General features: G+C 36.2%; 1 protein-coding gene across 1 annotated transcript; it reads left to right on the top strand.

The window, feature by feature from the left end:
* The first annotated feature begins 19,072 nt into the window (after positions 1–19,072).
* On the top strand, positions 19,073–31,537 carry LOC149193745 (uncharacterized). Its single transcript, XM_089407424.1, has 5 exons — positions 19,073–21,964; positions 22,109–22,182; positions 29,714–30,230; positions 30,429–30,578; positions 31,313–31,537. Exons 1-5 carry the CDS (start codon positions 19,073–19,075, stop codon positions 31,535–31,537), a joined length of 3,858 nt encoding a protein of 1,285 aa, XP_089263550.1.
* The last annotated feature ends 40,552 nt before the right edge of the window (positions 31,538–72,089 follow it).

Genomic DNA, 72,089 nt, shown 5'->3' with positions numbered 1-72,089 from the left:
TTTATTTATTACAAATATAATATAATATAACTCAAACTACTTCACCAAAATTATAATTTCTCCAAAAATAATTAATAAATTAAACTACAAAAGCTTTGGAATTTTTTATAAAATTAATTCAAAAAAACCATGTATCAATTCACTACTCTATTAATATATTAATATAAATTGTAAAACATTATTATTACACTAAAACAATTTATTTAATATTTTGTTTTTTATTTAATTTATCCCCACAACCTTAAGATAATACCCAACATTTATAACCACCCCAAACTCCTCAAAGCCTCTAGAGTAAGGGCCGTTAGGATATGGTGGGGAAATTGCAATTTGAAAGTCTTCTCCCTTTTTCTAGAATTTAAAACAAATGTTAAGATATTAAGTTCCACTAAAGGGGAATGACAATATGAAAGTCTTTTCCTTTCTAAGAATTCATAGTAAGAGATGATTGAGATATTAAATTCTCACATAAGATTCTTATGCATTTGGTTGGGAAAGATGAGATCTCCGTAAGAAAGGAAACCAGGGAAATCAATGAGCATCATGAAATATATGATTAAGCATGTGAAAATATATGTAAGAATACTTTTATTTATATATATATTTAAATTTTTTAAATTAAAATATTATTTTTATTTTTTAATTAAAATATCAAATTGAAATATTTGATATAATAATATTATTATTCATTACTTTATAATAGTATTATTATTCATTACTTTAGTGGTTACTAAAATTATGTTAAATTTAATTATTTTATAAATATTATAATGATACTTGAACCAAGTAAGTGGCAAATAAATTGCTCCTTAAATCATTCAAGCTTTTGAGAATATAATTTAATATATAATTAATTATAAAAAAAAATAATTAAATATTAGAAATATTATATTTAATTTTTTATAATTATATAAAAATATTACATCAAAAATAATATTAATAAAAATTAATAATTTACATTAATTTATCATATTTTACTAATTATCAATAATTTATATTATTATTTAACTTATTATATCTATTGCAACATGGTATTAAGTATTTAATTTTGTTTTTAATTTGTATATTAGTTTGTTTTTGACAAAAATTTATATGGTTTATTTATAATTTAATATTGAGAAATGAATTATTATTATGTAAATTATTATTTAAATTTATTTATTTGTAAGGTGATTAGTTAAGGTCTTATTATGGGTTGTTTAATAACTTCTCTTTGTATTAGTAACTAATTTTTTGTTTGTTTTACCCGGATGCGGGTGATCATGATGCAATTAATGGTGATTAGATTGAAAGACGGCGAGCGGCTTGGCCACATGGCCACCCGCGTCCCCTCCTAGGTCAATTTATGGCAAATTCATGGTGACTTGCAGGCACCATTACTATGGTGCTCAAGTCGAGAAACTTGCAACGAGCATAAGGATATGGCCTCCACAAACCATAACTCATTCTTACCTCCCCTGATAAATTGTTCTTGCCCTCCTCAAGCTACGGAGCCGAGCTCTCGCACCATCACTAGCAGACGATGTTGGTTGCTCAGCTACGTGGATGTGGGAAATGGGTATCATTTCTCCCAAACGACCCATTGTAAGTTGAATCACGCTCAGAACCCCTTTGTTTTCCCTCTGAACAGCCATTCCAGTCCCAAAAATTCCTCTGCTTCCCCAAGTGTTAGCTCTAAGATTAATACAATCATGGCGCGCATTCAACACCGCATGCGCAGCAGAAGAGGGGGCAATCATGGCGGAAGCATTCGTCCCCCTACTACACCCAGCCCTGAACCTGCTTCTCCCTCCTCTTCTCCATCCAATACTCATTCCCATGGCACCTTCTCCAGCAGATACCTAGACACACGCAGTGGTAGAGGGCGGTCTCAGCTCCATGGTGACTGCAGAATGAATGTTGTTGTCCATACTGCCAATTTTCCCCTTCCCCCTCATCCCTCTCCTCATACGACTCAATTCCGCTTCCATAGTTCTCTACCTCGGCCTGTCATCACCGCCACTGTTACCATAACCTTCACTAAGGAAATTAACCCGCAGGAAGCTCAGACAAGAAACAGCGGTGAGGAGTAGAGGGCCGCTTAGTGGAACAGGAATGCCCGAGATCCAGGAAAGCAGCAGATGGTTGAGAACTCTGCCACCCCGCATGGCGAGGAGCTGGTTGGCAGCCAGCATGCCACCGATGGCAGAGCAGGAGGCACGAAGGCAATTGGTGACGTCCAGGGTGACACATCAGGCAAGCATGCAGCAGAGGGCAGCTCTGCTGGCACTCAACCAGTTCGTGGCATATTGCGCAGCACGTCAGCAGAGGAGGAGGAGTGGTACAAGTATGCGTGTCTAATTGTTGAAGAACCTGCTACAAACAACTTCCAGGGGGTCCATCCTGACTGACGACTGGGCTGCCAAGTGTCGCCTTGCTGCTAGCTGGAGGTTTCATATGTTGTTGTCTGAGGTTTTTTGCTATGTTTTGTTTTGTAAACATTCCTTCTGGTTTGGTTCGCTAGCTTTCAATCTAGGTCCCCTGTGCGGTTTTTTGATGTTAAAACTTGAGACCCCTGCGTGGGTCTTTTCTTATGTTCTCACGGACTGGTTTCCCCCTCAATGGGGCAGTCGCGTTTAGGTTTGTGATATTTTTTGACAAAACTCTGTTCAGCACTGTAGAGGCCGACGCCTCGTTGTATTTTTATTTTGTTTCATATCAATAGAATAGTACTGGTATAGTCCAAAATGTTATTCCAAAGGATCTAGAAAGAGTCATTCCTTCCTCCAAGATATATATCAAGAATTTGATTTTTTTACAAGAAATTGATATTCTTAAATTCTTAAATTCAAGAAATTGATATTCTTAAATTCTTAAATTCAAGAAATTGATCTTCTTGAATTCAAGAATTTTAAAAGTTTTTTTGTTTTTGTTTTTTTTCTCCTTTTGTGTGTGTGATTAATTTCTACATGTATCTGTTCTCGCAGGTCAAAAGGATTTGAGACTCTAGCCCAAGTGGAAATCCAATGGAATGCACTTTTAGGGTATTCAAATTCTATGGTGCATATATTGGGTTATGGGATCCAACTAATTCTACCATTGCACAACAACGGGTGTATTATGAGGATCCCATTTTGAAGTTCCAAATTGATGCAAGCTGCAACTTCAAATTCTAATCCACAAATTTAAAAACCCACACAACAATTTCACTCAAAACTCAGATATAATTCATTTAAGATTAAAATATTTACAATATAATATTTGTCTCATTATCATTGGCCATTTACTCATACTACACACCTCTCCCACACACATATAGATTTTAAAGAGCATCAAAATGGTTGCTTGGAATACCCATCAAAACAACAAGTAAGTTGCATGTACATTCATTTCCAATACTCCACCAAAACCAAAATAATAAAAATCATTTACAACAAGATAGTTTTTTTTGTTCTCTAGTTCTCCACATACTTACCAATTTATAAAAATCATTCTATATCTAAAATAAGATCAAGGTCCATAATAAGTGGATAAGGCACATTATTTTAGTAACTAATTTGGAAAAATAAAAACTAAGACTACTTTTTTCTCCCTAGCCTAATCCATAATATTCAATGATAATGTTTCTAGAGTCCAACTAATTATTACAAAATTTAAAAAATTGTTACATGAGGAATCCAACTTCCTCAAAAAAACAATAATATCTAATAAAGTTTATAAAAGTTATATCTAATAAAGTTTATAAAAGTTTTTCGATGCTCTTAGACTCCCAAAGACAACAATATTGCATCCTTTAATGGTAGAAGTGTATGTAATTTCCCATCTTTCTCAAAACAGTAAGTGTTTTGGTTTCCATTATGTGTTACATCCCTATCATATTGCCAAGGGCCTTTCTACCAGAATATGGCAGACGTCCATTAGCAAGACAACATACACAGTTTCATCTTTATAACTTCCAATTTGAAATTCTACCTTACATTGCTCAATAAACAAAACTTGATGACACTTTTGTAACCAAGAGTCCTTATTAGGAGTAGGATGTCGTGTCTTCTTTAAGTTTAACTTTTCTACCATTTCAATAGAGACTAGATTATCCATGCTACCACTATCAATCACAAGTTTGCAGCACTTACCTTTGGACTTACACATAGTTCTGAATAAACTCCTCCTTTGAGTTGGTTCTTTAGTCTCTTTTTTTTTCTCCTTGGATCAACACGCTTTTTAATAACAAAGATTCACCTTCCTCAGGAACATTTACAACTACAACTAGATCTCTATACTCCACCTTTTCCTCAGTCACATGAGCATCTCGTTGGATTGTTGATCTATGTTCAGGACATTCCCAATACATGTGTCCAAATTGCCCACAATTGAAAGATATGGGTTGACAATCTCTTCCTCGACCTATGCCTCTGGAGAATGATCTCCTCCCTCTAAAATCACTTTCTCTTGGTGTTTGACTACTAGAATTTCCTTCTTCTTGCTTTGGAGATTTAACTCCTTGTTTGTTGGTTTTTCCTTTATCCTTTACAGGACTTCTTCGTCTACTCCTCAGTTTTTGTTTCTAGGCAATATTCTCTTCGGTTGTCAAAGCTGCTTGATATGCATCTTCCACAATTTTAAAAGACAACAAGCTAATTTCATCTTGAATTTCAAACCTTAAACCAATAATGCACCTTGCAACTTTTTCATCATTCTCTTCTACATGTCCAGCCCTAATGTTTAAGTTGTAAAATTCCTTAATGTATTCTTTAACAGTCATATTCCTTTGTTTAAGGTTCTGCAATTGCTTAAAAATATTAATAGGATAATCTCTTGGTAAAAATTTACCTTTAAGTTTCGCTACCATCTTGTCCCAATCTTTAATTTTAGGTTTTCCTTTACTCTTTCGTTCAACCTGTACCTTGTCCCACCATAGGGATGCATGTCCTTTAAGTCTAGTCACAACATACTTGACTTGTTATTCCTTGTCAACATCCTCACAACCAAAGTAATTATCTAATGCATGTATCCAATCTATTAACGCATCAACATTCAAGTTACCTTCATATAATCGTACTTCTATTTTTGGCCTGACAGACATCTTGGCAAACATCTTCATCATTTTCTCCTCTGGTGTCTCCTTTGCTTCTTCCTCACTAAAGCCTCTTCTTCAACATCACTGACATGTCCCATGCCAGTTCCTCTTTTTTTGTGCAACTCTCATGGCTGCCATCCTCTCATGAAGTCTCCACAATTCTACCTGCAAAGCCACATTTGCTGCAGGCCTGCTTGCTCGTGCTCTCCAAGTTGCCCTCTTCGATCTTTCATAACCACTATTGTTGCTCTGATACAAAAAATGATACAAGTTGCAACTGCCTACAAATTCTAATCCACAAATTTAAAAACCAACACAACAATTTCACTCGAAACTCAGATATAATTCATTTAAGATCAAAATATTTACAATATAATATCGGCCTCATTATCATTGGCCATTTAATCATACTCCACACCTCTCATACACTCACACACAAATTTTACAAAGCATAAAAATGATTGTTTGGAATATGCATCAAAGCAACAATTACACTACTGTACATTCATTTGCAATACTCCACCAAAACCAAAACAATATCATATCTTGAAAAAATATATTACAACAAGATAGTTTGTTCTCCACATACTTACTAATTTATAAAAATCATTTTAAATCTAAAATAGGATCAAGATTCATAATAAGTGGATAAGACCCATTATTTTAGTAACTAATTTGGAAAAATCAAAACTAAGACTACTTTTTTTATATTCCCTCTAGCCTAATCCATAATATTTGATGATAATGTTTCTAGAGTCCAACTAATTATTATAAAATTAAAATCATTACATGACAAATCCAACTTCCACAAAAAAAATAATAATATTTAATAAAGTATATAGAAGTTTGTCTGCATCACTCTGCTTTCATTGCTTTAGTTTCTCATTTGTTTCAATTGGTTTGTTAAAGTTGTTTTACCTTCTTTCCACAAACTAAACACATAAGATTAGTCTTAATTACCATGCACAAAGTTAATGTGTGAATTTTGTTAAAATGGTTTAATGAACTTTATTCATGGTTTTATTCAAAATGAATGCCTCAAATACATATTATTTAATACTAAATCACAAACTATAGACAAACTTATAATATTTGGAAAATATTTGAAAAGCATTGATGATATATATATATATATATGAAATGCTTTAGGAACTAAGTATTTTAGTTATAAACTAAGTGTTTTGATGTCTACCTATAATTACTAGTCATTTAATTTATATAAGTGTGCTAGTTATAATTTAGTTGTTAAAATAATAGTAAAACAATGTATTATTCATAAATATTAATAATTTGTTTTTACAATTTAATTTAAAAATTAATTTAATACTAAATCACAAATTATAGATCATCCCAAATCTATTTTGCTCTGCAAAAGAAAAAACATTTTTAGAGAACAATACAAGTTGTGTTCCATATTCCCTTGCCTTCACTACCACAAACACAATTGCATTCAACTCTATATCAATCATGTACAATGCCAGTGAACTTTGTAGGAGACAAATAATTGTGCAAAACAAATTTCTTGGCATTGATATCTCATTCACTTAAAACTAAATTTCTCCGTATCAATTTAAACGTTTGAATGAATCATTGCCAAAGAAATAAAATTGTAAAGCTTCATTACAATCCATGAAATAAAATGCTCACCAAAAATCACTATTTTAACACATAATCTTCACTTTCATTTCTATTTTTTTTTATTTTTTTTTAATTTTGATTAATCAACTTACATCAATAAATCTAGATTCCAATTAACCATATTTAAATTAAATAACAAGTACTTATTATAAAAATATATATATATATATATATATATATATATATATTAAATTCATCTTCCCAAATTTAAATTCCACATCTTAATGTTAAACTCCCTTTAAGTAAATAAAATAACAATGTACATTGTATAGCACACCCTCACAAACACACCACAACTCACGAGATGGGAATGTCAGCGTAAAAGTAAATTCCACATCTTAACGTTAAACTCCCTCTAAGTAAATAAACTAACAATGTACATTGTATAGCACACCCTCACAAACACACAACAACTCACGAGATGGGGAATGTCAGCGTAAAAGTAAGAGTAACACAAACCGGTTTGTGATTAATACAAACACATCATAACACAACGATTCATAAAATGATTTATTTAAAAATAAAATAAAATCATAATATGATTTATTTACAATAATATTAAATTTAATAATATTATAGATATTTTAATTTTAAAATAAAGTTTTGAGAATTTTAATTTAATTAGTAAAGTTTAATTTTCATAAAATAGTCTTAAATCTTTTTAATAATAGTTATAAATCAAAAGTAAGATATATTTTTAGATCACTCATTAAAATTTATATGGTCAATTTTTCAATCGAGTAAATGTGGTTCATTCTCAAGAAAAGATAAGAAAATCCACTCAAAAATAAATAGGCCAGAGATTTTGTATGTTTGTCTTGAAGATGAATTACATTTGTTGCTCGAAACATTAACCATAAAAAATTTGATGTGAGTCATCTGGAAATCCCATAACAAAATTACTCTTTTCACAAACATTTCTACTTGAAGTTAAGATTCATTTCAAAAATAATTATGTTTTTTAATTAAATTGATTAATTAAAAAAATGTCATATAAACATAAGATATGATTTTTTGAGCACGTAGTATTAGTATGCCATGGTATTGAGCCATGATATTGTAACAAAACCTATTTACATGTTAAAAAATGGTGTTGTCTAAAATGACCACAATTTTGCTCGAAGCATGAAATTCTCTTGTTGGAATCCCGTGATAAATTTTCCAAGAAATCCAATCTTGGGAGTGTTTGAATCGATGGTGGAAACATATTCAACACCATCAAGAACCCCGCCGCACAAAAAATCCCGAAGCTTGACAAGTGTAACCCAAATTTCCAAGAAATCCAATCTTGGGAGTGTTTGAATCGATGGTGGAAACATATTCAACACCATCAAGAACCCCGAGGCACAAAAAATCCCGAAGCTTGACAAGTGTAACCCAGATTTCCAAAAAAATCCACCTGAATTTCTCAAATCCTATAGAAATTGTTTTCTGTGTGAAATTGTGGCCTCATTAGACTACAACTTAAAAATATCCATCATAAAGTAGGGATGAATTTGCACGGTTAAAAATCTTGTTACATGTATACATTTTTTTAAAGCGTTGGAAAACGTATCATAACTTAATTGTCAAACCAACCACTCCAACAACCTCACTAGCTACTATCCACTAATGCAAGTTGACTCATCACTATTATTCAAGGAAATTCAAGGAAAACCACGTCACCTTAATTACCAACTCGTGGTCCATAAGGGAGCAAACTTTCACTACTGCGAGATGCCTACTAATGCAAGTTGACTCATCACTATTATTTAAGGAAAACCACACCACCTGTAATTACCAACCTGTGGTCCATAAGGGAGCAAACTTTCACTTTTGTGAGATGCCTATGGGTCTTAGTGGCTTAACTTGTTTCTTTACATCCGAATAAAAAGAGCTCTTAACCAAATATAAATAGTTTTAGAGTATGCCCCTGACTTGTTTATATATAATAATAATAATAATTTAAAATAAAATTATAACAAAATTAATTTTTATGGATTTTAACATTTTTAATAATATAATTTTTTTGCGTTCCCCTTCATTTAATTTATATCACTATATTAATAATAATATTATTAAAATATATATATATATAATTTAATGATAAACCTAAAGCCTAACAATATTATTATTATTATGGTTGGGACTATCCGATACTATATTTGGATCTGTTTCCGGCACTGGAATGGAAGATGTTGATTGGCACATGCTCCATGTCCTCCACAAAACCCTTTAGCATGTTTCAATTAGTATGCACGGATTGTAGTGCACCATTTTGAGAATCATAAAATACGAAGCGTACCCTTCCATCCAAAGGTAAATTTCAATGTGGCTAGCCCCACAAGGCCACTGAAGCCAACGATGCTTCACACTAAATGCCACCTTCATATGCACCAAATACTTCTAATATTTGGACCCTTTTAATATATCACTGTAAACTTCTAATGTTTGGACCTTTTTAATATATCATTGTAAGGATTATTAAGTTGAACTTTTTAATATATCATTGTAAGGATTATTAAGTAAAACTTAAGCACGTTGTGATAAATTTTTATATTTAAGATAGTTTTTTAGCGATAATCACATCAAAATTTATTTATCGATGCGTTTCGAACTAGTAAGTATGGTTCATTGTCAGGACAAGATGAAGAACCAAATCAAGGCAACAAGTTAAATAGAGAGAGTGATAATTCAAACAGTTATAAAGAAAAATCAGAATGATGGAGGAATCTCTACATCTCTTAAGGAATTCCAGATCTGACTTCATCTTCGAACCCTGCAAGCGTGCGCGTTCAAAATGATGAACCTTAGTTGCAGTGGCCCTTCCGTGTAGGGATGTAATAATTGAATTGAGGCTTCTGTGATCCATATCAAATATTTGAGACAATTTTTCGGCGATAATCACATCAAAATTCATTTGTCGACGCGTTTCGAACCAGCAAGTGTGGTTCATCATCAAGACAAGATGAACAACCAGATCAAGGCAACAAGTTAAATAGAGAGACCGATAATTCAAATGGCTAGAAATAAAAACCGGAATGACGGAGGAATTTTTGCATCTCTTAAGGAATGCTCGATCTGACTTCATCTTCAAAACCTGCAAGCGTGCCCATTCAAAATGATGAACCTTAGTTGCAGTGGCCCTTCCGTGCAGGGATGTAATAATTGAATTGAGGCTTCTGCGATCGATGTCAAATATTTGAGACAATTTTTCGATGATAATCACAACAAAATTCATTTGTCAACATGTTTCGAACCAGCAAGTGTGGTTCATCGTCAGGACAAGGTGAAGAACCGGATCAAGGCAACAAGTTAAATAGAGAGACCGATCATTCAAGCGACTAGAAAGAAAAACCAGAATGATGGAGGAATCTCTGCATCTCTTAAGGAATGCCAAATCTGACTTCATCTTCGAAACCTACAAGCGTGCTCGTTCAAAATGATGAACCTTAGTTGCAGTGGCCCTTCCATGCAGGGATGTAATAATTGAATTGAGGCTTCTGTGATCCATATCAAATATTTGAGACAGTTTTTCAGCGATAATCACATCAAAATTCATTTGTCGACACGTTTCGGACCAGCAAGTGTGGTTCATCGTCAGGACAAGATGAAGAACCAGATTAAGGAAACAAGTTAAATAGAGAGATCGATCATTCAAACGGCTAGAAAGAAAAACCGGAATGACAGAGGAATCTTTACATCTCTTAAGGAATGCCAGATCTCACTTCATCTTCGAAACTTGCAAGCGTGCCCATTCAAAATGATGAACCTTAATTGCAATGACCCTTCAGTGCATGGATGTAATAATTGAATTGAGGCTTCGATGATCCATATTAAATATTTGAGATAATTTTTTGGCGATAATCACGTCAAAATTCATTTTTTGATGCATTTCGAACCAACAAGTGTGGTTCATCCTCAGGACAAGATGAAGAATCAGATGAAGGAAACAAGTTAAAAAGAGAGATCGATCATTCAAACAACTAGAAAGAAAAACCGGAATGACGGAGGAATCTCTGCATCTCTTAAGGAATGCCAGATCTGACTTCATCTTGTCCTGACGATGAACCACACTTACTGGTTCGAAACACGTCGACAAATGAATTTTGATGTGATTATCGCCGAAAAATTGTCTAAAATATTTGATATGGATCACAAAAGCCTCAATTCAATTATTATATCCCTGCACGGAAGGGCCACCGCAACTAAGGTTCATCATTTTGAACGGGCACGCTTGCAGGTTTCGAAGATGAAGTCATATTTGACATTCCTTAAGGGGTGTAGAGATTCCTCCATCATTCCGGTTTTTCTTTCTAGCCGTTTGAATGATCGGCCTCTCTATTTAAATTGTTGCCTTGATCTAGTTCTTCATCTTGTCCTAACGATGAACCACACTTGCTGGTTTGAAACGCGTCGACAAATAATTTTTAATGTGATTATCGCCAAAAAATTGTCTCAAATATTTGATATAGATCACAGAAGCCTCAATTCAAACCTTTATATATTTATTATTTAACCATTAAACAAATAACAAAGAAACTTAATTTACAATTTTAACATAAACATTTTATTTGTTTATTAAATAATGCTATTTCTATATATACCATTACCATGATAAAAAAAATTCAAATCATAACATTTTAGTTATTATAACATTTAAATTAATAATATTTTAAAATAATTAAAATAATATATATTTTTATATAAATTAATATAAATACAATTACTTTATCTTTAAATAAAGCCAAACTATAATATTAATATAAATAGAAATATAATAACTTTGTAAATTTATATAATCTTAATTTTTCTTAAAATCGTTATATCTTAATTATTACTCTGTTAATATTTGTTGGACTCTACTACACTCAGAGATAAATACATTAAATTTTTCATTTAATAATGTGTCTTTAAATTAAACTTAATCTCCATAGTCAAAGCTACCGCACAACCTCCAAAAAGTACCTAAAAAAGAGGTGTTGAGGATATTAATTTTCACAGTAGGCGGGAAACGACTATTTGAAAGTCTCTTCTCCCTTTCTCTATATTTTCCGCTCTCCTTTTTAAGAAATTTAGAGTAAAAATTAGTTGAAATAGGAATTTAGAGTTAGAGTTAGAGTTAGTTGAGATATAAATCCCCATATAGCATAGTTATTTTTTCTTGAATAGTTAAAAAGAGTTCATCTCTCATGGTCTTCTTTTGGAGTGACCTATATAAGGATGTGAATATTGATATTGATGTCTATGAATGCCATAAATATATTAGTTATAATAGGTTTTTAGAGACTCAAACCCACTTAATTGGGGAAACAAATTGTTGGCCAAACTACTTAAGTTAAGATCCTTTGATATTAAATTGAAGTATTTTACATGGTGTCAACATCATTCTTTGTTTTTATTTTCATTGTAAATCATTCTCACATCTTTATTCAATTTTGTATGTGTAACATAAGGTATATAATAAATTAAAAAAATAAATAAATATAATGATTTGGTGGTTAAATATTGAAAATATTACACGTGATCTGTCATTATGATTATTAATTTGTATTGGAAAGTATTGCACTCAATTTCCATTACAAAAAGTAGGTGAATGTGTGTATTTAGGTACCACAACTTAACTCTCACATAGCTAAAAACTCAATGAATGTGTGTATTTAGATACCACGCCTCAAACCTCACTTGGGCACATTAGGGTTCTACACTTTAATTCTCATTCCACAAACACTCAATACAAGTAAGCATATTGAGCTCACTCTGAGGGTAACATTGAATTTGGAGCAAGGAATTTATGGAAAAAATTGTAATAAGATCTAACACCATAAGTATGAGATGTTAGATCTTATTGCAACACCATAAGTATGAGACTATCAACTCATTCGACAGCAAATGTAAAAGATATCTACTATGATCTTGTTTCCAAAAAGATCCCGCCTGCAAGTCAGATATTTCCGATGGTGTTGTGGAAACTGGGTTGTCCTCTCAAATTGACTATCTTCTCATGGTTAGTTTTCTACAACAAAAACTTAACATGGGAAAACTTGAGGAAGAGATGGTGGCACGGCCCAAGCAGATGCGTGATGTGCGAAGCTGAGGAGGAGACAAACTTTCACATGTTCTTCAAATGCGAGGCCTCCCAACAAATCTGGTATGATTTGGCTATTTCTTTTCATTTTCCTCATCTTGGTTTTATTTCTATCCATGCAGTGTTCGAGTGGTGGGGAAGGCAAGAAGAATCTAAGCGACTCATCCTTCCCATTGCGTTATGGTGTGTCTGGAAATGGAGAAATCTCAAGATTTTTGAAGACTCAAAACTCCCTTTCAAGTCTGTTTTGCTCAACATCTCTGCTCTCTATGAGTCGATCCAAAGGAGGCTGCCGAAATAAGTTCTGAGTGCTTGCAGGTTTCGGGTTCATCTTTTTTGTTGTTTGTCTATGCTTGTCTTATTGGTATTTAGGAAAATCAAACTTTCTTTCAGCATGCATCAGCGCTTCTGTGGTCTGCTTAGTGCATTATGTTCCAATATGGATGCCCCAGTGTTGTTGTTGTTCTCATTTATTCCTCGTAAAATCTGTAAAATTTGTCTATCTATAGTCTGGTCTCCGTCTCAGGGAACCACAAGCTATTCCTTCAATGTACTCTATCAGGTTTTGTTGCTTATATTGCCTCAATATATATATATATATCACTTTTTCTTCTGAAAAAAAAAAAAAAAAAAAAAAAAAAAAAAAAAAAAAAGTATGAAACTATCAAGTATTGAGAAATCTAGGGAATCTAGATTATGTGATTTCTCTTACTTTGATAACTGCTTGTGATGTATTTTTTCCTATCTTAATTAGATTTTTTTTCACCTTAATTATTTTTGTGTTCTTTTCATTAAACAACTACCAAACCATAAAGAACAATGAGACAAAAGGACACAAGATATAGGCAATCAACCAGGGCCAAAACCTCTCCACTTGAGAGGAAAAATCACAATAATTATTCTATTCTTATAGAATCTTCAATTGACAAATTCCAAGAGCTATGACCCTTGACCAAGACCCTCCAAGACCAAGTCCCTTGACGAGCTTTCCTTCTAGCAGTTCCTTAGCAACTACTGCAATTTTGACCTCCATCAAATTCTTCTACAACTTTGACCAATAGATTCTACGACAACTTCGACCTCTCCAGCAGATTCACAAATTCGACCTTTCATAGCTTCGACCTAGCTGCAACTCCATAGCTTCAATGCAGCTTCACAACTTCGATGCAACTTCACAACTTCGATGCAACTTCATAACTTCGATGCAACTTCACAACTTCGATGCAACTTTAAAACTTCGATGCAGCTTCTGATGCAACTTCAGAATTTTGTCTTTCCCAATAACTGTAGAAACCCCAACAAAAGAGAGAGAGAGGCCCAAAACTTTGATCTTTCTCTTCTTGTTCTTCTTCGTCTTTTTCTAGCTTCTACCTTGAGGAGATTGAACTTGCTTAAGAGTATATCCAAATGAGGTTGAGTTCCTTCTTATATATAGCCTATTGAGGGGTACAAATTGCTATCTTTAGGTCGAATTTCCCCTTCATGTAGGCCAATTTGATCTTTGCTCCATGACGAGGTCTTGGGAGGGCGTTTTGACTCAAATAAATTTAACATGTACAAAAAAGGTCTTTCATACATGACAATGACTTAATTGACTTGCAGACTCAATGGAAAACCCTAGATGCACTCAATGAGTGTTTGACCTAAAAATAAATTTTCCTTGAGCATAAAACCCATGATTCAAGAAAAACAATAATAAATTTATTTTTTTCTTTTCATTAAATACATAAAATCATGATTACATATGTCATTATAAAGACACAACCTAGTTACATATTTCAACGTCAAAAACAAACAACTTTCAAAATTTCTATTAACTTGTACTAAAAATACATAGATAAAAAATTATTATAAAATTCTTAAAAACTCTTAGACTCTAATCCAAATTATAAAACTATTAACTAAAATATAAGATTAAGACTTAAAACTTATTAAATCATCTTATTATTGTGTTTGTAATTAATGTATACAAAGCATAACACAAAGTTTTATAACCTGATTTATTTAATGGAAAAAATAAAACCTAATAATAATTATATTGTTCTAACTTTTACCAGCACCAAAACTTCTTAAATTTTGGTTCTTTTAAACATGTAACTGTAAGGATTCTTAAATAAAACTACAATGGGTGCAAACATAACTACAAGAAGATACGTTGAGAATTAAACTTGCACTATTATCAACTAGCAAATAAATGACAAAGGAATTTAATTTAGTATTTTAACATAAAAGTCTCATTTATCTATTAAAAGAACAAAACTATATATATAAAGTTATTAGAATGATCAAAGTCAAGTCCATAACAATTTAGTAAATTAACATAAACATAAGTTTAGAAAAATATAAGGCATTATAATTGAACATAAGTATAATATTAAGGGATGGTTGGTACCAATTTAAAATATGGAAAAAGATCATGATCATTGAGAATTGACTCTTACTTAATAACAAGAGATTTATAATATCATGTATGTTTTCATAGTCAGTAACATATTGTTGTTGAGAATTTTTGGAATCTTGTGTATATTGTTTGAAGAGCCCAATTTTTTGGGTGAACACTTCACCCATTTTTGGGGCAGGAAGAATACTGATGATAGGAAGAGTATTTGACCAGAATATATAGAGAATGGGGAGAAGGGGAAGGAAGCATATTGATGATAGGAAGAGTGCTTGACCAAAATATATAGAGAATAGGAGGAAGAAATGATGATAGAAAGAGTGCTTGACCAAAATGGGGGGAAGAATTAGCCGTTAGAGATGGCAAGATTAAAAGAACTTTACATAAATGATAATTTTGATTAAAATCATAGAGAAAGAAATTATTAATTTAAAATTGAAATTAAATTAAATTTTATTATAATTCAAAGATTTATTAGTTAAATTAAAATAATTGAAAATAGAAATATAAATAAATAAAAAAACTTAAAAATTATTTTTAATTGGTCAAAAAAAACAAATATTAAAATTAAAAATATCATTATTTTTTAATTATATCATAGTAATTATAAGATTTAAGGTCATTTTTTTTACAATTTAATATAAAGGATATTAAAAAGAGTCTTGGAAAGGAAAACGTGGCTCTGAGGCGGCGACCATGGCGGTCCAGAAACCCTAGCCTGGGACCAGCAATCTCTGTGACCTGACGCGCTTGCAGACCCGGGATTCAACACTTGGGGCCCTCCTGGGAACAGATGATGGGGCCACTGCCCTTGGGCAGGGCCAACTGTCAGGTTTAGCGCTCGGGGCTCGCGGCGACGGTCGCGGTGTGAACTCCTGTCACCTGGGGCTCCCCTCCATTAGTCTTTGTTTTATCTTGGGTGGTCGCCATCCTACAGTTAACTGCCTACCCGTAACGCTCACCATCACCCGCCTTCAGCTTCCTTCGCAACCGCCGGGTTCGAACACGGGCCCTCTCATGCATCATCCGACTGACACGATGAATGAAGAGGAACTGTTAGACTATGGGGAGGACCCCATGCCTAACCAAGAAATATGGGCTCATGCCTCCAGTCCGCTGATGCTGCCGCGTAGTGTTGCTTTGGGAGGAACGGCTGGCACCTCCACTCGTCCTGAGCATCTGTCGACCACCGGGAAAGACAAGGACCCGATACTTACGCCCTTGGACGGCGGCCTCGAATGCCCACCTCTCTCGCCGGCGACGCTCCAACTGTTGGGAACAAATTTGCTGGCATCGCCTTCCCTGGATGCCCCCCTCCATCAGCCTTTTCATTCTCCCATTCCCTCCCCCCTGATTCCCCCTCCCCCTGATAGCTCCCATTCCCTTTCGGTATCGTTTATGCCGCTGAACAAGCGATTGCCTCCGACTCCTGGGCCAAATCCGCTGGGTATTGGCACCTCGGCTCCCCGATCCCCAATCCGCTCTGGTTGTTTTACCACGCCACCCCAGCTCAGTCTATTCACTCCGCACAGCAAAGCACCTCGGACCCATGCCGTAAGTTACTTCGGGAGACTTTAGCTGGCAAACGCTCGGAGAAGTTTGCCAAAGGGAGGTGCCTCAAAGCCAACAATTCAGGATTCAAGATAAACCTGGGACCGGAAGCTCCACTTCCGGATATTATGGATGCTGCGAGAAAGGTACTGGTTGGAAGAGTTCGTGGCAGGAACTACTCGGCGGAGCGGCTGAAAATGTGGGTGGAAGAGATATGGGGTCCGTTGCTCAAAGAACTTCTGGAGGTGATGGTCCTATCAAAAGGCTGGTTCGCACTTCATTTCTGTCACCAGCAATTTGCGGAATGGATATTGGGTAAATACTGGCATATCGAGCTTATGCCTGTGCTACTGAAAAGATGGGACCCTCTATTTGATCCTGATCGGGAACATCTGGGTGCTGGACCTGTATGGGTTCGTTTACCAGGGCTGCCATGGCAATTTTGGAGCCCCTATGTTTTCAAAAGAATTGGTGACACTCTGGGTACTTATCTGGAACACGACTGCTCATATGAAAATACTGGTAAGCGCTCCATGGCACGTATATTGGTTCATATGGATACAAGGCCGGGTCTGGAGGAGGTCATAGAAATTTACCATAATCATGTCACCAGAAAACAGATCCTGGATTATGAAGGGGTTCCCTTCCGATGCCATAGATGCCATAAGACTGGTCATCTCTACAAGGACTGCCCCTTGATCTCTGGCGGGGGTAAGGAGAGCTCTCATGGGCCAAGGGGCCATCCTCCGGCAAAACCAAGGGCAGCTGCCAACTCAAAGGAGGATGAACCGGTACAAGGGGACCGGCATACTAAGGGACCAGGGGACGGTGGGAAAAAGAGATCTTCCAGGAAGTTTGCGGTGCCTTCTACTGAACCCCCACGCACCAGGTCCAAGACAGCAGAAGCAGCAGCGAAGACGATGGAGCCGGCATCATCTCATTCAGGTGCAATTTCCTCTCCTCTTTATCATCCTTCCTGTTTGAATGATTTGCATTCCAATTTGCACTCTGTCCACAGAACCACCCTCTCTGAAAGTGTCTCTTTACCCTCTATCCATTGCCCCATTGAACCCCCATTACGCACATTCTCCACTACTCCCCCTTCCTTTATCCCGGAGAGCGTCGAGCCGGCATCCCCGACCTCCTGTTTGGCCCCCGGAGGGCATCACTACCTCTTACGCTCCAGAACCATTCCTAAAATTATGGGACTGGGCACCTCCCCAGGACGGCATCGCAAACATAAGAGAGGCAGGCCTACCAAAATCTCATCTGCGAAACTATCTGCGGTGGCAGATGTGGCATCGGGTCGACAGCAAACTATAGAGCGGGCGCTTAGAGCAAATGAGCCCAGGAACAGAGTGTCCCCATGATTTGTCTCTCTTTTAACTGTCGGGGTCTTGCCATCCCCAAAAAACGTCTGGCTCTCAAGAGGCTCATCCTTGAATCAAAATGTGATATATTATTTCTCCAAGAAACCCTCTGTCCCTCCGATTTCGCGACCCGATGTCTCCTCTCCTATCTCCCAGGATGGCAACTACACGGGGTTGACGCCTGTGGTCGATCTGGTGGGATGCTCATCGGCATTAACTCTAAATTGCATAGACCTCTATCGGCTTGGGGAGGTAGGGGGTTCCTCGGCATGGACATCATCCTGGGAGAATTAGGCCTTCCCATCAGAATCCTCAACATATATGGACCCAATCAGAACAGGATTGAATATTGGCAAAAGTTCCTCTCAGCTGGACATATTACTCAGAATACTATTATTGGGGGTGATTATAACTTCTCCTTGGGTGCCGGGGAGTCCTGGGGGCCAACTGCTCAAGGAGATCCCATTGCGGTCCAAATGACCTCACTACTGGAAGGTCATCAGTTGGTGGACATACCTATGAACAAAATACTTCCCACTTGGCACAATCAACGGACTGGGGAGGCAGCACTTGGTAGGAGGCTGGATAGATACATGATGCACGAGGCATTAATACAGAATCTTCCACTATACAGACAGTGGGTTAGCAATGGGGGATTATCTGATCATCACCCCATCCTGCTTCAAATCAGTGGCAACATTCAGAAACCGCGTCCCCCCTACAAATTTTTTGCCGGACATCTACAGGACCCTGCTTACATCAAGATGGCCACGGACTTCTGGACCTCACAGCCACAGTTGAGGGAAGGGAGGAAAGCCTCGGACTTTTGTGACAGGCTTAAGAAGCTCAACAGGATGACCGAACTCTGGGCCAAACAGAAGAGGATTAGGGAGGATCAGCACCTGAAGGACCTGGAAGACAGAATTGGCCTATTAACTGATGAAAGGGGAACTGGCTACCAGACGGATGGAACTAAAGCAGACCTCAGTCATATGTTGGAGGAAAAATCGAAAATTCTTAAGGAACGAGAAGAACTCTGGCGCCTAAAGAGCCGAGCTATATGGCTCTCAGCAGGGGACAACAATACCAAATTCTTTCACAACATAGCCAATGGCAGAAAGGCTGCCAACACCATCTGGCAACTTCCAATGGAGCCTGATGGCTGGGCAACCACCCATCACCAATTGGCCAGGCTGGGGATTGCTCACTTCAATGGACTCTATTCGGCACCAAATACTGTTAACCTTCCAGAGATCATCAGGATCGCGGGCAATTTTCCAAGATTTGTATCACAGGAGGAGGCAGAGGAACTTTATCTTCCGGTCAGTGAACAAGAGCTTGAAAGTACTCTTAAGTGGTTTAAAAAGGACAAGAGCCCAGGACCTGACGGATGGCCAGTGGAATTCTACCTGGCATTCTATGAACTGATGAAGGTCGATCTACTTGCAGTAGTGGAGGAAAGCAGAATCTCGGGACATATCCACCCACCCTTGAACCAGACCTTCATAGCCTTGATCCCAAAGTCTGACGAGCCTTCCTCCTTCAATGACTTCCGGCCTATTTCCCTCTGCAACTGTCTTTACAAGATTATAGCCAAAATCATTGCTAATCGCATTAAGCCAATTCTATCCTCTCATATATCCGCTGAGCAATTTGCCTTCCTAAAGAATCGACATATTTATGAGGCCATTGGTACCGCTCAAGAAGCCCTGCACTCCATTAAGCACAAGAACCTGAAAGGCATCACTCTGAAAATTGACCTTGCCAAGGCCTTTGACAAAGTTAACTGGTTATATTTGAAGATGATACTTACTCACTTAGGGTTCCCTCAGAATCTCATTAAATGGATCATGGGCTGTGTTACTTCGGTTTCTTTTGCTATTCTTATCAATGGAGCAGCCTCAGCCCGCTTCCATATTTCCAGGGGGATCAGACAAGGATGCCCGCTATCACCATTACTTTTTCTCATAGTAATGGAAGGGTTAAGCAGGCTCATAGTGGCAGCAAGAAGATCTGGTGATATTAGCGGAATAAAAATCACAGAGCAGTTTACTCTCACCCACCTCTTGTTTGTGGATGACATCTTAATTTTCCTGAATGGCAGCATCAGAGACAGCACTGCCCTCAATGATATACTACTTCTTTTTTGTAAAGCTACGGGAATGGAAATAAATGTACAGAAATCTACCAGTTCCTTGATGAACTGCTCTCAGCAGGAAAGACTTCTGGCTGGCCAATTCTTCCCATACCAGGAAAACCAGATTATTGATGGCCTTAAGTATCTGGGATTCAGATTGAAGCCGGATGGTTATAAAAATTCTCACTGGTTATGGCTCATCAATAAAATTGAACGAAGGATTATGGGTTGGCAGCACCGTTTACTTTCAAAAGCAGGCAGACTTCTTCTGATCAAGACTGTTCTTGAAGCCACCCCTGTTTATTGGATGTCTCTGACCTGGATCCCTAAAGGAATTACGAACAGGATTAGACAAATTTGTTCCCGCTTTCTTTGGAATGGAAACAAAAAAGGAAGGATATTTGCCTGGACCAAATGGACCACTATTGCACTGCCAAAGCAATGGGGGGGCTGGGGATTGAAATCCCTACCGGAGTTTTCACTCGCACTTACAGCCAAACAGGGTTGGGCCCTTACCAAGATGGACAGTCTCTGGGCCAAAGTCATCCATCATAAGTATATTTGGCCTTCTTGCTTCACGGAATGGCTCCGCAGACCTTCCTGGAATCAACAAGGCATATCAGTGGTCTGGCGCGCCACCCTCAGAGCGATGCCCCTCATTCGTGATAATCTTATTTGGAGGGTGGGAGATGGCGCTCAGGTACGAATTGGCCTTGATCCCTGGCCTGGTTCGGGGAATGCGCATATTCTACCTAGAGACCTGATACTTCACCTCAACAATAGAGGATTCAAATTCTTGGCACATATTGGCGACCGTGAACGCTCTACTATATTTTCCCAAGCTTGGATTAACAACAGGCATGGGTTAATCCCGGAGGAATGGACGGAACAATGGAATGGCTACATCCGTGCTCTCATTGAATCTCACATTAAACTACGAGAGGAGGTCGATCAACTTATCTGGGCCCCCGCGAAGTCAGGGACATACTCACCTAAGCTCGGATATATCAGATTAATGGAAGACAGGAAACCTGCAAATTTGCTCGACTGGTGGAGAGGTATATGGTTGCTACAGGCGCAGCCCAGGAATAAACTGCTCCTTTGGAATATTCTGTCAAACAAACTTCCTACTGGTGATTCACTCAAAAAGCGATCCATTGCAGGACCCTCATGGTGCACATTATGTCAGTCAAATGAGGAAACATCGAACCATGTTTTCCTACACTGCGAGACTACAAAAGGTATCTGGCATCAGGTCACACAGAGCCTCAACATCAGAATGGTTTGGCTTGGTGAGGATACCATTTCTGCCTGGGCAAACTGGAAGGCTGCATATGCCTCTGAAAAGGCACTAAATCTCCCAGCGGTGATATCTGGCTTCATCTGGCAGAGTAGAAATGGCTGTATCTTTGAGAATCGTAGAGTTGACCACAATTTCATCATAACCTCCATCTGTGCTGCATATAATGAACTGCCTTTTGTAAGCTCGCCCATCCGTAATAGAATCATCCAGCCTGAAGTCATCAACAAGAATATGCCTTGGGCATACTTTGACGGAGCTGCGCCACCACATGGATGCGGTGGAGGGATTGTCTTACATATTACTGAGACACATTATTTTCATTTGAGATTGGGTCTGGGACCGGGATCAAATAACTATGCGGAACTTATCACCCTGAGACACCTGCTTTATTTTGCCCTTTCCAAGAATTGCAGACAAATTCAAATATTTGGGGACTTGAAAAATGTGATTGATTGGATAAACAATAAAACTATCTGTCATGCATATTCATTGGAACATATCTTGGAAGAAATTGTTTTTCTAAAAACACATTTTGACCAGATCACTGTTTCTCACATTTACAGGGAAAGAAATGCGTCTGCTGACCAGCTTTCGAAAGAGGCGGCGGATCGTCCTTTAGGTGACTGGCAGATTGACGAACACTCAGCAGAGGGAGCACACCGGTACTATCATCGCCCCTACATGGACGGCCAAGAGATAGGGGATCCTCCCCTAGTCTAGTTCCCTATCATATTGGGAGCTATTTTTTGTATATCAGTATTTCTATTTGATCGGTTACTAGATGGATGGACATATTGATGTATATATCATATGGACTTGGACACTTGATATTTTTTGTATATTGGGGACTATTTACAGGGAATCATCACCTCATGATATTTCCTAGATACCTTTTTGGATATATATATCCAGGATACTACATTGTAACGTGGCTCTCGCCACCATACAGCATATGCGGAGGCATTTACAACATGTAATTACTATTAACATCTTTTTAATAGAAATTACGAACTCTATTTTCCACCGGAAAAAAAAAAAGATTTAAGGTCATATTATTATTAAAGAGAAACATATATAAAAATATATAAATCAAATTGGTATGAAGTTGGATAAACATATATAAATTATGATTGAAGATAGTCAAAAGGTCAACATTTGAAAAGAAATATATATAAATGAATAAAAGGATTGAAATGAATAGATTACACTAAAGAGATTAAAGATTAGTTTTAATTAGTCAAAAATTCCAAAAAAAACTAGACAAACATTAAGATTAAAAATATTATTATTTTATAAATTATATCAAAGACATTTAATTATAAGATTTAAGGGAAAATTATTATTGAGATAAAAAAATTATAAAAATAAATCATCTTGGAATGATAATATGGAATTACAACTTATAAATGTTAAAAATGTGATTGGAGATAGTCAAGAGTCAAAAAGTCAACATTTGGAAAAAGATATTATTTAAATTATTTAATACCTTAACTTTATTAATTATATCAAAGATAGTTAAATTGTAAAGATAATTTAATAAGCAAATTAAATTAATTAAATATCACAGTGAAAAATAAAACTGACTTGTCATCAAACATGAAAAACTCCCACTAATTACTATTTCTATTAAAAACTATGTTACTTTGAAAATTCCCAAAATTAATCTTAAAAAATTATCAATTTGCATCAAAGGAAAAAGGTTAACTATACCCATATCCTTATCTTTCATGAACCCATAAATCAAAAGGCCCATTGTAAATGTACTCAATGGATAGGTGAAAACCAAAAGGCCCTTCATTTCCACATTGTAAATGTACTCAATAGATAAGGTGGAAATCAAAAGGCCCATCATTTCCACATTGTAAATGTACTCAATGGATAAGTGAAATGTATAGATAATCTTAACTCTGGACTCATGACTCATGACTCATGTTACTTAATAGATAACCCCTTACTCAATAGATAGATAAACTACACTATAATTCCTTATTCATGTTAGAGAAAGGAAAAACACCTTGAAACTTTACTCATTATTTATTATTAAAAATGAATCAACTCCATCTAAATTTTACAATAAGACAAATCAAGCTAACATACAGGTGGGAAAACTAAAAAATTTCTTCATTTTTTTTTTTTTTTTAAATATTATATTCTTTAAAAAAAATTAAAAAAAAAATCTCATATCCTAATATCTAAACAAAATAATATCCAATCACACTACCTTCCAAAACATAAAAGCCACCTTGCAAGACATGAAATCTTGAAAGCCCATGAGTATTGCCCACAACCACACTACCTTCCAAGACATAAACCCCACACATCACTATGTCCAAATCTAGACAAACTTGGTGACTTTTCCTTTTGTTCAATGACACATCACTTATGTTGGTCTTCTTTCATTTCACATTGTAACTTCCAAGCTCCTCCACATGCACAAACAATTTGATAATGAAAAGAGTCCATCATGGCCCTCTTTCTACCAACATGTACTCTATACTTTCCCTTCTAGGGTCCACCGACACCACAATTTTCCAAAAAAAATAAATAAATTTCGGAAATACTATAACCATGGTCCACCAACACCACATTTTTCCAAAAATAAAATTAAATTTCATAAATACTATAATCATGTCACGTACTCACGCCAAACACGTTGCACGACAATACAGCACCACATCTTGGACCAACGCTGATTGGCCAAGTAATGATAAAGAAGAAAAATCTTAAAAAAAAAACAAAAATTTACGGCAGGCATCCATGGCCGTCTCGCCTCCTTGCAAGTCCGTGACCAGCTGTGAAGGAATCAGTCGTACACTACGGGCCATGTTCACTAGATATTAGGCAATTTTTAACATTTTAATAAAATCTGAATGAGATTTTGGAAATTTGGGTTTGAGATTTGGGAGGTATTTTCTTATGGCGTTGAATCTATTTTTAATGTTAAAAAGTATTAGTAATTTTTTTTTGAATTTTTTTTTTTTATTTTACTAAGAAATTTGTTGTCCAGGTGAAATTGTGGCTTTTTTAAATGAGGGGTAAGACTTTCTTTAGAAGCGTTTATATTAACCCTAGTACAATATATACACAATATATACAATATGCCGAAAAATACAATAGTTGCGTTAAACTGACAGCAGCGCAACATGTAGTTGTGGGTCGAACCCAGGTGGGGAGGCAAATAGCGCGCCATCCCAGCGATGCGGGATATCGCCCATGTACAAGCGAAATTGTGGCTTTACCCTGGGATCTTTATGTCATTGCAAATTTAGGGAATATCCTGGAATCTGAAGATTAAGAAGGTCAATTCTTTATCCTCCACTGACTTACCTATTCCTAAATATTCCCATAATCTGCCATCCACATAACGTCAAGACCAGGTATTCCATTATGGGAGAGCATTTTCCTGGATAACAATGGTGGAACACAAGGGATTATCCTCACCTAATTGCTCTTTTTCTGGGGTGGCTATGTGGATTGGTGAAAGCAATTGCCAGTGAATTCAGCCATGATTGTCTCTGGGCTTATCCATAAGTGGAGGTCTATTTATAGGGACATAAATGGACACACCTATTTTGGGCTTATCCATAAGTGGAGGTCCATTTATAGAGACATAAATGGACACACCTATGTAGGGGTTATAAGGCAAGTGTAGAACTACTTTATATTTTTTTGTGAAATTAGATTGTGTTTTTTGTTATTTAAATTACTTTTTCCAATGTATAAATAGATTTAAGTCTTTTGAATTTTTTTTGAAATATTAATATTAGGTAAATTACACAGCTCAAATTTATAATTTCAACATATTCTTATCAAAAAGATATACTCTAGAAAAATCAAAATATAAAACAATTAAACTATGTTTAATCAAACTAAATTTCACATTTTCTTAATATTGATACTTACTATTTACATTTGTAAGAGTAAAATTTTAATACATATTATTAACATAATCAGCTGCAGTGTTATCATTTTGTTTCTTATTTAACTTAAAATTGGTGGGAGTTTATCACAATTTTTCCATATGCTCATTCCATTTTAATATGATGTTTACTCTTTTTCTCTCTTTTTTTAATAGTATATATGTAAAAGGAAAAAAAAGAAAAGAAAAGTATATACACAATATTCTTATATTTTTCTTCAAAATAACTAAAATAATTGTAAAATTTAAATAAGAACTTGAATTTAACAATTTGGTATCTTTAATCAATAATCCTCCTTGGTTCAGGCTATCACATTATAGTTGACAAAAAGCATCTGGAAAACTAATATCATTATAAAAAATGCATTTGCAACAAAGTTTCAAAGAGTTATAAAATATATAATGTCAAAAAATGCCAAATACTAGACAAGGAGGGCCTAATCATTAATCTAGAATCTCCCAACAAAACCCATCCATTATATATCTTTTGAGAATTTGGCACTATAGAAATGATTTCATCTTTAGGGCAAAGAGACCACATTTACATCATTTCTATACAAAGATTATGGCACAATATTTGGAAATAGGACAACAAAAAAACCAAATAAAAAGAAGAGTTGGAAGACACATGAACTAATGTATTTTTTGAAAGGGCCTCTCAAAATTCATGCTGTGGTAGTGATTGTATTTTAAATTTGTCAAGTACACAATATTATGAGATCTCTTGGAATAGTGGGCATGGTTCAAATACAAGAGCTGAGCTTCTAACACTTTGGGGGACTCACTTTTTCGCAAAATATTTGCAGGTTGAAGCTTTAATGGTATTTAGGGACTCAAAAGTTATTCTTGATTGGGCTATGGAACTGTCTTCTCTAAACTCCCCCTTCTCTGGAATAGTAGAAGAATAGGACAATGGAGTTGTTCACTACTTTCAGGAGAATTACTATTCAACACATTTACAGAGAAGGAAATATGGAAGTTGACTCTCTCCAAGAGAAGCATTAGACTACAACAAGGTATTATTTTTTTCTAAGAATTCATATAAGGATCACTAGTGAGGAGTGTGAGTGTTATTGTTTTCAATACATAGATTCTATTGGAACCATGAGAGTTGTTGCTTGCTAATATCTTTTTTGATTATGTAATTCTGGTCAACACTTTCAACATGATCACATAAGTTTTAGTATATTTTGAAGTATAATACATATTTTGAACAATATTTCACTATATTAATATTCTATCTGATGTAAACACTTCTAGTGTTATTTTTCTTTTTTTTCTGAAAAAAATCTCTCAACAAAACTGTTTTCAATATAAATAATTCTAGAAAATATTAAGTTACAAAGTGAATTTGAATCGATCAAATTCTTATAATTCCCATAAAATATATTTGATTATTCTAATCCAAACAAAAATAATATTGAATATTCTAAAATTTAGAAAATTTTCAAAATTTAAATAGATTCTCCTTTAATACCTAAAGCACTGTGTAATGTCTGTGGAGCACATATACCCCTTTTATTTTTTCCAACAGATTCTATATGACTTCATTTAGAATCCAGATTGACCCACTTTGAGAAAAAAACTGGAAGTTAAAAAAAACCCATAACGTACTGTAATGGTGTCCCTGACTTTTGGTTGTGTTGTACTGCATTCTTATCACTCAGATTTGAGCTTTCCTGGAAAATAATGGAATATTAATCAACCAAGCTCTATTAACCATATTTTTAGAGTGTTGATGTGTAGCATGAGTATATCTGTTGTGGTGGGGGACTATTAATCAACCCAGCTTTATTAACAATACTTTTAGAGTGTCACATTGATGTGTAACATGAGGAGATCTGGTGTGGTAAGGGTGTAAAATGGACAAGAATCTGTTAAAATTAATTTTATTTTTTAATTCACATTTTATAATGATTAAAAAATTAAATAAATATAAAATTAAATTTATAATAATAAAAAATTTAAATAAAAATAATTTACAATACTTTTAGAGTGCCATAGTGATGTGTAGCATTAGCAGATCTGGTGTGGTGAGAGTGTAAAATAGACAAGAATTTGTTAAAATTAATTTTATTTTTTAATTCATATAATTAAAAAATTAAATAAAAATAATTTAATAAAATAAATTTAAATATGAAATTTTATAAAAGAAAAGTTTTGAATTTTTTATTATATAAATATAATTTTATTTTATCATTTTTCTTATTTAATATAATATAAAATCAAAATTTTAATTTCAATATTATAAAATATTGAATAAAATATAAAATTTCAAAATAATGTTATTTTACTATAATTTTAAATAAATAATAATTTAAAATTTTTTAATACAATATGAATTATAATTTTAAAGAATGTTTCTTAATAAATATTTTGAAATTATTTTTAATTTTTATATAGTTAAATAATAAATTTAGATTTTTTTTTTTAATAATTGAGATTTTTAAAAATAATAGAGAAAATTTCTATTATCATATTATAAATATTGATAGATTTTTTTGGTAAAAATCATATAAAGAAATTATAAGTCGACCAGTTTCGAACTATCTAGTGTGGTTCATCTTGTCCTGAAGTTGAACCACATTAGATGGTTTGAAACACATAAACTTATAGTTTCTTTATGTGATTTTTACCGAAAGATCTCTGAATATTCAAAATCTCTATTCTTTTTATCATGAAAATGAAAAATTACTAACTTTATAAAAATAAAGAAAAAGATTAAGTTATAAAAACCCAAATTATGTATTAAAAAAAAAACAAAAAACAAAAAACCTTGGGCAACTTTACTATGTGGTGCAAAATCAAATTGAATGAATGTGATGGCCCTTTAATGTGTTGTTTAAACTCCACTCTCCAAAATCTCCACCACAATCTAAGAGTCCCGTGTTTGTTTCCAACCTCCCATGCCTAAAGTTTCTTGCCATCCAAAAATTCTATGTTTGATTCCAACCTTTCCCACTTACATTTTAAAATAATGATAATTGATTTATTATAATCTCACACATAAATTTGCAATAGTTTCAAACTTCAATGTCAATCTTTTGTATTCATTCATAAAATCTGTAATAACAATAGTTAAAGTGATACCTGTGTCTATTTTGGAACAGAGCTTACACAATTTTAATTTAATTATCAATAATTATTAAGTGGATGGTAGAGATTTAATCTCCACTAGTATTCTAGAATATTCATAAATCAAAGGTTGAGATTTATCTCCAAAATAGTTATGTCCTTTTTAACTATTTAATCAAATTGATTGCACAAAGAAGCATTGTATAGCCAATATAAAAGAGATGTTGTCACATAATATTATATTTAAAAATAATAAAACAATACTTACATTAACAATTTTTTTTGTCACATAATATTATATTTAAAAATAATAAAACAATACTTACACTAACAATTTTTTTTGTCACATAATATTATATTTAAAAATAATAAACAATACTTACACTAACAATTTTTGTTAGACAAAAAAATAAAATAAAATAAAATAATTCCATTAAATTTTTTAAGTAAAATTGCATTTTGCATGCACCTAATACTGACTATCATTACTTGGACTAACAAAATCAATGCCAAAACCATTCCAAAAAACATTTTTACATATCATCTCGAGATTTGCAGAGAGTGCTCAATATATAAAAAAAAAAAAGGAGCCCACAAAAAAAAATTATGGTAATCACACAACGACATCTATCTCAATGAAAGTTATGTGATAAAAGTTATGGCTTACAATAACAAATTAAAAAATAGTAATAACAAAAAAAAAATAAAAAATCAACATCTACCATATATCAATTACTTCAATTTCCTCCTTAATGTTACATACACTTTATTCATAGATAAAGTAATTGAAAGTAAAGAAAAAAATCAATTTACTTTTTTAATATTAAAGAAATATGTAATTCCTTCACTACCTAATATAGAGTTGGACAGATGCCATGTAAAAATAATATAATTGATATTACATGATATGTAATTCATTCTATGTTTAATTGACATGTAATAGGTAAAATAAAAATATACTAATAATAAAAAATTTATTTTATTGTTAACCATAAATAAAATATTTCAATCTCTGTATTAAATAACATAGTTTTATATCAAGACCATGTACCTCGATCGCTAAGCTCTGGAGCGCTGCCATGAAACCCTAGCCTGCGCCTCGACGCCTTTGCGTCCTTGCTGCTCTGTGGCCCGTGGCTTTTGGGCCCCCTGCCCTCCTACGTCGTTTTTGCATTCTTTCTTGAGTTCCTGCGGTTCAGAGTGCTCGTCTACTACTGGGAGGGTCTAGTAAGCCGGGCTCGCCCTCATGGAGGTCCCGAGCTCGCCCCAGGCAGCTCCCCCCCCCCTCCGCCTTCATCTGCCGAAGCCTTCTCTCGGCTCTTGGTTGGCTTGCCGCAGAAGAAAAAGAGTGAAGCAGCCAAGTTTGTCAAGAGGCTGGAAGACATTCCTGAAATCTCCCTGCCGCCAGAGACTCCAATTCAAGTCGCCCTCTCCTTGGCTAAGTGGGCTCTCATTGGCCAGTTCACCAGTCTATGGCCTTCTCCTAAGACCACTGAGACCTGGGTTAACAAGAACTGGGCTCCTCTGATCAAGAGCAACGTCACCTCCTACTTCTTAGGACGAGGGTTCTTCCTCTTCGAATTCACCTCAAAGGACGACAAGGACCTGATCTTTCAGAATGGCCCCTATTTCATGGGCCCCCAGGGCCTGTACCTCAACAGATGGACGCCGAATTTCGACCCTACAGTCGATGTTCCCATGGCTGTCCCTATTTGGGTCAGACTCCCTAATCTCCCAGCTCATTGTTGGAACTAGGACTCGTTGAAACACATTGGAAACGCCCTTGGGAAATTCATAGATAGGGAAAACAACAAAGATCAATATGATTGTGCCCGTATCTGCATAGAAGTATACCTAGAGGTGGGTCTCCCAGAAGCCATCAAAATCAAAGTAGGAAACTGGACCCATTTGCAGAAGCTGGATTACGAGCAGTTGCCTTTCAAATGCTGGAAATGTCACGTCTACGGTCACTTTGCCAGAGGATGCCCAACCAATGTGGAACCAAATAAGGGTAAAGATGAAGGTTGGAACCAGGTCAAGCGCGCCAGGAAAATCCAAAAGCAGGTTGGTCCAAACGGAAGAGGTCCTCAGGCCCCTCCTTAGCAACCCCCTCCCAGAATGGATCAAGAAAATAAATTCGCTCCTCTAAGCTCGCAAATAGAGGAAACTCAGGAACCAGACAATCAAAAATCAACCCCACCCTCTAAAGGTACCCCCTCTTCTCCCAAGGGGGAAAGCCTTGCTGAGAGTTCCAAAGGAAACACTGTCGAAGTAGAGGAAGATGAGCATGAATCGGATTGCTCAGAGGAAGAAGGGGAAATAGGAGAATCCCAAGCTTCGATAAGGAGGTCCACAAGAGGCCGCAAATCAGATCAAGAAAAAAGAGAGCAGGAAACTTTCAAGGATAACCTCCAAGGCAACCAGCCAACCCTTGAGAAGCTACTAGCATCAAAAACAAAGATGGCGAGAAACCAACCCCAAGGCTCCAAGGGAGCCAACTAGAAATACAAATGATGAAGATAGTCTCTTGGAACTGTAGAGGTATGGGGAGCAGAATCAAAGAAGAAGCCATCAGAAGTTTAATAAGAACAGAAGCTCCTGACGTACTTCTCGTCTAGGAGACCAAACTAGAAGACTTTGTTTTCCTTCAGGCAAGTAAGAAACTCTGGAACAAATGTGAGGCGAAATCAATCTCAGCCCGAGGGGCTTCCGGTGGGTTGGGCACTCTTTGGAACGCTAGCAAATTCTCAGTCGTTTATGAGACCCTCAATACTCACTGGTTGTTCGTAAAATTGCAGCACTTAGATTCAAAAGAGATTATCAGTCTCTTCAAAGTGTACATCCCTGTGAACGCTGTGGAAAAAAAGGCCTGCTGGGACTCCATAAGAACCCATGCAGATCTCGTTAATCTTGAGAATACCATCATAGCAGGAGATCTTAATCTCACTCTCTTATTAGCAGACAACAGAGGAGGCAGCATTGTTCGAGATCCGGCAAGGGAATGGGCAAAGGACCTTATGTAGGACTGGGACCTGCTGGACATCAAGCCAATCTCTGGTAAGTACACTTGGACTAATAAAAGAATTGGTCCTAGCCACATTGCTGCTAGATTGGATAGATTCTTACTTCAAAGCTCTTTTCTTCTGCTTGGATTAGAGGCTAGAGTTCATATTCTCCCATGCAGCACTTCTAATCATAAACCCATCAAGCTGGAACTAGTGTTCAACTTGACCTAGGTCCAATTCCCTTCAGATTTAACCCGCTCTGGGCTCAGGAATCGAACTTCATGCAATTAGTTAAGGGCATCTGGATGCAGCCAGACAAAGACTCCCCCTCTTTTTTCTGGGAGGAGAAGCTCAGAAGAGTGAAAAGGGCTTTAAAAAGGTGGGTCAAAACTCTGTCCATTCCAGCAAATGAAAGAAAAAAATCTCCAATGCATTCTAGAAAATCATCATCTCCAAGCTGAAACAGCTGACATTACTAAAGAGATTCTAGACAAAGAAGCCCAGCTCCAGCAAAACTATCACAAGGCTTGTCTAGCAGAAGAAGAGTACTAGAGACTTAAGTCACGCAGCCTTTGGCTTAAAGCAAGGGACAGGAACTCGTCCTTCTTCCATAAACAAGCTCAGGCAAGGAAATGTACCAATTCCATTTCTGAAATCAAAGATGGCACTATTATTCACAAAGACAATGCAAGCATCAAAAAAGCTGCCTCCCTTCACTTTAAAAGCCTGTATAGTGAAGATATAAATTTGGACCAAATATCTGATATGATTGACGTGGTTCCCTCCTTAATTACTGTTGAAATGAATCACCTTCTTGAAGCTAAAGTCACCAAGAATGAAGTCAAGGATGCCCTCTTCGCCATGGACCCAAACAAAGCCCCTGGGCCAGATGGATTTACAGCCAGATTCCTCCAATCTTGCTAGTCGATTGTGGAAAAAGATCTATACAAAATGGTTATTAAGTCCCAAGCTTGCCAGAAAATTAGAGGCAGCATGAACTCTGCTTTTCTTGCTCTCATTCCCAAAGAGAAAGGAGCCAACACCTTCAAGAGGTTTTGACTGATTTCGCTATGTAATATTGGTTACAAATTGATTACTAAAGTCATCGCTAATAGAGTTAAGTTCATCCTCCCCAAAGTCATTCTGGAAAGCCAAGGAGGATTCATTCAAGGGAGACAGATAGTGGACAATTTCATTCTGGTCCAAGAGGCAATCCACTCAAGTCTGAGTCGCAATGAAAAAGGTATGGTTGTCAAGCTCGATTTAGCAAATGCTTTTGATAGAGTCAAGCATAGTTTTCTGCTGAAAGTCTTACACAAATTTGGATTTGGGGAGAAATTTATAAATTGGATTCGGGCCTGCATTTCAGAGCCTTGGATTGCTCCATTAGTAAATGGCAGAGCTGCTGACTTTTTCAAAGCCACGAGAGGGCTCAGGCAGGGGTGCCCTCTCTCACCCCTTCTATTCATTCTTCAAGCCTCTGTCCTCAGCTTCTATTTAGACAAAAAAATGATGGACCAGGAAATTGTTGGGCTTTGTATAGCAAGAGGTGTTAAAAACATTAATCATGCCCTCTTTGCGGATGACACCTTGTTATTGGGAGCTGCCTCTGTGATTATAGCCTCCAGATTTAAAGGAGTCTTGGACGAGTTTTGCATGATTTCGGGAAGCAGTCTAAACAATGGAAAATGCCATATCTATTGCTGGAACACCACTTCCAGCTTGCTTAATTCCATTTCAAGAACCTTTGGTTTCATAGCCTCCTCAAACTGGACTTCCTTCAAGTACCTAGGCCTTCCTGTATTTCTTAAAAGAGCCTTCAGCAGAAATTGGCTCCCCCAATTGGAGAAATTCAAGAACAAGTTGCTTTCCTGGGGCTTTTCCTGGCTCAACATTGATGGTAAGTCTGTCCTTATTAAATCAGTCCTTAATAGTCTTCCCTTATTTCAGTTTTTTGTTCTTCTTGCTCCCTCTAGCATTCTCAGAAAAGTGGAAGAGATCATTCGGAAATATTTTTGGAAGGGGGGCAAGCAAAATGAGAAAAAGATTCTGTTAGTCAACTGTGAATCCATCTCCAAACCGCTCTTGGAAGGAGGCTTGAACTTCAAAAATCTTGGATATCAAAATATCGCTATGGGAGCTAAGCTCATCTGGAGAATTATTGCTCCTAACCCTAGCTGGGCACAACTAGCTCTTTGGAAAAAATACTTTAATGGCAAGCGCTCCCGCTGTCTAGATCATCCTCTGCCACTCCTGAATACGCCCTTCCAGAAGCTCTGTACCAAAGCCTGTCCTCTTATAAATACTCATGCCTACTGGGTCCACGACAATGGAAAAAGGATCAACCTTTGGACAGACAGAATTATGAACAATGAGCCACTGGGAGACTGTCACTCTCTTCAAGCGTTGCGCAGTTGGATGAACGATGCTGGATTGTGTTCCCTGTGGGACATTTCAGTCTGGCAGGATTCACGCTGGGCTGGCTGGAAACTTGAAACGCCCCCAGATTTGTCTATGGAATGCGAGGAACTGCTCTCCAAGCTTCACGGATTGGCTCCAACGTGGATGCGAAGCAGGGATTCAAGAGGTTGGGGTGTGCAGGCTGGTGGTTATTCTGTTGCTCAGGGATACGCCAAGCTGTGTGAGCGCCCCCATGTGGCCACGAACCCAGAGCCATGGAAAGGGATATGGCATTATCCCTCACTGCCAAAAATTGACTTCTTCAATTGGTTGTTATGCCATTCCAAAATCTTGATAGACGATAATCTTTAGAAGCGTGGCTTCCATGGCCCTTCAAGGTGCAGACTTTGCAAGGTAAACCAGGAAAGCGTTTCTCATTTGATGCTTGAATGTTCCTTCACATTGCAGATCTGGACCAAGCTGCTGGAAACTTTGAGTTCTAGCTTCGCGTTGCCTTCCTCCACTGCTGATTTTTTTGTCAAATGGCTGCAAAGGTACCCTGGTCCTCCTCCAAAAAACAAAATTATTAGCGGTGCTTGGTTTATTCTCCCTAAAATTATCTGCTGGCAGATTTGGCTTGAGCGAAACAAAAGGATTTATAGAAACTGCAAACAGGATGTCAAGCTAGTGGTTGTTAAAATTAAATGCCAGCTAAAAGAGTGCCTGAGAGACCTCAAAGATGATTTAAATCTCACCCAGCAAGATAAAAATTGGGGATCTTCTCTTGATCTTTAGTTCCAAAAAATGGCAAAGAGCATCTCCCTCCCAAAAGTTTGGCAAATAAGGGCTATAGCAGAAGAGTTCCAGGGATGGCTTGTAAACCATCAGAGGCACTCTCTATTTTTTGATGGGGCTGCAAAGGGAAATCCTTGTAGAGCTGGTGCTGGAGGAGTTATATTGAATCCAGCTGGTTTTAGGATCCACAGTTTCGCCTAGGGTTTGGGCATCGCTTCTAGCATTCAAGCTGAGGCTTTGACTCTTTTTCAAGGACTCAAGATTTTGAAAGTGTTGAACATCAGGGAGGCTAATGTTATTGGAGACTCTCAGGTCATCATTAACATTATGGTGACTCATTCTAAGCCAATGGACCTAAGGCTAGCAAGGCTGATTCACAGAATTTCAGACCTTGGAGACTCTTTCCAGAACTTGAATTTCTATCATGTGTTGAGAGCCAATAATAAGGAGGCAGACACTGAAGCTAACAAAGCAGCCCTTCTTACGGCTGGTACCCTGCTTGGAGGCGGACAGGAAATATGGGAACCAATTCCTTAATTTAGAAAATTGTCATGTTTTATTACCTACTGTTAAACTAGTTTGTTTGTATACAAAAGCTTGGGAAAATCTCTGAAATTGACCGCATAGTAGCAGCTAAAAAGAGATGTGAGCTAAACATAATTGTCACGGTCTTGCAAGGCTGTTCGGCATTTTTGGATTTAGACTCACCTTTTGTAATCCGCTCTTTGGCATTAAGACCAAGTTTCTAATATGTCCACTACTCGTTTTTGCGAGAGAAAAAAAAAAAAAAAAACCAAAAAATTCTAATAAATTTAAATTAAAAAAATTCTTATATTTTCACTACTTATTATAGGGTCATGTGTAATTTATTACATTCTTAACGTGGAGTTTTTTTTTTCCACAGAAAAAACTCGAACCATCTATTGATAAAAATAGTTAGTTACATAGCATATGCAATGCATTACAGAAAGACTCATTCTTTGCCTTGTAGTAGGTAAAAGAAAACTCTCGGCTGGTTGATACAAAAACCAGTGCAAACACCCTCAACCGAATGGCAAAGAGCCAGCGCGTCAGTCCCAGATGGATGATAGGAAAAAATTACAAATTGTGATATCCGCTCACCGAAAACGCATCAGAGGCAGGGCAGACGACCCGACCAGAAAGCGCACACCTCCCGGAAACCATTAGATGATGTCATACAGGTGAAGGATTTGATGAAACAGAGACTGAGTGTCCGCAGTAAGAGGAGCAAACAGCGTTCAAGAGAGAATCCTGCGTAGACAAGAGTAGGATTCTAAAAAACTAGGAAAAGCAAATGGAAAGCAAGTCGAACCGAGCCTCCTTTTACAAGGAAAACAGCCCGAAAGACCTGAAGAGAATCAGCGAAACAGGAAAGTGAAAAACAAATGTAGCAAAACAACTATGTACAAAGCACAAGAAACAGATTCTGAAAAATGATAGCTAATCGAAAATGGGTTGTTCGAGAGGTCGAACCACCCCATTCTCCTCCTCCAAAACAGTCCACGACCCCGTGTCTTGATCAACACCTTCTTTGGAAAGGCGATCAGCTTCAAAATTTCTTTCCCTGAAGATGTGGCTAAGGGAAATCTCCGTGAAAAGATATTTAAGTCGAGTAGCTTCTCTAAGCAGGGGAAGCAAGATGAAATTTCTGCATAATTGCGTCCCATTGAACCATCTCACTGTGTTCATAGAATCCCCAAAAATCTGAACTTCTTGCATGTTCCTCAGGACAAGCCAGCAAAGGAGAAGGTGGAGGGCTTTCAACTCAGCAAAGTTATTGGAGCCTTGGCCTAGGCCGACCGAAGCTTTAACAGTCTTTTCCTTTGAAAAATGAATTATTAAACCAGCCCCACAACGACCATTAATGTCTGAGGCCCCGTCATAATAAGCCCACGGAATTGAATATCTTATAGTTTCTTGCTGAACCAGCCTGGGAGAAGGAGTAGCCAGTGGAACAGGGATACTATCGTAAATAGCAGCTCCTTCTACAGCCAATCTTTCAATCGGGAAGACGGAGTCCTTTAAGATGACCTGATTCCTAGCCAGTCACATCCCCCAAGTTATGAGAAGTGGAATGGATCTCTCTCTGTCATTTGAAGCTTCTTACATTCTTAACATGGAGTTAATATCTAACATTTAAAAAATATTAATCATAAAAAAAAAAAGTTTAATATAGATTATATACATATAGAGAATTCTTATTTTATTAATAGGTTTTTTAGGGAGATTTTTAATTCATTTACATTTTAATATAGAGTTTACACTAACATTTTAAATATTAAAAACAAAATTTATATCTTTCTATGATCATATGGATTTATGTTTTCCATTTCCAAATATGATTGAGGCATGTATTAACATTTTAGTGTGTAGAATAGTGAATCACAAATAGAATATTTCAGTGTCAGCTATATATATATATATATATTAAAAGTTATATATATATATATATAGATATATATATAGATATATATATATCTTTATTTTATTTTTTTCCCAAGGAAAAATCTCAATTTTATTCATTTGAACGATATTACATATAGTAAATGCTATAAGCATATGCATAATAACAGATCTGGTGACCAAGATCAAATAAAAACTCATGAGAGAGTTACGCTATTCTATTATTTCCTACTTTTTTCTTCCACTTTTCCCTCTTTTTGCAAACCACTAGAGTTGGGTGTGGATGATACAATGGTTCTTTGAGTCTCATTTACATTTGACGGAATTTCTTTGTGAGAATCTAAGCCTTCTTATGCATGAGTTCGTTTGGTACCAATTGCTGCTTTTTTAGAGGTAATCATCTCAATCTGTTGTTGTTGTTCAGTAGGCATTGAAACTAATGTTGAGTTGTGTTCTGCCTCATCCTTCGGCGTAGTGTCTTGGGAGTTTTGAGCATTGTTATTTGTGGTATTATATGTAGTTTCTTATTCTTCTGTTTCAGTTGTCTGTGTTTCAAAAAACTGCCATCCTTTTGGATTTTGTGGTTGTCACTTTTTTCTTTCTTTTTTATTTTGAGGACAAGAACTTTGAAGATGACTAGTTTGAAGACATGTACGACATTTGAAGGCCATATTCTCATAGTCAAGGGGCTCAGACCATGCTGATTGTTATGATATAGAAAAATGTGACTTGGTAATCCTTTACTAAGGTCTACCTCCACATAGATTCTGGCAAAGGTGAAGATACCCTTTGTGACACGATCTGCATCTACTTTTAAAATTTCCCCCAAGGCATTCTCAATGCTTGCTGTAGAATTTTCACTGTAGATCACCCGATATATGCAATGTCCTAAAGCATAATGCTAGATCTACTTCTACCATAAACTTTGCTGAAGCTTAAACAGATATGAGCATCATCAAGCATGAACAGATATAACTGAGAATGAGAAGTAATCAACCATAACACAAAAGATATATCACTGGGGAAAGCACTAACCTAAAACCCCAACTCTGTATTATCGTACAAGTGGAAATCTTGTTCAAGTTACAAAAAGAATCAGCTCTCAAGCTATCATGCTCTCTCTGTAATCAAACAATACAGCTCACAGACTCAATAGACATAGAATATATCTTCCTCAAGCCCTCCAAGCCTCCTATTTCCTTGCGCAGTTTTGATTGGGGTCTAATGATATCACATGTGTGAATTGGCCTCATCACACTCACTATAACCTCAGGTCCAACTGCGCAATCCTCAAGGAATAATATTCCTTCTGCATGTAAGGAATATTCACCAAGGAATATCCTAGCAACTGATAGTACATTGTCCCTCCATCTGATCTCAACTGGGTCTCTGATTGAACTGACATGCATGAGTTATCAATGAGTGAATACTCAGTTATCTGAAATATAGTAGTTACATGCATGCAAGCATTAACTAACTAAACTCTCATTAATTTAACAAACTGTTAAATTAATCTAACTGGACTTGACTCAGTTAACTGAGCCAACTAATTACAACTCAATATTACAACTCATCCTTATCTCTTTAACTAAAGGTTAAATTCCTCAATTAATGGAGAAACTGTTACATGTCCCCACATAGACTTCAAGTTTGATTTTCCTTAACTAATTAACTCAAGATGAATTAATTAATTAATTTTCAAATTGTTGTTGATATCAAATTCGAATTTTACTTCCTATGTTTAGTCCAGGGACTGACTAAAATAAGAAGGGATCCCGAAATGCTATTTTTAGAAAAGCTATTTTTAGCACTTTCACTTTTCACCCATTGTTGCTAAGATCACCAATGGTTGAACTGCTATTTATAGCCAGGCTATTTATAGCAGTGCTATTTTTAGCATTTTCTATTTTTAGCATTTCTTGTTGCACACTTTTCAACACTCCCTCTCAACAAGAAAGGGATTATCAGTAACCCCGATCCTATCTCTATGGAACTCGAACTTGCATTTTGACAATGCCTTAGTCAAAATATCTGCATCTTGCTCCTCGGTCGAAACATACTGCAACATCATGATCCTCTTGACCACACAGTCTCGTAGATGATGGTAATGAATATCTATATGCTTGGACCTGTCATGAAACATTGGATTCTCAGAGAGTTTTATGCAACTCTGATTATCACAGTATATCATTGTAGGATCCATCATCTGACCAAACAATCCCACTAGAATCTTTCGCATCCAAATGGCCTCGCATGTTGCTTGACTGGTAGCCATGTATTCAGCCTTTGCTCAGCTAAGTGCAACTAATCTCTGTTTCTTGTTGTACCAAGAAACTGTAGCTGAACCAAGGTTGAATATTCCTCCAGAAGTGCTCTTCTGGTTTGATGGACTACCTGCCCAATCCGCATCTGTGAAGCCTTGTAGCTTCACTCCCTTTGTCCGTCTGTACCAAAATCCATACTGTGTAGTGCCTCTGAGATATCTCAGCACATGCTTCGCTGCCTTCCAAAACAACTTGGTAGGCTGAACCATAGCTTGACTCTGCTGGTTCACTGCAAAGCATAAGTCGGGTCGTGTGTTCACCAGATACATAAGTGAACCCACCAGCTACCGATAAACAGTAGCAACTAGTACCTCACCTAAAGTAGCATCCTCCTTCCTCTAGTTCCCAGCTAGAGGAGTCTGCATGGGTTTGCACTTCTCCATGTGAAAGCACCTAAGTATCTCATTTGCATACTTTCCTTGAGACACAAATACTTCCCCATCTTTCTGCCACACTTCCATGCCTAGAAAGTAGTGCATGAGGCCCATGTCCTTCATCTCGAACTCTCTTGCAAGGTCCTCCTTGCAAGACTGTATCAACTGGTCATCACTTGTCAAAATCAGATCATCGACATAAAGTACAATAATCAATGGCTTACCATCTACCATGATGTGGTATAGGTTCACATATGCTTCACTCTTGGTGAAGCCCAAACCGGTGAAATAGCTGTCGATCCTGGTATACCAAGCACGGGGTGCTTGCTTCAGCCCATACAGTGCTCGCTTGAGTCGGTAGACATGCGACTCGCGATCAAAGGTCTCAAATCCTTCGGGTTGCTCAATGTATACCTCTTCCTCAATCTTCCCATTGAGGAACGTCGTCTTCACATCCATCTGATGGATCTTCCAACCCATCTGAGCTGATAGAGCTAGCATCGATCTGATAGATGAGTACCTTGCTACGGGAGCATAGGTCTCATCGTAGTCGATCCCCTCAACCTGTGGGAAACCTCGGGCAACAAACCTTGGCATGTGTTTCTCAACACTGCCATCAGATGCCTGCTTTACCTTGTAAAGCCATCGGGAACTAACCACTGACTTGTCCCTAGGTCTAGGGACAACATCCCACACACTGTTCCATATGATAGAATCGTACTCTTCTACCATTACATCAACCCAGATTGGTTGTTGCACTGCCTCCTGAAAAGAAGAAGGTTCGGTCACTACACACTCCCCAACCAGGGCCATGTAGCCAGTGTATCTCTCGGGAGATCTCCTCTATTTGTGCTGAGAGGATGGTTGCCCCACATTCTCTCTCTGGAAAACAACACATGGGACTTGGTTCCACTTCCGAAAGGAAGAAAGCTTGTTCGATGCCGATGGATCTATCCAACAAAGATTGCTGCAAATGGTGAGATTAGCTAGTACAAATCTCGACTTGTTACAAAAGGATACTCATAGGTACATGGCATAGACTACATAGAGACATTTGCACCTATTGCAAAATTGGACACCATTCAACTAGTTTTAGCCATTGTTGTTTCTCGCAGATGGGAAGTTCATCACATGGATGTGAAGAGTGCATTTCTTCATGGAGATCTCAAGGAGGAGATATATATGGAGCAGCCACAAGGATACATTCAGAACTCTTCCCTCGTTTGCAGATTAAAGAAATCTTTGTATGGCCTAAAACAGGCTCCCAGAGCCTGGTATGCAAAGATGGATTCTTTCCTGCTTTCCATTGGATTCATTCGATGCAAATCTGATCCGAATGTTTATTTGTTGCAACATGATGATTCCCTTTTGCTAATAGTACTTTATGTAGATGATTTACTGATGACAGGGAACCTTACCTTAGTTATTGATTCAGAAAAATTAGCATTGCACGATCGATTTTCCATGACAGATTTGGGACTGTTGCACTACTTTCTTGGTCTTGAAGTTTCTCAGTCTACTTCAGGGATCAAGATGGCACAGTCTAAGTATGCATCAGATATACTTGTCCACTTTCAAATGACAGAATGCAAGCCAGTAGCATCTCCCTTTCTTTCGAGGATCAGATTTGAGGATGCAGGTACTACACCTTTGGTGGACAGTACACTATATCGACAGTTGGTTGGGAGTTTGTTGTATCTTACTCACACCTGACCTAATATATCTTTTGCAGTAGGAGTTTTTTCCAGATATATGCAAGAGCCCCATGAGCTTCACTAGAAAGTTGCAAAGAGAATCCTTAGATATGTGAAAGGTACTTCCAGTTTTGGTATCTTTTATGCTGCAGATTACCCACTTTCACTGATTGGGTACACAGATTCTGATTGGGCTGGCGATGGTACAGACCACAAGTCCACCTTTGGTTATGTTTTCATCTTTGGTTCAGGGCCTTTTTGCTGGTCTAGCAAGAATAAATCCACGATTGCTTTATCTATACCCGAGGCAGAGTATAGAGGTGCAGTGAATGAGCGACACAGGCTATTGGTTGCAGGGGCTTCTCTTCGAGTTTGGTATTCAGTATCCACTTCCGACTGTCATATTTTGTGACAATCAGGGGTCCATTCAGATATCGATTGATCCAGTTCAGAGGTAGAGGACCAAGCACATCGAGATTCACATGCATTACATCCGCAAGTTGATCCGTGACCGAGTCATATCACTGCAGTACTGCCCCACTGAGCAGCAGGTTGCAGACATCTTCACCAAGTCTTTCACTGAAAATAAATTTTCAGAATTGAGAGCTATGCTTGGAGTGGTGGAGACAGCTGAGTAGGCCCTTCTGGCCACTTAGCCCTTTTTTCCTCTTTTGGGGGGGTTTTTCCCACGAGGTTTTCCCTCTTTCTTCATTTTATGAGGATCTTTTATTTATTGTACTTGAGTACCTAACATGGCATCTTGCCCGGGACTCAGTTTAGATAAGTGAGTTAGGATGAAGGGGGGTGTTGGAATATAATCCTAACATATAGATTTATTTTTTGGCCTAAGTATCCTTGACTTAGCCTCATGCACTAAAAATCATGTTCACACTTGGTTTTTGGTAAACTAGCTCGGTGGACCAACTTTCCCTTGTTTTTTGCCTTTAAAGGCTTAATATTATGGAAATATTGGTCCAACCACTTTCCTAAACCATTTAGACATCTAGGTGCATGTTAACACCTAACCACACCTCATCCACTTGAGTTATTTGAGGATTGGCGCCCCACATGAAGATTCCCCCTTAAATTAAGGGATTTGGTCCCCCGGACCATTTTAGCATGTTTTAAATTTGCCTTCCTTGGGAAATGAGCCCCTCCTCATGCTTTCCTTGTGGCTAATAGTTGGCATAGGTTGTCTTGAATCTTTGTTGCTATTTTAGGCCTCCCTTTAGCTTTTCTTAGCCTTTTCTAGTTTTTTTACTAGTTTTTTTACTAGTTTTTTCCTAGTTTTCTAGATTCGGCAATTTCTATATAACCACCTCCCTTTGGGATTAGAGGTTTGGTTGCTCATGTATTAATATTTTTCATTAATTTAATACAATTTTTTTTTATGAAGAAAATCCTTTCTCTCCTCTCTTGAATATCAACAAATTACTTGTGTTTAATTTAACTAGAGTTCGAGATCTATTGGAGTTTCTGCTGAAATTCTACAAATATAGCCAAGGGCCTTCCTAGCAGAACATGGGAGATGTCCATTAGCAAGACATCACACACAATTTCATCTTTATAACATCCAATTTGAAATTTTACCTTACATTGCTCAGTAACCAAAACGTGATGACCCTTTTGTAACCAAGAGACCTTAAAAGGTGTAGGATGTGGTGTCTTCTTTAAGTTTAACTTTTCTACCTTTTCAATAGAGACTAGATTATTCGTGCTACCACTATCAATCACAAGTTTGTAGTACTTACCTTTGGACTTACACATAGTTTTGAATAAACCCCTCCTTTGAGCTGACTTACACATAGTTCTGAATAAACCCCTCATTTTCTTTGGTCTCTTTTTCTGCTTGGATCAACACTCTTTTTAATAACAAAGATTCACCTTCCTCAGGAGAATGTACAACTGCAACTATATCCCCATACTCCCCCTTTGCGTTAGTCACATGAGCACCTCGTTGGCTTGTTGATCTATGTTCAGGACATTCCCAATACATGTGCCCTAATTTCCCATAATTGAAACATCTAGGTTGATAATCTCTTCCTTGACCTCTGCCTCTGGAAAATGATCTCCTCCCTCTAAAATCACTTTCTCTTGGTGTTTGACTACTAGAACTTCCTTCTTCTTCCTTTGGAGATTGAACTCCTTGTTTGTTGGTTTTTCCTTTATCCTTTATAGGACTTCTTCCTCTACTTAATTATTATTTCTGGGCAATCTTCTCTTCTGCTGTTAGAGTTGCCTGATATCTATCTTCCACAATTTTCAAAGACAACAAGCTAATTTCATCTTGAATTTCAAACCTTAAACCAATAATGTACCTTGCAACTTTTTCATCATTATCTTCTACATGTCCAACCCTAATGTTTAATTTGTAAAATTCCTCAATGTATTCTTTAACAATCATATTCCTTTGTTTAAGGTTCTACAATTGCTTAAAAATATTAATACGATAATATCTAGGTAAAAATTTACCTTTAAGTTTCGCCACCATCCTGTCCCAATCTTTAATTTTGGATTTTCCTTTCCTCCTTCGTTCAAATTGTACCTTGTCCCACCATAGGGTTGCATGTCTTTTAAGTCTAGTCACACCATACTTGACTTGTATCCTTGTCAACATCCTCATAATCGAAGTATTGATCTAATGCATGTATCCAATCCATTAACTCATCAACACTCAAGTTACCTTCATATAATCGTACTTCCATTTTTGGCTTGGCAGAAATCTTGGCAAACATCTTCAACATTTTCTCCTCTGTTGTCTCCTCTGCTTCTTCCTCACTAGAAGCCTCTTTTTCAACATCACTCACATGTCCCATGCCAATTCCTCTTTTTTTGTGCAACTTTCATGGCTACCATCCTCTCATGAAGTCGCCACAATTCTACCTACAAAGCCACATTTGTTGCAGGCTTGCCTTCTCGTGCTCCCCAAGCTGCCCTTTTCGATCTTTTATAACCACTATTGCTGCTCTGATACAAAAAATGATACAAGTTGCAACTGCCTGCAAATTCTAATCCACAAATTTAAAAACCAACACAACAATTTCACTCAAAACTCAAATATAATTCATTAAGATCAAAATATTTACAATATAATATCAGCCTCATTATCATTAGTCATTTAATCATACTCCACACCTCTCCCACACTCACGCACAAATTTTACAGAGCATCAAAATGATTGTTTGGAATATGTGATTACAATGTGAGGTTCTGGGGGTTTTGCTGGTGAAAAAGGGGCGCGGAGGAAAAAACCAGGGTTTCGTTCGATCTTGGAGGCAATCCGCCATGAAAGGATGCACAGGAGTGAGCTCCACTCCCTCCTTCAAGCAGGCAATGGTAAGCAAGGGGAAAAAACCCATGGAAAATGATAGAGAGCCTTCAAAGGGAAAAGAAAGAAGCAATGAAGAAGAACAAGAGGGAACCAAAGCAAGGGAGCATAATGAAGCATTGGAGAATGTGGAAGATATCAGGGAGCAAAGCACTAAAGACAAAGCACACATGGGACCATGCAAACTCAAAGCAGTGGTAATTCCCAGAATCATTTTAAATGATCCAGCGCTGCAGGCGCACAGGGATCACATGCAAACATATGCAATCATTTGTAAATTCATGGGGCTTTGGCCCACTGAAAAAGCTTTACAAACATGGATTAAATACCACTGGAAACCAAAAGGCAGCATTGACCTACATCTTGGATCCAAGGGTTTTTTCACTGTAGTTTTTGCTAATATTGAAGACAAAGACAGAGTGTTTGAAGGAGGGCCTTACTTCTTTGCTGCTGCAGGCCTATATATGCGGCGTGGATCATGAACTTTGTTCCGGAAAGCGAAACTTTCACCTCAATCCCAGTCTGGGTTAGACTCTACTCTCTACCTCTTGATTATTGGCAAACGGAATCTCTATCAACCATAGGAAATAAGTTAGGGCGCTTTGTCAAAGTTTCTGAGGCCACTAGAAGGGGAAAGTATACTTCCTTCGCTAGAATATGTGTGGAGATGGATCTCTCTGGAGCGTTGCCGGATGAGGTTATTCTGGAAGTGTTTGATGAGGAATGGATACAAATAGTAGATTACAAACACATTCCTTTCAGATGTCACAAATGTCACGAGCATGGACATCTGGTCAGAGACTGCCCTCTCAGTAAGATAGAGGATAAAAGTAAAGCTAATATAATGAAGGATCTAGAAAGCTTCTTCAAGGTGGTACACAAAGGAAAAGGGAGCAAAAGAGTACTAAGAACAAGCAAAGCCAAGGAGTAGCATGTTGACCAGAACAGGTTCCAAACCCTCGAAGCAGACGCAGATCCTATAGATACTGATAAAGCAAAAGGAGGAAACACAGTGGAGGAGGAGAAAGAAGAAGAAAAGGAGCAAATACAAGAAAATGACAATATGAAAGAATTTATGATGAGTAATGCTGAACAGGCGATGGATCTTGACATGACCCAAAGTGAGACGGATATGGAGGACCATGAACTCCAGGAAATTCTTGAGAAAGAAAACCTAGATTTAGAAGGTTTCTTGAATCAAGGAACCAAAGAAGGGCTAGACTCATTACCTACAGAGGAGTTCAACAGGGTTCAGCAGCTGTTTTTATGGAGGACCCAAACTAAAGGGTTGGGCAGACTCAATCACAAAGAAAGACAAGGCAACGAAGGAGTGAAGACGATGAAGAATATGGCAGGACTAGCACCCAGAATCCTAGGAAAGAAGAGGGGCAGAAAAAAGTAGAATGAGCTGTTGATGGAATGCGGAAAGCTAATGATAGATTCAGGTAAGATGAAAGACCGATCCAGTTACTCCTTTACTAATCTTTAATTATGAAGTTCACTTCTTGGAATATCAGAGGTCTAGGTAGTAAAAGAAAACAAAGGTTACTGAGTAACAGAATGAAACAAGCATCTTCGGATGTGATTTTCATACAGGAGACTAAGTGTTCCATTTAGAAGATAAGAGATATCCATAGTAAATGACTCAATAGATTTGAGTTTCTGGAAGTCAAGGCAGAGAATACAACAGGAGGTATTCTCACTCTGTGGAATCCAAAAAAGATTGACTTAATAGATGCGGAGGCATCTAGAGATTATTTATTTGCAGTTTTTCAACCAGTAGGAGACAAGGAAACCTATCTGGTTACAAATGTCTATGGCCCACAGAGAATGGAGGCTAAACTAAGGCTTCTAAACTCTCTGGAGACTCTCAGAAACAGACATGCAGGAATACCCTGGATCTTAGGGGGTGATTTCAACATGATTAAGTCACTCACGGAAAAAAAAAAGGGGGAACCAGAGTTCTAGGTAAAGACTCTGTGGCTTTTCAAACCTTTATTGATGAAATGAAGCTGGTGGACATTGAAATGTACAACGACATCTTCACCTGGAACAATAAAAGAGGAGGAGAGGCTCAAGTAGCTTCCAAATTAGATAGATTCATAATCTCAGAGGATCTTATGCTCAATGACAAGGAAATGGTAGCTGGAGTGCTACCCTTTGGGGGATCAGATCACTGGCCGATACAACTGGAGGTGCAGGGCATTGGTAAAACCAGGAACAAACCTTTTAGATTTGAAAATATCTGGCTCTCCCACCCAGATTTCATTAGCAATGTAACCAAGTGGTGGGCAAAGGATTTAAATATTCAGGGTTCCAAAATGTTTATCCTTCAGAAAAGATTAAAACATATCAAGATACGACTTAAGGACTGGAACAAGACTGAATTTGGCAATATCTTTGAAGAAAAAAATGATTGAAAGCAAACTGCAGGTACTTAACCAAGGCCTTATTAAAGAAGGCCATGACAAAGCTCGACATGATCAAGCCACCAGATATCAGCAGCAATGGGAGTATTTATGCAGTCAAGAGGAAATTTTTTGGAAACAAAAATCTAGAATCCAATGGCTAAAAGAAGGTGAACGCAATACCAGATTTTTTCACAAATCTACCATGGCAAATAGAGCACATAATAGAATTGCTCTGATCAAGGATGAAAGAGGAAATAATCTCAATTCTCATGAAGAAATAGAGGCAGAGCTAGTCCAGCACTTTAGAAATATAGCTCAGGAAACCTGTTATGACAGAGAACACTATATCCAGGAAATCACCAAGAACATTCCCAGGATAGTCTCCAGAGAGGATAATGTCAACCTTTACAGGCCTGTGACGGAAGAGGAGGTTAGTGGGGTTCTCAAAGAAATGCAGAATGGCAAGGCGCCAGGCCCGGATGGTTTCAATGTCGATTTCTTCAAAGCTTGTTGGAATATAGTCAAACAGGACATACTGCAGGTGGTGGAAGACTCCAGGAAACATAGAACCATTTTGAAAGCTCTGAATTCCTCCTTCATAGCCCTGATCCCTAAACAGGAGCAGGCTCAAACCCCGGATAGATTCAGACCTATAGCTCTATGCAATGTGGTTTACAAGATAATATCAAAGGTGGTTGCAAACAGGCTCAAACCCCTCTTACCTGCATTAGTTTCGGGGGAACAATCGGGATATGTGGAAGGAAGGCAAATTCTTAATAATATCATCCAGGCACATGAAGTGGTGCACTCTCTGACAAGTAAGAAAAAAGTTGGTATGATCATGAAACTTGATATAGCCAAAGCTTATGATAAACCGAATTGGAACTATATCAGGAAGGTTCTCATTGCTTTTGGGTTTGATCACAGTTGGTTAAGATGGATCTTGGCTTTGATCACTTCTTCTAGTTTTTCAATTCTTGTCAATGGCTCTCCCTCGAAGACTTTTACCCCGTCCAGGGGTCTCAGGCAGGGTGATCCTCTTTCTCCCTTTCTCTTCATTCTCATGATGGAAGGTCTAGGCAGAGCCATAAAGTATGCTAAAGCAGCTGGTAAGGTCAGGGGTATACAACTCTCTGACAATGGTCAAGCCTTAACCCATCAACAATTTGTTGATGATACCATGTTGCAAGGAACACCCACAGTCAAAGAAGCTCTTGCCTACAAACAAATCCTTAAGGACTTTGCCAAGGCCTCTGGCTTGGAGGTTAATCTTTCCAAATCTAAGATCTTTTTCTTTAATACTCATATTGCTATTCAGAGGAACATATCCAGAATACTGGGATTCCAAAGAGACTCTCTCCCCTCGAAATACCTGGGGGTTCCTTTAACTGCAAAACCTCTTCACAAAAGTATTTGGGAGCCAATTATTAGTAAGCTGCAAGACAAAACCAGGAAATGGACTATAAGATCTTTAAATTTGGCTGGCAGATTGGTCCTCACAAAGGTTGTGCTTCAATCAATCCCAATCTTTATGCTTTCTGCCATCCCTGCTCCTAAAGGAATTCTGCACCAAATGAGAAACATACAAAGAGACTTTCTATGGGGCAAGGGGGAAGAAAAGAAGAAATGGGCCTTAGTTGCCTGGGATAAAATATGCAAACCCAAAAACCACGGGGGTCTTGGATTAGATGATCCTGAGATTCTTTGTAAGGTTCTAGGGGCTAAACTTTGGTGGCGATGGATAAAGGAACCAGAAGCACAATGGGCTATTACTTGGAAAGAAAAATATGCAAGTACTTGGACTGACAATGAACGCATACAGATGGAGGGGAATATAAGAGGATCTCATATTTGGAACAAAGCCTGGGATAACAGAAGATTGATTCAAGACCATAGCTTCTGGGAAATAAGAGAGGGAGACTTGGCCTTATTCTAGGAGGATAGATGGCAACAATAACCTATTCTCTTACAGGAGGACCTGGAGGACCTCAAAGCAGAGACTGATACTAAGGAGCTCACCCAAGTCAGGGATTTTTGGGATCAAACCAATAGTGTAGGGAAGTGGAGAAAATGGAGAAAATTAGACCTCTGAGAGGACAGTCATCTTTCAACCAAAGCTGAAATATTGATGAAAATGTTGAAGCAAAGGAAAATTTTGGTTTCTAGGGGGCATGACCAATTGAGATGGGGCAGCAACAATGAAGGGAACTTCAATCTTAAAGAGGCTAAACTCATTCTCCTTGAACTCGATCCCCATGCTCCTAACAGGCTCTAGCAATACCTGTGGGAGCATCTAGGTTGGATGAAAATTAAACTCTTTCTGTGGCTGATTTTACAAAGGAAAATCCTGACCTGGGATAATATTAGGAAAAGGGGATTCCTAGGGCCTTCTAGATGTCAACTCTATGAAGCCCAAGAGGAGACCATTGAGCACCTTCTCAACAATTTCCCTTTCACCTCCAGATTATGGGATTCTTTTGCAGTTATCTTCCAACAATCTGACAGAGATATGGGATGCTTTTCAACACTCTTACCAAATGGAGAAAGAACTTTTTAGATAATGAAGTTCTTGGTTCCGCTTGGGCGCTTACACCGAGTTTCATAATTTGGAATGTTTGGAAAGAAAGGAATAACAGAATATTCAAGAATGTTAAGAACTCTTCCCAGAATATCTTTGAGAGGATCCTAAAATAGATTAAGGAAACGGTTAGCACTACCATGAGAAACCTTTCCTCGAACCCTCCTTCGGCCACAGACTGGAGGATTCTCTACTGGCTAGACTTGCAGGGACTGGTTCCTCAGGGCTCTGTGAGGAAGGGCTCAATGGGGGACTCGGAACTTGACTTCTGGCATCCTCCCCCTAAGGGCTTTCTCAAATTCAACATCGATGGGGCTTCCAAAGGTAATCCAGGTGAGGCAGGCCATGGAGGGGTGTTAAGAGACGACAGGGGAGATATTCTTTTCATATTTTATGGCAACTTAGGAAAAACCACCAACAACATGGCAGAGTTAATGGCCATGGAACAAAGTCTTGAGTTCCTGGTTCAGGAAAATCGGCAAAACACGATCATTGAAGCGGACTCCAAGATCATCATCAATTCTGTCAAAAGAATAAGCTGGGGAACAAGACCGGAAAAAGCCTCTTCAAATTGGAGGCTTATTCAAGTCTTCCAACGGATTCATAATCATCTTCAGAGCCTGAGAACAGTTAGATTTTCACATGTGAGAAGAAAGGCCAACAAGCTAGTAGATTTTCTAGCCAATCAAGGAGTGGTCTGCATAGATAACAGGGCAGTGATGAATTGGCGCGATGCCCCTAACAACAAACTAAAAACGGACTGTCAAAACCAGGCTATTGAAGACAACACAACGTTCCTTAAGAGAGCAATGGAGATGGGTATTGTTAACCAGCAGGGGTCGGCTCAGAGGCATGCTCACAATGGGGTTTTTTTATAATGGTTCGGAAAAGACAACTGAAGATTCCTGGATCAATGGCTGCACGGACATTTATAGTTGTACTGACAAGGATAAAGGAGCTTCAGGGGGGGCAGAAAGGAAGGAGCTGTAAGCTTTGCGCATCGGGTCAAGAAGGGTCAACGAGGCGAACTGTGGGGAGCAGATGAAACTTGATAACCGTGAAACCAGAGTTTCTCTTTCCCGGTCTTTCTTGTCGCAACCTGGGTGGTTTTCTGTTGATCGCGGCCCGCACAAGTGGGAAGCGGTTTCTGCTTTTTGGAAGCGATCCCACTTAGGAAGCGCCATGTGGCGGTGGGGTCGGGAAGATTACCACTTTTATTGCACGCTAACTTCCAAGCTAGTTGGCGGGTGTGATATCCTTCTCCACCATCAAATCTCTTATGGCGTTTCAACGGTTCAGATTGATCGGTTACTGGCGAGTTGTTTTGTACCACGGATTGGGTCTATAACCGTCCGATCTTTTGGACAAATCCTACGGTCGAGATTTAAAGAGGACGACCTTGTCAGGCGGAGACGGTGTTCTTTGGGGGCCAAGAGGTTCTTCACCCGGGCAAAAGAACCCAAAGCTACGCATTCGGGCGGGTTTAAGGCCGTTACTGGTTTTTAATTAGGGGTTATTTTCGTTCCAACTCCAAATTCTTTTACTCTACTTTGGAGGATAGTAAAGTGTAAAGTTAGGGCAGAGTAAAGCTGGTTTGCAGTTGTCCCTCTTTCTTAGAGTCCGAGAATTTTGTACTACTCTTTGTACTTTATTTTGTGATTAATGAATAGAAGGTACGACTCTTGCTTTACCAAAAAAAGATTGTTTGGAATATGCATCATTCATTTGCAATACTCCACCAAAACCAAAATAATATCATATCTTGAAAAAATATATTACAACAAGATAGTTTGTTCTCCACATACTTACTAATTTATAAAAATAATTGTAAATCTAAAATAGGATGAAGATTCATAATAAGTGGATAAGACCCATTATTTTAGTAACTAATTTGGAAAAATCAAAACTAAGACTACTTTTTTATATTCACTCTAGCCTAACCATAATATTCGATGATAATGTTTCTAGAGTCCAACTAATTATTATAAAATTAAAATCATTACATGAGGAATCCAACTTCCTCAAAAAAATAATAATATTTAATAAAGTTTATAAAAGTTTTTCAATGCTTCTGTATCACTCGACAGAACAATAAATTGCTCGACATTTATTGGGAGGTTAGTCTTCAGTTTCTCATTTGTTTTAATTGGTTTGTTAAAGTTGTTTTACCTTCTTTCCACGAACTAAACACAAAAGATTAGTCTTAATTACCATGCACAAAGTTAATGTGTGAATTTTGTTAAAGAGGTTTAATGAACTTTATTCATGGTTTTATTCAAAGTGAATGCCTCAAATACATATTAGTTAATACTAAATCACAAATTATAGACAAACTTATAATATTTGGAAAATATTTGAAAAGCGTTGATGATATATATATATATAGATTGATGCTATGAAATGCTTTAGGAACTAAGTATTTTAGTTAGAAACTAAGTGTTTTGATATCTACCTATAATTACTAGCCATTTAATTTATATAACTGTGCTAGTTATAATTTAATTGTTAAAATAATAGTAAAACAACTATTATTGTGTATTATTCATAAATATTAATTAATTTGTTTTTACAATTTAATTTAAAAATTAATTTAATACTAAATCACAAATTACAGATCATCCCAAATCTATTTTGCTTTGCAAAAGAAAAAACCTTTTTAGAGAACAATACAAGTTGTGTTCCATATTCCCTTGCCTTCACTCCCACAAACACAATTGCATTCAACTCTATATCAATCAGGTACAATGCCAACGAACTTTTTAAGAGACAAATGATTGTGCAAAACAAATTTCTTGGCATTGATATCTCATTCACTTAAAACTAAATTTCTCCATATCAATTTAAACGTTTGAACGGATCATTGCCAAAGAAATAAAATTGTAAAGCTTCATTACAACCCATGAAATAGAGTGCTCACCAAAAAAACACCATTTTAATGCAAAATCTTCACTTTCAGTGCTTTTTTTTTAATGAAAATTTTAATTAATCAACTTATATCAATAAATTCAGATTCCAATTAACCATATTAAATTAAATAACAAGTACTAAATAATAATTATTATAAAAAATATATATATATTAAATTCATCTTCCCAAATTTAAATACCACATCTTAATGTTAAACTCCCTAAAAGTAAATAACAATGTACATTGTATTGCACACCCTCACCTACACATCACAACTCACGAGATGGGGAATGTTAGCGTAAAAGTAAGAGTAACACAAACCAGTTTGTGATTAATACAAACACATCATAACACAACGATTCATAAAATTATTTATTTAAAAATAAAATAAAATCATAATATGATTTATTTACAATAAAATCAAATTTAATAATTATACTGATAGATATTTTAATTTTAAAATAAAGTTTTGAGAATTTTAATTTAATCATCAATAATGATAAAATTTAATTTCCATAAAATAATCTTAAATATTTATAATAATAGTTATAAATTAAAAGTTAAGATATATTTTTACATCACTCATTAAAATTTATATGGCTGATTTTTCAATCAAGTAAATGTGGTTCATTCTCAAGAAAAGATATGAAAATCCGCTCAAAGATAAATAGGTGAGAGATTTTGTATGTTTGTCTTGAGGATGCATTATACTTGTTGCCCGAAACATTAACCATAAAAAATTTGACGTCAGTCATCTGGAAATCCAATAACAAAATTACGCTTCTCACAAACACTTCCACTTGAAGTTAAGATTCATTTCAAAAATGGTTATACTTTTTAATTAAAAAAATGTCATATAAACATAAGATATGATTTTTTGAGCATGTAGTATTAGTATGCCATGGTATTGAGCCATGATATTGTAACAAAGCCTATTTACATGTTAAAAAATGGTGTTGTCTAAAGATCCCACAATTTTGCCAGAAGGATGAAATTCTCTTGTTGGAATCCTGCGATAATTTTTCCAAGAAATCTAATCTTGGGAGTGTTTGAATCGATGGTGGAAACATATTCAACACCATCAAGAACCTCGAGGCATGAAAAATCCCGAAGCTTGACAAATGTAACCTGGATTTCGAAAAAATTCCACCTTATTTTCTCAAAATCCTGTAGAAATTGTTTTCCAGGTGAAATTGTGTTCTCATTAGACTACAACTTAAAAATATCCATGATAAAGTAGGGATGAATTTGCACAGTTAAAAATCTTGTTACATGTATATATTTTTTTAAAGCTTTGGAAAACCTATCATAACTCAGTGGTCAAACCAACCACCAGAAGAACCTCAGTGGCTATTATCCACTAATGCAGGTTGACTCATCACTATTATTCAAGGAAAACCACGCCACCTGTAATTACCAGCTCGTGGTCCATAAGGGAGCAAACTTTCACTACTAAGAGATGCCCACTAATGCAAGTTGACTCATCACTATTATTCAAGGAAAACAACGTTGCTTGTAATTACCAACTCGTGGTCCATAAGGGAGCAAACTTTCACAACTGCGATGCCTGTGGGTCTTGGTCGCTTAACTTGTTTCTTTACATCCAAATAAAAAGAGCTCTTAGCCAACATAAATAGTTTTAAAGTATGCTCATAACTTGTTTATATATAATAATAATAATTTAAAATAAAATTATAATAAAATTAATTTTTATGATTTTTAAAATTTTTGATAATATAATTTTTTTCCATGTTCACCCTTTATTTAATTTATATCACTATATTAATAATAATAATATTATTAAGAAATATATATTATAATTTAAAGGTAAACCTAAAGCCTAACAATATTATTATTATGGTTGGGACTATCCGGTACTATATTTGGATCTGTTTCCGGAACTGGATTGGAAGATGCTGATTGGGACATGCTCTATGTCCTCCACAAAACCCTTCAGCATGTTTCAATTAGTATGTAAGGATTGTAGTGCACCATTTTAAGAATTATAAAATAAGGAGCGGACCCTTCCATCCATAGGTAGATTTCAATGTGGCTAGCCCCACGAGGTCACTGAAGCCAACGATGCTTCACACTAAATGCCACCTTCATATGCACCAAATACTTCTAATATTTGGACCTTTTGGAGCCTTTTGAATATATCATTGTAAACTTTTAATGTTTGGACCTTCTTAATATATCATTGTAAGGATTATTAAGTAAAATTTAAGCACCGCATCACTAAAATATTTTAAGAATTGAATTTACTTTAGTTGTGATAAATTTTTATATTTGAGATAGTTTTTTGGAGATAATCACATTTAAATTTATTTGTCGACGCGTTTCGAACTAGCAAGTGTGTTTCATCGTTAGGACAAGACGAAGAACTAGATCAAGGCAACAAGTTAAATAGAGAGATTGATCATTAAATGACTAGAAAGAAAAACCGGAATGATGGAGGAATCTCTGCATCTCTTAAGGAATTCCATATTTGACTTCATCTTCGAAACCTGCAAGCGTACCCGTTCAAAATGATGAACCTTAGTTGCAGTGGCCCTTCCGTGCATGGATGTAATAATTGAATTGAGGCTTTTGTGATCCATATCAAATATTTGAGGCAGTTTTTCGGCGATAACATCAAAATTCATTTGTCAACGCATTTCAAACCAGCAAGTGTGGTTCATCGTCAAGATAAGATGAAGAACTAGATCAAGGCAACAAGTTAAATAGAGAGACCGATAATTCAAACGGCTAAAAAGAAAAACCGGAATGACGGAGGAATCTTTGCATCTCTTAAGGAATGCCAGATCTAACTTCATCTTCGAAACCTGCAAGCGTGCCCATTCAAAATGATGAACCTTAGTTGCAGTGGCCCTTCCGCGCAGGGATGTAATAATAGAATTGAGGCTTCTGTGATCGATATCAAATATTTGAGACAGTTTTTTGGCGATAATCACAACAAAATTCATTTGTCGACGTGTTTCAAACTAGCAAGTGTGGTTCATCGTCAAGACAAGGTAAGGAACCAGATCAAGGAAACAAGTTAAACAAAGAGACTGATCATTCAAACGACTAGAAAGAAAAACCAGAATGACAGAACATCTCTTAAGGAATGCCAGATCTGACTTCATCTTTGAAACCTGCAAGCGTGCTCGTTCAAAATGATGAACCTTAGTTGCAGTGGCCCTTCCGTGCAGGGATGTAATAATTGAATTGAGGCTTCTGTGATCCATATCAAATATTTAAGACAATTTTTCAACGATAATCACATCAAAATTCATTTGTCGACGCATTTCGAACTAGCAAGTGTGGTTCATCATCAGGACTAGATGAAGAACCAGATCAAGGCAACAAGTTAAATAGAGAGACCGATCATTCAAATGGCTAGAAAGAAAAACCGGAATGACGGAGGAATCTTTGCATCTCTTCAGGAATGCCAGATCTGACTTCATCTTTGAAACCTACAAGTGTGCCCATTCAAAATGATGAACCTTAGTTGCTGTGGCCCTTCCGTGCAAGGATGTAATAATTGAATTGAGGATTTTGTGATCCATATCAAATATTTGAGACAGTTTTTCGGCGATAATCACATCAGAATTCATTTGTCGATGCGTTTCAAACCAACAAGTGTGGTTCATCACAAGACAAGATGAAGAACCCGATCATTCAAACGGATAGAAAGAAAAACCAGAATGACAGAGGAATCTCTACATCTCTTAAGGAATGCCAGATCTAACTTCATCTTATCCTGACGATGAACCACACTTTCTGGTTCGAAACGCGTCGAAAAATGAATTTTGATGTGATTATTGCCGAAAAAAATGTCTCAAATATTTGATATGGATCACAAAAGCCTTAATTCAATTATTATATCCGTGCACGGAAGGGCCACTGCAACTAAGGTTCATCATTTTGAACAGACACGCTTGCAAGTTTTGAAGATGAAGTCAGATCTGGCATTTCTTAAGAGATGTAGAGATTCCGTTGTCATTCCGTTTTTCTTTTTAGCCGTTTGAATGATCAGTCTCTCTATTTAACTTGTTGTCTTGCTCTGGTTCTTCATCTTGTCCTGACGATGAACCGCACTTACTGGTTCGAAACGTGTCGACAAATAAATTTTGATGTAATTATCGCCAAAAAACTGTCTCAATTATTTGATATAACTATCTCAAATATTTGATATAAATCACAGAAACCTCAATTCAAACCTTTATATATTTATTGTTTAACCATTAAACAAATAACAAAAAAAACTTAATTTACTATTTTAACGTAAACATTTTATTTATTTATTAAATAACACTATTTCTATATATACCATTACCATGATAATAAAAAAATCAAATCATACCATTTTAGTTATTATAACATTTAAGTTAATAATATTTTAAAGTAATTAGAATTAATATATATTTTTATACAAATTAATATAAATAAAATTACTTTATCGTAAATAAAGCCAAACTATAATATTAATATAAATAGAAATATAATAACTTTGTAAATTTATATAATCTTAATTTTTTTTTAAACCGTTATATCTTAATTATTACTCTATTAATATAAGTTGTTGGACTCTACTACACTCAGAGATAAATACATTAAATCTTTCATTTAATAATGTGTCTTTAAATTAAACTTAATCTCCATAGACAGAGCTACCCCATAACCTCCAAAAAGTACTTAAAAAAGAGGTGGTCAGGATATTAATTTTCACAATAGCGGGGAAACGACTATTTGAAAGTCTCTTCTCCCTTTTTCTATAATGTTAAAGCATTAATTTCCGTAGTAAAAGGGGAAGTGATGATTTGAAAGGATTCTCCTTTGGAGTCGTTTAACGAGGTAGAGGAATTGCTCGGACGGTCAAAAGTGGTCAGAATTCGGGGAAATTTTTTTCAAAAAATCTTGTAAAGGCAGTGTTTGAATCGTGTTTTTGATGGTGGGAATGGATTCAGCACCATCAAAAACGTCAAAGACACCTAGAATTTTGAAGTTTGACAACTATAACTTGGATTTACAAAAATCCTTGCCAGGCAACTCCTCTGCCTCGTTAGACTACGCGTTCTCCTTTTAAGGAATTTAGAGTAAGAATTAGTTGAAATAGGAATTTAGAGTTAGAGTTAGTTGAGATATAAATCCCCATATAGCATAGTTATTTTTTCTTGAATAGTTAAGAAGAGTTGATCTTCAATGGTTTTCTTTTGGATTGATCTATAAGGATTTGAACATTGATGCTTATTGATGCCACAAACATATCAGTTATAATAGGTTTCTGGAGACTTAAACCTATCTAATTGGGGAAACAAATTTTTGGTTAAACTACTCAATCTAAGATCCTTTGGCATTAAATTGAAGTATTTCACTTGGTATCAACATCATTCATTGTTTTTATTTTCATTATAAATCATTCTCACATCATTATTCAATTTTGTATATGTAACATAAGGTATATAATAATAATAATAATAAAGCTTTAAATATAATGATTTGGTAGTTAAATATTGAAAATATTACATGTGACCCATCATTATGATTATTAATTTGTATTGGAAAGTATTGCACTCAATTTCCATTACAAAAAGTAGGTGAATGTGTGTATTTAGGTACCACAACTTAACTCTCACATAGCTAAAAACTCAATGAATGTGTGTATTTAGATACCACACCTCAAACCTCACTTGGGAACATTAGGGTTATACACCTTAATTCTAATTCCACACACACTTAATACAAGTAAGCATATTGAGCTCACTCTAAGGGTAACATTGACTTTGGAGCAAGGAATTTATGGAAAAAATTGCAATAAGATCTAACACCATAAGTATGAGACTATCAAGTATTGAGAAATCTAGGGAATCTAGATTATGTGATTTCTCTTACTTTGATAACTACTTGTGATGTATTTTTGCTTATCTCAGTTTGATTTGTTTCACCTTAATTATTATTGTGTTATTTTCATCAAACAATTACCAAACCATAAAGAACAGTGAGACAAAAGGACACAAGATATAGGTGATCAACCAGGGCCAAAACCTCTCCACTTGAGAGGAAAACCCACACTAATTCTTCTATTCTTATAGAATATTCAATTGACAAATTCCAAGACCAAGTCCCTTGACGAGCTTTCCTTCTAGCAGTTCCTTAGCAACTACTGCAATTTCGACCTCCATCAAATTCTTCTGCAACTTTGACCAACAGATTCTACGACAACTTCGATCTCTCCAGCAGATTCACAAATTAGATCTTTCATACCTTCGACCTAGCTGCAACTTCATAGCTTCAATGTAGCTTCACAACTTCGATGCAACATGTAACTTCACAACTTTGATGCAACTTCATAACTTCGATGCAACTTTACAACTCCGATGCAGCTTCACAAGTTTGATGCAACTTCAGAATTTCGTCTTACCCAATAACTGTAGAAACCCTAACAAGAGAGAGGGAGAGAGAGGCCCAAAACTTCAATCTTGCTCTTGTTGTTCTTCTTCGTCCTTTTCTAGCTTCTACCTTGAGGAGCTTGAACTTTCTTAAGATTATATCCAAATGAGGTCGAGTTCCTTCTTATATATAGCCTATTGAGGGGTACAAATTGCTATCTTTAGGTCGACTTGCCCCTTCATGTAGGCTGATTTGATCTTTGTGCCATGATGAGGTCTTGGAGGGCCTTTTGACTCAAATAAATTTGACATGTACAAAAACAGTCTTTCATACATGACAATGACTTAATTGACTTGCAGACACAATGGAAATCCCTAAATGTACTCAATGAGTGTTTGACCTAAAAATAAAATTTCCTTGAGCATAAAACCTATGCCTCAAGAATAACAATAATAAATTTATTTTTTTCTTTTCATTAAATACATAAAATCATGATTACATATGTCATTATAAGGACACAACCTAGTTACATATTTCAACATAAAAACAAACCACCTTCAAAATTTCTATTAACTTGATATCAAAAATACATCATATAAAAAATTACAACACATTTATAAAATTCTTAGAGAGTCTTGACTTCCATCCAAATTATAAACTATTAACTAAAATATAAGATTAAAGCTTATTAGATCATCTTATTGTTATGTTTGTAATTAATGTATACAAAACATAACACACAAAGTTTTATAGTATGATTTATTTAATAGAAAAAATAAAACCTAATAATAATTATATTGTTCTAAATTTTACCAGCACCAAAACTTCTTAAATTTTGGTTCGTTTAAACATGTAATTGTAAGGATTCTTAAATAAAACTACAATGGGTGCAAACATAACTACAAGAAGATACGTTGAGAATTAAACTTGCACTATTATCACCTACGAAATAAATGACAAAGAAATTTAATTTACTATTGTAAAATAAAAGTCTCATTTATCCATTAAAAAAACAATATATACACTTATATATATAAAGCTATTAGAAAGATCAAAGTCAAGTCTAAATTCAATAACTAAAGGAACAATATATACACCTATATATAAAGCTATTAGAATGACAAAGTCAAGTCTAAATTCAAAAACTAAATTGTATTATGTAAAATGGTATATAACAATTTAGTAAATTAACATAAACATAAGTTTAGAAAAATATAAGGCATTATGATTGAACATAACTATAATATCAAGGGATGGTTGGCACTAATTCAAAATATAGAAAAAGATTATGATCATTAAGAATGGGTTTCTAATTAATAACTAGAGACTTATAATAGCGTGTATGTTTACATAGTTAGTAACATATTGTTGTTGAGAACTTTTGGAATCTTGTGTTTGAAGAGTCCAATCTTTTGAGTGAACATTTCACCCATCTTTCAGGGGTAAGAAGCATACTGATGATAGGAAGAGTACTTGACCAGAATATATAGAGAATGGAGGGAAGGATATTGATGATAAGAAGAGTACTTGACCAGAATATATAGAGAATAGAGGGAAGGGGCAGGAAGCATTTTGATGATAGGAAGAGTGCTTGACCAGAATATATAGAGAATGAGAGGAAGAATTGATGATAGGAAGAGTACTTGACTAGAATGGGGGGAAGAATTAGCCGTTAGAGATAGCAAGATTAAAGGAACTTTACACAAATGATAATTTTGACTAAAACTATAAAGAGAGAAATTATTGATTTAAAATTGAAATTAATTATATTTTATTATATTTCAAAGATTTATTAGTTAAATTAAAAAAATTGAAAATAGAAATATAAATAAATAAAAAGATTAGAATGAAAAAAAATAAACTTAAAAATTATTTTTAATTGGTCAAAAAAAAACACAGAATTAAAAATATCATTATTTTATTAATTATATCATATTAATTATAAGATTTAAGGTCATATTATTATTAAAGAGAAACATATATAAAAATATAAAAATAAAATTGGTATGAAGTTGGATAAAAATATATAAATTATGATTGGAGATAGTCAAAAGTCAAAAGTCAAAAGCTCAACATTTGGAAAGAAAAATATATATATGAATAAAATGATTAAAATAAACAAAGGACAATTAAGAGATTAAAAATTAGTTTTAATTGGTCAAAATTTCCAAAAAAAGAGGAGACAAACATTAAGATTAAAAATATTATTATTTTATAAATTATATAAAAAACAATTAATTATAAGATTTAAGGGAAAATTATTATTGAGATAAAAAATTATAAAAATAAATCATCTTGAAATGATAATAAGGAATTACAACATATAAATGTTAAAATTGTGATTGGAGATAGTCAATAGTCAAAAAGTCAACATTTGGAAAAAGATATTATTTAAATTATTTAATACCTTAACTTTATTAATTATATCAAAGATGGTTAAATTGTAAAGGTAATTTAGTAAGCAAATTAAATTAATTAAATATCAAAATGAAAAATAAAACTGACTTGTGATCAAACATGAAAAACTCCAACTAATTACTATTTCTATTAAAAACTTTGTTACTTTGAAAATTCCCAAAATTAATCTTAAAAAAATATCAATTTACATCAAAGAAAAAAGGTTAGCTATACCCATATCCTTATCTTTCATGAACCCATAAATCAAAAGGCCCATCATTTCCACATTGTAAATGTACTCAATGGATAGGTGAAAATCAAAAGGCCCATCATTTCAAAAGACCCATCATTTCCACATTATAAATGTACTCGATAGATAAGGTGAAAATCAAAGACCCATCATTTCCACATTGTAAATGTACTCAATGGATAAGTGAAATGTATAAATAATCTTAACTCTGGACTCATGACTCATGTTACTTAATGGATAACTCCTTACTCAATAAATAGATGAAATACACTATAATTCTTTATTCATGTTAGAGAAAGGAAAAACACTTTGAAACTCTACTCATTATTCATTATTAAAATTGAATCAGCTCCATCTAAATTTTACAATAAAACAAATCAAGCTAACATACCAGGTGGGAAAACTAAAATTTTCTTCATTTTATTTAAAAAAAATCTCATATTTTAATATCTAAACAAAATGAATATCCAATCACACTACCTTCCAAAACATAAAAGCCACCTTGCAACACATGAAATCTTGAAAGCCCATGAGTATTGACCACAACCACACTACCTTCCAGAACATAAACCCCACACATCACTATGTCCAAATCTGACAAACTTGGTGACTTTTCCTTTTGTTCAATGACACATCACTTATGCTGGTCTTCTTTCATTTCACATTGTAACTTCCAAGCTCCTCCCCATGGAAAAACAATTTGATAATGGAAGGAGTCCATCATGGCCCCCTTTCTACCTACACTTTCCCTTCTAGGGTCCACCGATTATAAGGAAAATTAAATTTCATAAGTATTATAACCATGGTCCACCCACACCACATATTTCCAAAAATGAAAATTAAATTTCATAAATACTATAATCATGTCACGTCCCCACGCCAAACACGTTACACGACAACAGCACCACATCTTGGGCCAAAGCTGATTGGCCAAGTAATGACAAAGAAGAAAAATCTTAAAAAAAAAAACAAAATTTACAGCAGACCTCCCTGGCCGTCTGGCCTCCTTCCAGGTCCGTGACCAGCGAGGAAGGAATCAGTCGTACACTACGGGCATGTTCGCATGTTCACTAGATAGGGGACAATTTTTAACATTTTAATATAATCTGAATGAGATATTGGAAATTTGGGTTGGAGATTTTGGAGGTATCTCGTTTTTTTTATGGCGTTGAATCTATTTTTACTATTAAAAGAATTAGTATTTTTTTTTAAGATTTTAACAAAAAAATTTACTGTGCTAGCGAAATTGTGGTCTCACGCCGAAATCTTTATGTCATTGTAGATTTGGAAATACACTGGAATCTCAAGGTTAGGAAAAGTCAATTCTTTATCTTCCACTGATCGAGTCCGAACTATTCCTAGAATTTACCATCCACATAAGGTCAAAACCAGGTATTCCATTATGGGAGAGCATTTTCCTGGACAACAATTGTGAGAAACAAGGGATTATCCTCGCCAAATCACTATGGATTGGTGAAAGCAATTGCCACTGAATTCAGCCATGATTGTCTCTGGGCTTATCCATAAGTGGAGGTCCATTTATAGGGACATAAATTGACACACCTATTTAGGGGTTATAACACAGGTGTAGTATAAATGTTTTATATTTTTTGTGAAATTAGGTTGCTATGCAATCTTTCATGAGATTGTATATTTTGTTATTTAAATTACTTTTTCCAGTGTATAAATAGATTTAAGTCTTTTGAATTTTTTGAAATATTAATATCAGGTAAATTACACAGCTCAAATTTATAATTTCAACAAATTTTTATCAAATTTCAGGGAATGGTATTCAAAAAGAGATATACTCTGGAAAAATCAAAATATAAAAGAATTAAATTACGCTTAACCAAACTAAATTTCACATTTTCTTAATATTGATACTTAATACTTACATTTGTAAGAGTAAAATATTAATACATATTATTAACATAATCAGCTGCAGCATTATCATTTTGTTTCTTATTTAACTTAAAATTGGTGGGAGTTTATCACAATTTTTTCATATGCTCATTCATTTTAATATGAAGTTTACTCTTTTTCTCTCTTTTTTAATATATGTAAAAGGAAAAAAAAAAACTATATACACAACATTCTTATATTTTTCTTCAAATTAACCAAACATAATTATAAAATTTAAATAAGAACTTGAATTTAACAATTTGGTATCTTTAATCAATAATCCTCATTGGTTTAGGCCATTACACTATAGTTGACAAAAAGCATATGGAAAACTAATATCATTTTAAAAAATGCATTTGCAACAAAGCTTCAAAGAGTTATAAAATATATAATGTCAAAAAATGTCAAATACTAGACAAGGAAGGCCTAATCATTAATCTGAAATCTCCCCACAAAACTCTTCCATTATATACCTTTTGAGAATTTGGCGCTATAGAAATGGCTTCATCTTTAGGGCAAAGAGACCACATTTACATCATTTCTATACAAAGATTATGGCACAACATTTGGAAATAGGACAACAAAAAAGCCAAATAAAAAGAAGAGCTGGAAGACACATGAACTAATGTATTTTTTGAAAGGGCCTCTCAAATGTTGTGGTAGTGACTATGTTTTAAATGTGTCAAGTACACAATATTATAAGGTCTCTTGGAATAGTGGGCATGGTTGAAATACAAGAGCTGAGCTTCTAACACTTTGGGGACTCACTTTTTTGTAAAATTATTGCAGGTTGAAGTTTTAATGGTATTTGGGGACTCAAAAGTTGTTGTTGATTGGGCTATGGAACTGTCTTCTCTAAACTCCGCCGCCTCTGGAATAGTGGAAAAATAGGACAATGGAGTTGTTCACTACTTTCAGAAGAATTACTATTCAACACATTTACAGAGAAGGAAACATTTACAGAGAAGGAAACATGGAAGTTGACTCTCTCCAAGAGAAGCATTAGACTACAACAAGGTATTATTTTTTTCTAAGAATTCAGAGAAGGATCACTAGAGAGGAGTGCGAGTGTTATTGTTTTCAATACATAGGTTCTGTTGGAACCATGAGAGTTGTTGCTTGCTAATATCTTTTTTGATTATGTAATTCTGGTCAACACTTTCAACATGATGACATAAGTTTTAATATATTTTGAAGTATAATACATATTTTGAACAATATTTCACTATATTAATACGGTAATTGATGTAAACACTTTGCGTTATTTTTTCTTTTTTCTGAAAAAAAATCTCCCAACAAAACTGTTTTCAATATAAACAATTCTAGAAAATATTAAATTACAAAGTGAATTTGAATTCATCAAATTCTTATAATTCCCATAAAATATATTTGATTATTCTAATCCCAAACAAAAATAATACTAAATATTCTAAAATTTAGAAAAATTTAAAAAATTTAAATAAATTCTTCTTTAAAACCTAAAGTACTGTCTAATGTCTGTGGAGCAAATATGCTCCTTTTAATTTTTCCAACAAATTCTATATGACTTCATTTAGAATCCAGATTGACCCACTCTGAGAAAAAAACTGGAAATTAAAAAAAAAACCATAACGTACTGTAATGGTGTCTCTGACTTTTGGTTGTGTTATACTGCATTCTTATCACTCAGATTTGAGCTTTCCTGGAAAATAATGGAATATTAATCAACCAAGCTCTATTAACCATATTTTTAGAGTGTTGATGTGTAACATGAGTATATCTGTTGTGGTGGGGAACTATTAATCAACCCAGCTTTATTAACCATACTTTTAGAGTGTCACATTGATGTGTAACATTAGGAGATCTGGTGTGGTGAGGGTGTAAAATGGACAAGAATATGTTAAAATTAATTTTATTTACATTTTGTAAGGCTTAAAAAATTAAATAAATATAAATATAAATATAAAATTAATTTTATAATAATAATAAATTTAAATAAAAATAATTTACAATACTTTTAGAGTGTAGATCTAGTGGGGTGAAAGTGTAAAATAGATAAGAATTTGTTAAAATTAATTTTATTTTTTAATTCATATTTTATAATGATTAAAAAATTAAATAAAAATAAATTTAAGTATATAATTAGTTTTATAATGATAAAATTTAAATAAAAATAATTTAATAAAATAAATTTAAATATAAATTTTTGTAAAAGAAAAGTTTTGAATTTTTTATTATATAAATATAATTTTATTTTATCATTTTTCTTATTTTATAATATAAAATCAAAATTTTAATTTAGATATTATAAAATATTGAATAAAAAATAAAATAAAAAAATTCAAAATAATGTTATTTTATTATAGTTTTAAATTTTTTAATACAATATGAATTATAATTTTAAAGAATGTTTCTTAATAAATATTTTGAAATTATTTTTAATTTTTATATAGTTAAATAATAAATTTAGAAAATTTCTTTTGTTCTTAATAATTGAGATTTTTAAAAATAATAAAGAAAATTTCTATTATCTTTTTTTTGATAAGTAAGAGACGAACCTTCTATTAATCCAATCAAATTACATAATATACAGAGTGCCCTAGACAGCAGGGGCGGCAAAAAACGAGGGACCGAAGCTCAAAGAGGTTCCTACAAACAGCGCAAAGTGGTTCCTCCTGCATCCACTAGACGGACCCGGAGGCAACAGTAAAAAGTCCACGAAACCGAATCCTCGGGTTGAATACATAACCCCGATCCAACGGCCAACAATCAAAGGGACCCACAATCGTGCAACAAGCATAACCAATCCTAGCTGTTGAAAGCAAATTCTTGAACCAACGGCCAGTGGGATATCGCACAGACGAGAAGCACGAAGGTTAACCGCGCGATGAGAGCGGTTTTCTCTCACCTCTTGTTGCCACGTGTTACCCCCTGAGTGGAATCGCATGCATCTTCCACAATACTAGGTATTAGCCATGTCCTGCACGATATACCACATAAGGTTTTGGGGTTTTGTGTTTATGGTTTCGCGAAAATCCTGGGGCCCATACAGGGACCCACAGTGGACCCTACTGCCCCTTGCACACGGACCCGACCACAACTCTAAACTGGGTCCAATAAACAGCAACAGGTCCGGAACTCTAAGGCGACAAGCACGACCCATCTCAGCCGTTGAATACATAATCCCGATCCAACGGTCATCAGGGATATCGCACGGACGAGAAGCGCAGAGGTTAACCGCGTGATGAAAGCGGTTTTCTCTCACCTCTCGATGCCACGTGTTACCCACTGAGTGGAATCGCATGCACCTACCAAAATACCAGATACCATCTGAGTCCTACGCAAAATACCACTTATGGTATTGAGATTGTGGTTTCGCGAAAAAGCCAGAACATTCCCGTAGACCTTGCTGAGCCTTTCGCCTGGAGTCGCCAACAGAAACCCGCTGAGCCAAATACACCCAGGCAGTCCGTTTTGCGTCATTGCCCGACTTGAAACCTTCATCATTCATCCAAAAGTTAACAAAATTGTGGAGAGAAACCATATCCCAAAATCGTAGACAAATTAGGTGATATCATCCTCACTCCTGTCTCCCGAATCCCTTCGATCAGCACTGTTCATCCATAAATCCCAATCTTTGGTTGCCAGGATGAAACAGTCCTCTCGCAGTTTCCCTTCAGGTAACAACTCCCATGCATGCCGAGAATCCCTATCCTTATTGGCCACACCTTCGTTGGCCAACCGATCTACAAGCATATTTGCCTTCCTTCTAACATGAACAAATCTAATTGTTTTAAGGGTCTACAAGTGAGAGTGGATACGGTGAAAAATCTGCAGTAGCTTCCAGTGCTTCGACACTTTATCTGGCAAAGTTCCATTGTGAATCTTCTTGGCTGCTCTGATGATTAAATCTGAATCTACTTCAATGATAACATTCTGTAAATTTGCCTCCACCAGGATTTCCAAGCATTGATCTAAAGCCAGAAGTTCAACCATGTTATTGGTACCCTTTTCCAAGTGGCCATGGAAGATGTATTGTGTGTGCCCATAAGCATCTCTTATAGCACTTCCAAAGCCAACTTCCCCTAGATTGCCCTTAGAAGCTCCATCAATGTTTACTTTGAAGAAGCCCTGAGGAGGGGGCTGCCATCTACTGGCCCCTGTGCTAATTGTTCTCACTTCCTTCCTTATTCCTTGAGGATTGATGGATTGAAGACCCAAATTAAGAATAATAATCTCCTCGTGAGGCAGAGGAGGATTCATGGGAATTGACCTCAAAAGGCTCTTAACTGTTTCTTTAAGCTGTATTAGAATTTGATTGATTATATGCTGGGGTTTGCTAGCTTTATTTGTGAAGATCTGCCTGTTGCGTTCTTTCCAAACATTCCAGATAACAAAGCCTGGTACTAGCATCCAAGCTTTGTTGATGATCTCATTCTCTGAGAAGTTCTTCCTCCAGTTTTTCAGAGTGTTGGATATGTTGATATTGTCCCTGTCGGTTTGTCGGAAGCTTGATGCCGCCCAGTCGCATACCTTAGCAGAAAAAGAGCAGAGGCTAAGTAGGTGTTCAATCGTTTCCTCATGTGAGCCACATAGGTGACATTTGGAAGGGCCAATGAAACCTTTCTTTAGGAGGTTTTCCCAAGTTAGGATCTTCCTTTGATGCACAAGCCAGATAAATAGCTTTATTTTCATCCAGTGAGGAGTTTGCCAAAGTTCCTTCCAGACTTTATCAACATTTACAAAGTTGAATCTTGTGATTGCTTGTTTTGCCTCTTTAAGGTTAAATTTACCTTCATTATTCTTTCCCCATCTTAATTGGTTGTGTGAGGAGGAAACCAGAATCCATCTGTGCTTTAAGTCCATAGTGAGAGCCTCTGCCATGGCCTTCAAAGGATTCTCATCACTGTAACTTAGTTCCTTCCACTTCCTCCATTTTTCGTTGTTCCTTCCCTAGTCCCAAAAATATTTTACCAATAATAGGCCTTTCCTATCTGTGTCTCTCTTGAGGGCTGCTAGGTCAATCCTGTTGAGCATGGGTTCATGTTGCCAGCTGTCCTCTCAGAATCGAGCTCGGTCCCCTGCTCAGATTTCCCAAAAACAATGCTGCTGAACAAGGCTTTTGTTCTCCCAAGCAAGGTTCCATATGTGTGATCCTCTAATTTGTCCTGTCATTCTAATAAGATCCTTTTCCTACCAGTGCTTGACGTACTTTTGTTTCCAAAGCTTGGCCCAGGGGGCATTTGGCTCCTTAATCCATTGCCACCAAAGCTTAGCTCCCGAAACTTTACTGAGAGTTTTTGGATCATGCAGCCCCAAGCCACCATGGCTTTTGGGCTTGCAGATCTTGTCCCAGGCAACTAAGGCCCACTTTTTTTCTCTTCCCCTCTACCCCATAGAAAGTCCCTTTAAATGTTCCTTATCTGTTGCTTAATACCTTGAGGAGTAGGGATAGCTGCAAACATGAAAATGGGAATGGCTTGCAAGACCGCCTGTGTGAGCACAAGTCGCCCTGCTAAGTTTAAAGATCTACATGTCCATTTTCTGATTTTGTCCTGAAGTTTATTTAAAATTGGTTCCCATATTTTCTTACTGAGAGGTTTATCAGTAAGAGGAATACCAAGATATTTGGAAGGCAACTGATCCCTTTGAAAACCCATAATTCTGGTAATGTTTCTTTGTATAGCAATATTTGTGTTAAAGAAAAAAACTTTGGACTTATTTTGGCTTACCTCTGTGCCTGCTGCCATAGCAAAGTCGTTTAAGATATCTTTGATTGCCCTTGCTTCCCTGACTGTGGGTATGCCCTGCAGCATAATATCATCCACAAATTGTTGATGAGTATTAGCCTCTCCATCCGGGGTGAGCTTGATCCCCTGAATTCAACCTTCAACATTTTCCATTCTGATTGCCCTGCCTAGCCCTTCCATCATGAGGACAAAGAGGAAAGGGGAGAGCGGATCACCTTGTCTGAGCCCTCTGGAAGGTGTGAATGTGTTTGAAGGGGCTCCATTAAGCAGAATGGAAAAGCTGGTCGTGGTGACTAGTGCCATAACCCATCTTATCCAATTTTGGTCAAAGCCATATGCTTTCAGAGTAGCTCTAATATAAGACCAGTTGAGTTTGTCATAGGCTTTCGCAATGTCCAACTGAATAATCATGCTTGCTTGCTTGTTGCTTTTGAGAGAGTGTACCACCTCATGTGCTTGGATGATGTTGTTGAGAATTTGTCGTCCTTCCACATAGCCTGTTTGCTCTTCCGAGATGAGGGAAGGTAGTAGGGGCTTGAGTCTATTGGCTACCACCTTGGAGATGATTTTATACACCACATTACATAAGGCTATGGGTCTAAATCCATCCGGAGTCATAGCATTTTCCTTTTTGGGGATTAAAGCTATGAAGGAAGCATTCAGTGCTTTCAAAACCTTTTTGTATTTTCTTGAGTCTTCCACAACTTCGATGATATCCTGCTTGACTGTATCCCAACAGGATTTGAAGAAATCAACATTGAATCCATCCGGGCTTGGTGCTCTTCCGAGACTAGCCTATTGAGATTGTGGTTGTCCTCTCTAGTGACCAGCTTGGGGATATATTGGGTGAACTGATTAATGAACCTAGATCTATCCTCCATTGGCTCCTTTGCAATATTAGAGAAGTGTTGTACTAGATTTGATTCCATGTCCTTGTGGGAGACAAGCTCAACACCTTGAGAATCCTTAATCTTTGTGATTCTATTATGTGCCCTATGGGCCATAGTGGATTTGTGGAAGAACTTAGTATTTCTTTCTCCCTCTTTGATCCATTGAATCTTAGATTTCTGTCTCTAGAAAGTTTCCTGCAAAGAATTAGTTAGCTTTTTCCTCTCTTCATTGAATTCCTCTGTGATATTGATCTGATTGATTTCTTGGAGTTTCTGTTTAGTCTCAATTCGAGCCTTCAGGATATCACCAAATTCCTTTTTGTTCCAAGCTTTAAGTTTGGATTTAATATATTTCAGTCTCTGCTGGAGCATGTACATTTTAGTTCCCTGAATATTCAGATCCTCTTTCCACCATTTGTCAATGTTACTGGTGAATTTGGGGTGTGAGAGCCAGGCATTCTCGAATCTGAAGGGCCTGTTCCTCGGAGTGCCCATAAAGGTAGCTTCTAGCTGAACTGGCCAATGATCCGAACCTCCAAAGGGCAGAATGGACACTGTGATGGTTGGTCCTGTGAGGAGGAGATCCTCAGAGACGATAAATCTATCAAGTTTTGAAGCCACTTGAGAGGCCCCTCCCCTTTTGTTGTTCCACGTGAAGGTTCCATTTATTGTCTCGGTGTCCACTAGTCCCATGTTCATGATGAAATCTTGGAAGGATTTAGAATCTCTGCCTAGCTGTCTAGTTCCTCCTTTTTCTTCTAAAAGAGATCTTATCATATTGAAATCACCTAAGACTATCCAAGGCATATTGGGATATCGTGCTCTTAGATTTTCCAGGGAGGTAAGAAGCTTGAGTTTATCTACTTGCTTCTGAGGTCCATAAACATTTGTTATCATATATGTTTCCTTATCACCTACCGGACTGCACACCAAAGATAGATAGTTCCTGGATGCTTCAACATCTAGGATTCCAAATTTTTGTGGATCCCACAGCATAAGAATCCCACCTGCCGAGTTATTTGCCTTGACCTCTAAATACTCATACTTGATTAACCATTTATTATGAATTTCTCTTATTTTCTCCATTGAACATTTGGTCTCCTGAATAAAGACCATGTCTGGTTTTTCTTCTTTAATTCTGTTACTCAAATTCCTTTGTTTCCTTCTACTACCTAAACCTCTAATGTTCCATGTTGTAAGCTTCATTAAGAAAGGTTAGTAAAGGAATAGCTGGTAAGATATTTCATCTTACCTGAGTTAATCAGTAGTTTTCCACATTCGTTTAGCAGTTCATTCTGTCTTTTCCTTCCTCTTTTCCTTCTTGAGTTCTTTGGAGATTGTGCCTATGAGTTCTCCATAGTTTTGACCCCACTTTGCTCCTGGCTTTCGTGGTTTCTCTTGACACCAGTTCCCTTTGATTGTGCCCTCCATAGAAAGAGTTGTTGAACTCGATCATAGTCTTCTTTTGGCAAGGAGTCCACTCCTTTGTTCCTGCCTTGTTCCAGAAATAGTTCTAGATCCAGATTTTCCCTGTCTAGAATCTCCTGTAGTTCATGGTCCTCTATTCCTACCTCACTTGGAGTCATCTCATAGTCTTTACTGATCTCCATGCAGCTTGGTAGATCCTCCTTCTGCTGGTTGTTTACTGTGATATCCTCCATTTCAGCTTTCGTTTCCTGCTCCTTGGATGCGTTCTCCCTGTCCTGGATTGTCTCCATGTTCTCCTCTACTTCCTCTAGGATTTTGAAACTATTGTGTCTTGTATTTCTGTCTTTATTGCTTTTTTTGTATG

The sequence above is a fragment of the Pinus tabuliformis genome, chromosome 2_2 (genome assembly GCF_031772625.1).
Source record: "Pinus tabuliformis cultivar Carrire ecotype Pingquan chromosome 2_2, CPIR1, whole genome shotgun sequence".
In the NCBI taxonomy this organism is placed as follows: domain Eukaryota; kingdom Viridiplantae; phylum Streptophyta; class Pinopsida; order Pinales; family Pinaceae; genus Pinus; species Pinus tabuliformis.
The sequence above is the reverse complement of the archived record's forward strand: the minus strand, read 5'-3'. Positions and strand labels throughout refer to the sequence as shown.

What these genes read in the sequence shown, in the direction of transcription:
- LOC149193745 (XM_089407424.1), top strand. Translation starts at nt 19,073, where the DNA reads ATGTTGGAGGAAAAATCGAAAATTCTTAAGGAACGAGAAGAACTCTGG. An exon ending in TCAGCAGAGGGAGCACACCG is followed by an intron (nt 22,183 to 29,713) that starts GTACTATCATCG and finishes CCTGCGGTTCAG; the next exon opens with AGTGCTCGTCTACTACTGGG. An exon ending in CCATGGCTGTCCCTATTTGG is followed by an intron (nt 30,231 to 30,428) that starts GTCAGACTCCCT and finishes ACCCATTTGCAG; the next exon opens with AAGCTGGATTACGAGCAGTT.